The sequence below is a fragment of the Pan paniscus genome, chromosome 1 (assembly GCF_029289425.2).
Source record: "Pan paniscus chromosome 1, NHGRI_mPanPan1-v2.0_pri, whole genome shotgun sequence".
Taxonomy (NCBI): domain Eukaryota; kingdom Metazoa; phylum Chordata; class Mammalia; order Primates; family Hominidae; genus Pan; species Pan paniscus.
This window is the reverse complement of record NC_073249.2, coordinates 168,143,936-168,216,024: the sequence shown is the minus strand read 5'-3', so window position 1 is coordinate 168,216,024 and position 72,089 is coordinate 168,143,936. Positions and strand designations below refer to the sequence as shown.

General features: G+C 38.9%; 1 protein-coding gene across 6 annotated transcripts; it reads right to left on the bottom strand.

Moving 5' to 3' along the window:
* Window positions 1-21,921: 21,921 nt before the first annotated feature.
* MYSM1 (Myb like, SWIRM and MPN domains 1) lies at window positions 21,922-67,492 on the bottom strand. 6 transcript variants are annotated; one of them, XM_008977974.4, is made up of 20 exons: window positions 67,142-67,482; window positions 62,268-62,346; window positions 59,997-60,067; window positions 57,481-57,558; window positions 57,367-57,390; window positions 56,181-56,259; window positions 52,285-52,383; window positions 48,936-49,696; window positions 44,055-44,185; window positions 42,609-42,712; window positions 40,710-40,787; window positions 39,008-39,096; window positions 36,137-36,191; window positions 35,783-35,833; window positions 34,998-35,072; window positions 34,190-34,378; window positions 32,651-32,783; window positions 28,549-28,654; window positions 28,313-28,367; window positions 21,922-27,298 (listed from the first exon to the last, which is right to left on the bottom strand). In XM_008977974.4, the coding sequence occupies exons 1-20, from the start codon at window positions 67,207-67,209 to the stop codon at window positions 27,140-27,142; spliced, it is 2,484 nt and encodes an 827-aa protein (XP_008976222.1). In that variant the 5' UTR covers window positions 67,210-67,482; the 3' UTR covers window positions 21,922-27,139. The 6 variants fall into 6 exon arrangements, 3 of the variants coding, with proteins under 3 accessions (XP_008976222.1, XP_003824269.1, XP_034822012.1); XM_003824221.5 differs by having other exon boundaries at window positions 28,313-28,370; window positions 67,142-67,481; XR_612805.4 differs by lacking the exons at window positions 21,922-27,298; window positions 28,313-28,367 and adding an exon at window positions 30,606-30,678 and having other exon boundaries at window positions 67,142-67,484.
* Window positions 67,493-72,089: the final 4,597 nt, after the last annotated feature.

Below are 72,089 nucleotides of genomic sequence, written 5' to 3'. Positions count from 1 at the left end.
ATGGCTTCCTGCACCAAGATTTTAAAGTATATCACAGAGAACTGGGGGCCCAGGCAGGGACTTGTCACAGTGATGGAGCTACTATAGAAAAGCCCCCACTAGGACAAGCTGAATGGAGCCATGGAAGCAAAGCCACCACAGAGTCACCACTAGGATAATGCCTAGGGAAGCCATGGGTGCAGGACTACCTGAGAACTGTAGAGCTACCAGTGTAAGCCCAGAAATGCCATGGGGCTGGGGTTGCCATAGGTCTTGGGGGTTTAACCCCTACTCTAGTGTGCCTAGGATGCAGGACATGAAGTCAAAGGAGATTATTCTCCATCTTTAAGCCTTAATGTTATTTCAGGTTGGGTTTTGGACTTACTTGGGGACTTTGGCTTTTTTGTTCTCGCCTATTTTACCCTTTTAGAATGGGAATATCTGTTCTATGCCTGTCCCATCATTATAGTTTGGAAACAGATAATTTGTTTAATTTCACAGGCAAACAGCTAGAAGGAATTAACCTCAGGGTGAATCACGCCTTGAGTTTCACCCATATCTGATTTAGATGAGACTTTGGACTTTTGAGTTGATGCTGGAATGAGTTAAGGCTTTTGAGATCATGGGGATGGAATAAATGTATTTTTCATTCTGAGAATATAAATTTGTGTTGGGGGGGAGGGGTGGAATGCTATGGTTTCATGTATCCCCTAAAAGTTAATATGTTAGAAAAAATCCATAATGCCACAGTGCTGGGAGGTGGGACCTAATAAGAGGTGATTTGGTCATAAATGGTTTAATGTTGTCATCGTGGGAGCAGGTTAGTTATCATGAGACTGGGTTGTTATAAAGCGAGTCTGGCCCCTGGTGCCTCTCTCTCTGTCCTTTGTGCTCACTTGTACCTTCTGCCCTTCTACCATGGGATGGCCCTTGCCAGATGCTGGCACTATGCTCCTGGACTTCCCAGCCTCCCAAACTGTGAGCTAAATAAATTTTTGTTCATTAAAAATTACCCAGTGTCAGCTATTGTGTTACAGTAACAGAAAATGGACTAAGACAAGTACTTTGGTGTCTTGTACCAAATTTTGCATTTGATAGTTTTATTTTATCAATCTTTATGATTTATGCATTATGTCCTATTTTAGTAATCTTTTCCTACTCTAATCTCATAAATATATTATCTTCAAAAAGTTTTATAGGTTATTTTCTTTACTCTATTTGTAATTTATTTTTACAAATGAGGTAAAGTAGAGAATTAATTTTGTTTATTTACTTGTATGTGTATGAATAATACACTGTCCTAGGACCATTTATTAATGTTTTTCCTCCACTGATTTATAATACCACATCAGACCTTCATTCATTCAATAACTATGTATTAAAGAGCCAACTATATGCCAGGCTCGGTTCAAGTCACTGGAGAAAGTATTGACACTCAGAAGATTAGGAAGATCTAGGCACAGTTGCTGGCCCTGAAAAGATTTTCTTATGTGATAAGCATTTTGCAACATATCTTAGATTCATGTTGTAACAAGATAATATATACATAAATAAGCAGTTTCATTCTTTAGGCCCAACTTAGGCCGTCACAATTCTAGGAAGTCTTCTATGAGCTCCTCAAGCTGAGTTAAGTCCTTTTTTTGGTGCTCTTTCATTATCTTACAAAGTTTTCACTATAATATTGACCACATTATATCAATGCCTGTTTACATATTTTTTTCCCAGCAACAATAAAAATTTTCAGAACAGAGACTCTCCCTTATTTATTTCAGAATCTTGTACAGGGCTTTGGTTCCAATCATATTTGATAAATAAATAAATTACTATGTAACACTTTGGTTATAACTGTTTGACTTCAGGAGTGTGAAGTACATTACCAAGAAGAAAGCAATGTTGCTATTGGCCAATTGCAAACATATATGAAATCCAGAGGATAATGCAAACAGAAAACACACACACACACACACACACACACACACACACACACACACACAATGATATGGTTTGGCTCTGTGCCCCCACCCAAATCTCATCTGGAATTGTACTCCCATAATTCCCATGTGTTGTGTGAGGGACCGGTGGGAGATAATTTGAATCATGGGGGCAGTTTCCCCCATACTGTTCTCCTGGTAGTGAATAATTCTCACAAGATCTGATGGTTTTATCAAGAGTTTCCGCTTTTGCATCCTTCTCATTTTCTCTTGCCTTCACCATGTAAGAAGTGCCTTTTGCCTCCCGCCATGATTCTGAGGCCTCCCCAGCCATGTGGAACTGTAAGTCCAATTAAACCTCTTTATCTTCCCAGTCTCGGGCATGTCTTTATCAGCAGCATGAAAATGGACTAATACAGTAAATTGGTACTGGTAGAGTGGGGCATTGCTGAAAAGATACCCAAAAATGTGGAAGTGACTTTGGAACTGGGTAACAGGCAGAGATTAGAAAAGTTTGAAGGGCTCAGAAGAAGACAGGAAAGTGTGGGAAAATTTGGAACTTCCTAGAGACTTGTTGAGTGGCTTTACCCAAAATGCTGATAGCAATATGAACAAGAAGGTCCAGGCTGAGGTGGTCTCAGATGGAGATGAGGAACCAGTTGGGAAGGTGACTCTTGTTATGTTTTAGTAAAGAGACTGGCGGCATTTTGCCCCTGCCCTAGAGATTTGTGGAACTTCGAACTTGAGAGAGATGATTTAGAGTATCTGGTGGAAGAAATTTCTAAGCATCAAAGCATTCAAGAGGTAACTTGGGTGCTGTTAAAGGCATCTAGTTTTATAAGGGAAGCAGAGCATAAAAGTTTGGAAAATTTGCAGCCTGACTATGCAATAGAAAAGAAAACCCCATTCTCTGGGGAGAAATACAAGTCAGCTACAGAAACTTGCATAAGTTGCAAGGAGGCTAATGTTAATCCCCAAGACCATGGGGAAAATGTCACCAGGCCATGTCAGAGACCTTCACGGCAGCCCCTCCCATCACAGGTCTGGAGGCCCAGGAGGAAAAAGTGGTTTTGTGGGCCAGGCCCAGGGTCCCCCTGCTGTGTGTAGTCTAAGGGCTTGGTGCCCTGTGTCCCAGATGCTCCAGCCATGGCTGAAAGGGGCAAATGTACAGCTCGGGCTATGACTTCAGAGGGTGCAAGCCGCAAACCTTGGCACCTTCCACATGGTGTTGAGCCTGAGAGTGCACAGAAGTCAACAACTGAGGTTTGGGAACCTCTGCCTAGATTTCAGAAGATGTGTGGAAATGCCTGGATGCCCAGGCAAAATTTGCTGCAGGGGTGAGGCCCTCATGGAGAAAATCTGCTAGGGCAGTGCGGAAGGGAAATATGGGGTCAGAGCCCCACACAGAGTCCCTACTGGGGCACTGACTGGTAGAGTTGTGAGAAGAGAATCACCGTCCTCCAGACCCCAGAAAGGTAGATCCACCAACAGCTTGCACCGTGCACCTGGGAAAGCCACAGACACTCAATGCCAGCACATGAAAGCAGACAGAAGGGGGCTATACCCTGCAAAGCCACAAGGGTGGAACTGCCCCAAGACTATGGGAACCTACCTCTTGCATCAGCGTGACCTGGATGTGAGACATGGAATCAAAGGAGATCATTTTGGAGCATTAAAATTTGACTGCTCCTCTGAATTTCAGACTTGCATGGGCCCTATAACCCCTTTGTTCTGGCCAATTTCTCCCCTTTGGAATGGCTGTATTTACCCAATACCTGTACCCCATTGTATCTAGGAAGTAACTAGCTTGCTTTTGATTTTACAGGCTCATAGGCAGAAGGGACTTGCCTTGTCTCAGATGAGGCTTTGGACTGTGGACTTGTGGGTTAATGCTGAAATGAGTTAAGACTTTGGGGGACTGTTTGGAAGGTATGATTGGTTTTGAAATGTGAGGACATGAGATTTGGAGGGGCCAGGGGTGGAGTGATATGGTTTGGCTCTGTGTCCCCACCCAAATCTCATCTTAAATTGTACTCCCATAATTCCCATGTGTTGTGGGAGGGACCCAGTGGGAGATAATTTGAATCCTGATGGTGGTTTACTCCATACTATTCTCGTGGTAGTGAATAAGTCTCACGAGATCTGATGGTTTTTATCAGGGGTTTCCACTTTTGCATCCTTCTCATTTTCTCTTGCCACCACCATGTAAGAAGTGCCTGTTGCCTCCTGCCATGATTCTGAGGCCTCCCCAGCCATGTGGAACTGTAAGTCCAATTAAACCTCTTTGTCTTCCCAGTCTTGGGGATGTATTTATCAGCAGTACGAAAAAGGACTAACACACAGTCCCATCTTCTTTTTAAAGGGTATACTCCAGCAAAACTAGGGAAAGAAAAAGACATGAAATCCAGGCAATAGAGGATGCTACCCAGGAGGGTAATAAAGAGAATTCCCCAAATGGCAGCTGTGCAATAGGCATAGAGAGCAGCCTGCCTAGTCTATAGCAGGTGGACAGAGCTCCTGGAGAGATGTCTCCATGTTGAAACAAAAAGAGAAGGTAATGAGACAAATAGAGTCTGATATGAGAGTTTTGGAAAACAATAATCAAAGCATAGGTAGATGGCAGATCTGATGAGCAGTCTGAGCAAAATTGAATAACTATATTTACATAGTCATTATTATATAAACCCTAATTTCCAATTAAATTTAACAAATGATATGGGGCAGGTGGGGGATGGGAGATTGTGTAAGAATGCTAAAGGCATGGATTATCACAGAAATATAATAGATGACATCTAATTTTGACAAAATAGGAAATATTAAAAGAAGCACATTTGTTTAGAAATATGAGATAACTGGTGAGATAGCTCAAGGAGTGAACTGAGGTTTCCTTTAGAGTGTGAAACTGGGTTTCATTATAAGTCTCATGACATTTTTTTTAAGCTATGTGTATGTATAAATTGATGAAAAAATTTTTTTAACTTTTAAGTTCAGGGGTACTAATGCAGGTTTTGTGTCATGGGGGTTTGTTGTAAAGACTATTTCATCACCCAGGTATTAAGCCTTGTGCCAATTGGTTATTTTTCCTGATCCTTGCCCTTCTCCCACTCTTTGAAAGGCCCCAGTGTGTGTTGTTCCCCTCTATGTGTCCATGTGTTCTTATCATTTAGCTTCCACTTGTAAGTAAGAACATGTGGTATTTGGTTTTCTGTTCCTGTGATAATTTGCTAAGGATAATGGCCTCCAGCTCCATTCATGTCCGTGCAAAGGACATGATCTCATTCTTTTTATAGCTGCATAGTATTCCATCATGTATATATATATTTTCTTTATCTAGTCTATCACTGATGGGCATTTAGGTTGATCTATATCTTTGCTATTGTGAATAGTGCTGCAATGAACATATGTGTGCATGTGTCTTTAAAATACAATGATTTATATTCCTTTGGATATATATCCAGTAATGGGATTGCTTGGTCAAATGGTTCTGTCTTTAGGTCTTTGAGTAATTGCCACACTGTCTTCCACAATGGCTGAACTAATTTATACTCTCACCAACAGTGTATTAACTGTTCTTTTTCCCTACAACCTTGCCAGCATCTGTTATTTTTTGACTTTTTATAATGAAAAATGTTGAAAAACTAAGTGAACCACTGTTTTACCAGGAGTTCTAGGTGAATTGACTGCTCCTCTATCTATGTGGAAGCATACAGAAATCTTGCTCATTTGGAGAGTTGATTCATCCTGGAGTGTTTATGTTGAGCCAGGGAAGCTGTTCTTCTGACTCCTTGCTCCTTGTTGAGAAGGGGAAGAAATGCCAAGTGGCCCCGTAGGGCTAATGACAGTGTCCCCTGTGAACATGTGTCAGAAGCAATCATATCTAATCTTGACAGCAGGTCATTAAAGTGAGTATTATCATGCCCCATTTAAACGATAAAGAAACTGGGATTCAGAGACATTGACTTGCCCAAGCTGCTCCACTAAATGGAGCTATTATATATTTAGTGGTGGAGGAGGGATCTGAACTCATGTATGCTGACTCCAGAACACAAGCAAGCCTGGATAGCAAATTATCTCTACAGTCCTGCCCAAACTTGTTTTCTGTACTGCCATGCACTGTTCACATCTGCTGCAACCCCTTCTATGCCCATCTTCTCCCATCCGACAAGCCTAGTTCCAACCCTACCTCTACTCCAGCTCTGCCTGCCTCTCCCAGCACCCCAGCTAACTCCTGCACCCATAGTCAACACTGGTTTATGTCTTTCCATTTATCTTTTTATATAGATACAAATAGATCTCTTTTAAAGATAAATGCCATCATAGGGTACATAGTGTTGTATTCTTCATTTTTCTCATATGTCTTGTCTTTCCACATCACTTCAGGTTGTTCAAGATCATTTTTTTCCATACATGATCTGTACTATTCTGCAGTATATATTTCCTTAATTCATTTATCTCCTTTATTTTTCTCTAGGGTCATTTGTCAACATTTTATCATTCTAACCCTCCTAGCAACCCTTTTGACAGAGGTATTATTATTCTAGCATGTAAAGATGGAGAGTGGAGGCTTAGACAGTTAATTCTTTGGCACTAGCTAACAACTCTACAATAAAGGCTTGACAGGGACTATCCACCATCCAGAAACAACTCCAAAGACTTCAAAACGTGTTCCTTACTGGGCACTGCCTTTGGCCAGAGGGAGCTGTCTCACTCTCTCCCAGCAACGGCAAGGGATCACCACCTGGCTGATGCCCGGATATAAAGACCCTGCCGTTTCTGCCTCAATTTGGACAGCTCTGAAGGATCCTCTCAACTGCAGGGCCCACTGTAGGATGGGCTGAGGGCTCAGTTGCAATTATATTGCAGTTCAGCTTCTCCCTCTGTCCAATCCTGCTCTCTTCACTTCCTTAGAGTTAAATATCCTGAGAGCACCTCCCAATAAACCTGCATGCAATCTCAGGCTCAGAGCGTGTCTCCAAGGTACCTAGTCTGAGATATTTAGTTACATAGCTATATATCTGTTCTTTTTTTTTGAGCCGGAGTCTCACTCTGCCACCCAGGCTGCAGTGCCGTGGCGTGATCTCAGCTCGCTGCAACCTCCGCCTCCCAGGTTCATGCAATTCTCCTGCCCCAGCCTCCAGAGTAGCTGGGATTACAGGCATGCACTCTTTGTATTTTTGTATTTTACAGGCCCGGCTAATCTTTGTATTTTTGGTAGACACAGGGTTTCACCATGTTGACCAGGCTGGTCTCGAACTCCTGACCGGATCTGCCTGCCTCGACCTCCCAAAGTGCTGGGATTACAGGCATGAGCCACCGCACCCAGCCTGTATATCTACTCTTAAAATAGTGCTGTCTGTCATACTCTCTACCTTTGTTCATAGCACTTTCCAGTACCTGATACATGATATATTTATTGGTTTATTCGTTATCTGTTTTCCTGTCTTCAGAATGTATGCTCCGTGCAAACAGGGACTTTATTTTATTCTCTATTGTATCCCCAGCACCTAAAATAGTGCCTGACACTAATTAACAATAAGAAAATTGTTAAACTGATTGAATAAATGAATCCTTTGAAAATTGTGGAGGCAGCATAGACAAGTGGATAAAATCATGCTCCTTGATAGCAGACAGGTCTGAGATAGAGTTCTAGTTCAGCCCCATTCCCAGGGGTGAGCAAGTTTCTTAATCCATTTGAGCCTCAGTATCCTCACCTATAGAATAAGGTAAATAATAGGACCTACCTCATGGGGGTTTTGTGATAACTAAAGGAGGTAATGCATACAAAGCCTTCAGAATACAGCATACCCATTGTAAGCTCTCAAAACTGTTAGATGATGATGATTATAATACTGAACAGATCCCTTGAAAAAAGTAATTATAAAAATTACATTTCAAAATTATTTTTCTAAACCATTGGGTTAAAATACTGGAGAAAATACAATTAGACAGTGATTATCTCTTCAACTTGCTGCAGGAATATTTTCTCTAATTGCAATGAAGATTTCATTAGCTGGGTCTGCAACATGCAGTCCAGGACACAAAAAGCCTACTTGACAAATTACCTCCTGTACTCACTGGGCATGGAGCCTTCCATCTGAGCAACTGGGGCTTTAGGGCATGTAGGTATTACCTGTGGCAGCCTGCAATGGCAGGTGTAATTTGGTAAACTAGGGAGGTTGGAGAACTGATTTTAAAGCTAGGTGATACAGAATTAAGAATATGGAAAGAAGGCTTGCCTTTGGGTCCTTGTCACTCCTTCTGCTGGCCATGGCATCCTAAACAGATCACCCATCAATCCATCCATGTATCCATCCATCCATCCATATATCCATTCATTCATGTACCCATCCATCCATCCATCCATCCATCCATCCATCCATCCATCCAACATTTACTATGCATTTACTATATGACAGATGCTGTGCTAGACCCTGGAGATAGAGATGAGCCATTTCAGCCCTCAAGGAGCACCCCCTTTTGTGAAAAAGAGAAAAAACAACAATTTCACATTTAAGAAGTAAGCAGTGGCAACAAGTCCAATGTTGCTGGGGCTTAGTCCTGTGCTGGGAAATGGGAAGTCAGGGGAAACTTGTTGGAGAAGTTGATGATAACTGAGTCAGTCAGGAAGACAGAGCAGGGATAAAATGCCAGACAGAGCAAGCAACACATAAATAGAGATGAAGTCTTGAGTGCCATGCTTTTTGTATTTTTATGATTTCTGTTGATTTTGCTGTTTAAAGTGACCCCCAAATAGAGGCTGAAGTGCTGCCTAGTGTTCCTAAATACAAGAAGGCTGTGATGTGCCTTATGGAAAAAATATGCATGTTAAATATGTTTCGTGAAAGCATGAGTTATATTGTTGTTGACCATTAGTTTAATATTAATGAATTAACAATATATATTAAATAAGGTGCCTTTAAACAAAAACACACATAAGATGAGGTTATGTTTTGATAGACTGAGAAAAATTTTGTGACTAGAGGCTCACAGGAGCCTAATTCTGTATATCCTGTAGGAGCAAATTTTCATAATTCTGTGTTCATAGTGATTTTATAGAATGGAAGTACTGTGAATAATGAGAATCACCTATATCTGTTATCTTCCACAAGACATAAACCAAGTCCCTTTCCTCAATTTCTTTCCCTGGAGAGAAGCTCTCACGTGTGAGGCAGTGTATAAGTGGGTAGCGATGTTTTCCCAGATTCCCTGAAGGTCTAAGTGAACCAAACCACACATGTATTTCTTACCTTTTAAGTATGGGCCTCATCCTTATTTCTCTAAGCCTCCCTCTATGTTGCCCCCTTGTCTACTTCCCACTAGACAAGGTTTATAGTGTTCTGCACAAGTATTGAGACTCTATGACACCAGGGAGTTTTGCCTCCTAAGATTGCCACCTCCACATCCCTACTCTCCATTCCTGATCTACTTTGCTCCATGCTCCAAGTAAGTTAGAATGAGAGGTTCTCACTATATGTGTGGGAGCACGTGCCTGTCCTCTGCTTCACAAGGCCCATCTACATTAGAGTATGTATTTGAATGTCCTTCTATGGACATTAGGCTCATTTTATAAAGCAGCTCCATTCCGTTTGCCCCATTCCCCTTAGGGGATGCCTAGCTGGTTCTTCCTGATGTCTAGCTGCTTCTCTCTACTGGCTGAGTCTGGTGTCTTTACAGGCACAGCATGGGAGCTGGGCAGCCTGTAGGTAGTTTTGGAAAAGGCAACATTTGATTGGTAAGAGGACATTATTCAGAAAGAAGAAATCGGGAGAGAGTGGGCACACAGGGATGGAAGTTCTCACTTTGGGCTGCAGGTTTCAGGTGAAACTTGTCAAGCTGATTCTAAAATTAACATGATTTATTAGAGGGCCAATATTAGCAAAGACAAGTTTGAAAAAAAAAAAAAAGGAGGAGAACTTGCTGCATCACCTATCAGGACTTATCATAAAGCTCTAGAAACTAAAGTGGTGAGGAATTGTCACAGAAATTGACAGACTAAGGGAACAGAATAGTGAGCCCCAAACAGCCAGGCATCTATTGGAATTTGACACTTGCTAGAGGTGGCATTAAAAATCAGTGAAAAAAGGATAGGCTATTCAACAAATGAAATGAGACAATTAGTACACACATGGGGAAAAAATAATACATAAAAATAACATTATGGGCCTTAGTATAGGAAATTAGACCTTCCCACCTAAAATCCCATATGTCATAATGTAAATAATAAAAATATTTTCAGCTTTCTCAAAATTTAAAAGTTATATATGTAAAATAAAGTCTGAGAAAATTAACAGAGAAGCTGCAGACAGGGAGATAATTTTGCAATGCATATGAACAACCAAAGATCTCTAACTCAAATATAAAAAACTGCTGCAAATCTATGAGAAAAGCCAAACAACCTAATATAATGAGCAAGAAAAATGAACAAGTAATTCCCAGGAGAGGAATACACCATCACCCTCCACAAAAATGAAAAGATGCCCAAGCTCCCCAATCACCCAAGAAGTTAGAATTAAAACAATAATCTAATACCATTTCCCTCCCATCAGACTGGCAAGCATTTAAAAGTCCGACGATACCAAGTGACACTCTGATGCAAGGGTAACAGGAGTGTCTATGAATAATACAACTTCAAAGAGAAATTTGGCAATCTCGGTAAACTTGGAGTTGCAGATACCTTTTGGCTTTGCAGTTCCATCTCTAGGTATACATCTCAGAGAAACTCACACACATGCTCATGGAGAGATGCAAAAACGTATTAACAGCAGCACAGTTTGTGACATCACAAATATTGGAAATGACCTACATTTTCATTAAAAGGGAAGAATAACTAAACTGTAGTATATTTATATAATGGGATGCCATTAAGATGAATGAAACAAATTGACACATATCACTATGGAAAAAATCTATAAACCATCAACAGTAGAGTTTCATAGTTCAGGTTCCCAGACAGACTCTGATACTCTGGTGAGATTTGCAAGAGTTTTTTGGGAAGTACTCTTGGCAACAACACTTGTCTGGGGTGAGGGAGGCAGGATTGTTTGGACACAGGAAAAGCTGAACAGAGGCCATCGCCAATCCCATGAGCATCTCTGGAGCTGGCATGTCTCTACTGAGTTGTCCTATTGAGGCAAGGACTCCAGGTATTTGTACTCCTATAGTTACCAGTCATTGGATAACTAATCACTGGATACCAGCTTCTTTCTGTAGAGGTACAAGACTCAGCTGCCTTGGCAGCTGGAGAGACTGGCCCCCTGACCCTGAAGGACAATCTGGCCATGCACCTCAGTATCCACCACAGAGAGAAAATCAGGCAACGCATCAAGAAGATACATTACTAAGAGAGTTAAGATATTAATAGAGGGTTTCCAGGTAGGCTAGAGGGGAAATGCTCTTGACAGAAGATAGAGCACGTACAACACACCAGTCTATGGAAAAGCATGTAGGTGACCTGCTGCCATTGAATGTTTCAATCTTGTTGTCTTTAAGGGGCTTTTTATGTATTATGGATCTTAATTGTTTAATTTTTTTTTACCATGAAGGGAAAAATATTTTTCCCTTGTGGCTTCTGATTTTTGTGCATTGCTTGAAAGGCAAGTATTATAAGAATATTCTCCAGTATATTCTTAAGTGATATATTTCTACTCACAACATAGGCCCAACTTCATGCTGAAGGCCAAGACAGCTATTAGAGCCCCCTGTCTGTTGTTATCTGATCTAAGACACCCTTCCCTTCCCCAGAGAACCTAAATCAGGAACGATTCCTCCTTCAGGTACTCTACTGTCCTCTGTCTATAGAGGGTACGCCTTCCACCTAGCAGGACCTTCGCATGCAGCTGCCTCCTTTGGACTGTGTGAATCGACTCTCCACCTGTATTCCAGGTCCTTCCTCTAGCTGGAATGGTTAGAAAACTAACCATTTCAAGTCCCAGAATATCAGAGTTCTGCATGCTGATTGGGTTCTGCCATTTAGATGTTCAGGAGATGTAAAAGGGCAGCGAGGGGGACGCTAGCAAGTGGGACTGTGGAGATGTGAGTTTTCTGGAGAACTGCTTTGTAGGGCCCCTTCATTCACTGGTGGCAAGGGCTGCTTGCTTGGCTTCCTGATCCCTGGGTAGTCAGAGCCACAGCTTCCCAGTGTTCAGAGGCAGCAGAAATAGTAGTGGTCACTGCAGCAGTGGTAAATTCTTAATTCTAGCAGGCCCTAATGGTGGCCTCAGAGGTTCTAGTTCCCTCAGTTGGACAGTAAGAATCATCTGGTGGTCATTTCTGGCAGCCTTGAGTAGAACCCAGAGCTGCACCCATTTCCAACAGTTTTATAAGCATCCAATTTCCTGTGTTAAATCCCCTCTTGTATAAAATATTTACATGGTTTCTATTTCCCACACTGAAACTTTGCTGATATGATATCCAAATAAGAAGAGTGGCCGGGCGCGGTGGCTCACGCCTGTAATCCCAGAATTTTGGGAGACCAAGGCAGGCAGATCACTTGAGGTCAGGAATTCAAGAGCAGCCTGGCCAACATGGCAAAACCCTGAATCTACTAAAAATACAAAAATTAGCCAGGCATGGTGGCACGGGCCTGTAATTCCAGCTACTTGGGAGGCTGAGGCATGAGAATTGCTTGAATCCAGGAGGCAGAGGTTGCGGTGAACCGAGATCACGCCACTGCACTCCAGGCTGGGTGACAGAGTAAGACTCTATCTCTGAAAAATAATAAATAAATAAATAAATATATAAATAAGAATATAAACAACACCACTAGTAATAATAATAATAAATGCAACACTAATAGTAGCTAACATTTATTGAGTACTTGCTCCATTCCAGGCACTGTTCTATATATTTCCATGTATGAACTCATTTAATCCTTGCAACAACCTTGCAAGTTAGGTACTATCAGTGACCCCGTATACATATGAAGAAACTGAGAAACTGAAAGATTTCCCAAGGTCACACATCTAGCAGTCGCAGAGGTGGGTTAAACCTGGGCAATCCTGACGTAAATACCATAAGAATAACAATGGCCAAGAAGGTGTCTTTCTTACATGTCTTCTCTGTTTCTCCCACTAGACTCAGGACTCCCTAGTCCCTCATCACTTTAACATTATAAAAGTACTTTATTAATTATTCATACAGAACCAATATAGGTGGGACACGGTGGCTCACACCTGTAATCCCAGAACTCTGAAAGGCCGAGACAGGAAGATCGCTTCAGCCCAGGAGTTCGAGACCAGCCTGGGCAACATGGCAAAACCCCATCTCTACAGAAAGTGCAAAAATTAGTCAGGCATAGTGGCATATGCCTGTAGTCCCAGCTACTTGGGGGGCTAAGGCAGGAGGATCCCTTGAGCCCAGGAGGTTGAGGCTGCAGTGAGCCGTGATTGTGCCACTGTACTCCAGCCTGAGTGACAGAGGGAGACCCTGTCTCAAAAAACAAAACAAAACAAAACAAATCTGATTAGAGAAAATGCAATCTTACTTATTATGGCTGATATTCAATCTCTTCTCAGAATCTACATTGCAAAACCAGCTCAGCAAGCTCTAGACTATGCCTTCCCTAAATCAGATCTAAATCGGTGACAGAAAACTGTATCTATTGACATAAGGAAGAAATCATCAGGCTTTTATGTGCTCCAGAGAGCTCCAGAAAGACAGGTCAGATCTGGGCTTAACCTTCAGGTTGAAATTAATTTAGGAGTAATTCTGGAGCAGTCGTCTCCAGTAAGAAATGTTTCCTTCTCTTACCCCTGAGTCATCAGCCCAGGTCTTCCAGGGTGAAGTGATGTTGGCTATTCTAACTGCCTTTGTTGATCACGAATGTGCCTGGATAAAGCAGGACTTTGGCTCTGGATGCGCAGGGCTCTGGAGAAACTTGACAAGGCCTGTTAGAGAGGATTGGCAACAGGTCACAGGGAAGAGCTTGGGTTCTGGCTTAGATTTCAGGTCCTGGTGGGAGGCCCCAGGGGCAGGAAACAACATGTGGACTTAGAGATGTATCTGGTAGACAGGTGCTAGAATTGGGGTTTAGGTGGGGCCTTATCCACCAGATGGTTATCAGGATTGGGGTGGGAGTTCTAGAACAGTCCCCAACCTTTTTGGCACTAAGGACTGGTTTCATGGAAGATAATTTTTCCATGGACCGGGGATTAGGGGACGGTTTTGGGTTGAAACTGTTCTACCTTAGATCATCAGGCATTAGATTCTCATAAGGAGTGCACAACCTTGCATGCACACTTCACAATGCGCTCCTGAGAATCTGATGCCACCACTGATGTGATAGGAGGTGGAACTCAGGCGGTAATGCTCACCGCTGCTCACTTCCTGCTGTGTAGCCCAGCTCCTAACAGGCCACGGACTGGTACCAGTCCATGGCCTGGGGTTTGGGAGAACCCCTGTTTTAGAGGAATCTGTGGCTGGGATGACTAGATACTAAAGACTCCAGAGCCCAAGATGTTCTATGTCTCACTCCTTCCCTACTAAAGTCAAAATGGATCCCAGAATATCCAGAAGGGCTGAGTCTGAGTAGGAGGGTGAAAGGTGCCAAGTGGTTCCAGTTTTCAAGGCCAGCGGGCATTTGGTCATTGGGTCAGGCCCTCAGTTATACTGCATGCCCACTTGGACACTCTGGAAAGTTGGTCTTTCCCCACATGCCCTGTGGTCATGGCTTGAAGACGAATCCCTTCCCCCAAGAGCAGAGCAACTTCCACTCTGGCTGATCACCCCCTGGCCTGTTTCTGGAATCTGACTCCACATCTCTGCTAACGGTACCTCATCTCCCATCTCTCTGAGTCTTGTCAATTCCTGCCTGGCCGTCGCTCCTGCTTGCAGGCAGGATCCAGGGTCTTTCCAGTCCACCTCCAAAATCTCTATCTGTCTCCCTCTCATTGCTTTTTCTTTTCTGATTATAAAAATAATGTGGCCAGGCACAGTGGCTGATGCCTATAATCTCAACACTTTGGGAGGCTGAGGCAAGGTGATCACTTTAGGAATTCAAGACCAGTCTGGGCCACATAGTGACATCCTGTCCTACAAAAAAATTAAAAATTAGCCAGGAATGGTGGTGCATGCCTTTAGTCGCTGCTACTTGGGAGGTTGAGGTGGGAGGACCGCTTGAGCCCAGGAGTTCAAGGCTGTGGTGAACTATGGTGACACCACTGCACTGCAGCCTGGGCAACAGAGTGAGACCCTGTCTCTTAAAAAATAATAATAATATATGCTAACCAAAGGGAATGTAGAAACTATAGAAAAGCATGCTGGATTTGGGTTAACGGATTGGTCACGCACAATGAAATTCCATGCCCTCCTGAAACATCACTCAAGCACAGCAAGGTAGTAGGGGGGCTTTGTTTTGAGAGACGTGACAATAATGAATCAATGCATGGGGTCTGACTTAGCAGGTCTGGAGAGTGGGAGAAGCAGACCCTCAAGAAGTGACCTGATTTACCTTGTGGAACCCCCAAAGCTCAAGAATTTGTAGCACCAGGGACATCTGGAATTGGGGATGCCAGTGGAGCTAGAACGATGACAGCTGGTAGAAGGTGGGTTGTGGGTTTAAGGCTAGGCACGGTGGCTCACGCCTGTAATCCCAGCACTTTGGGAGGCTGCCGGGGGAGGATCACTTGAGGTCAGGAGTTGGAGACCAGCCTGGCCAACATGGTGAAACCCCATCTCTACTAAAAATAGAAAAATTAGCCAGGTGTGGTGGTGAATGCCTGTAATCCCAGCTACTCAGGAGGCTGAGGCAGGAGAATCGCTTGAACCTGGGAGACGGAGGTTGCAGTGAGCCGAAATCACACCACTGCACTCCAGCCTGGGTGGCACAGTGAGACTGTCTCAAACACACACACACACACACACACACTCACACACACACACACACACACAGAGAGAGAGAAAGTGGGTTTAAGATGTAGTTATCCCTTAGTGGCTTCCTGCTTCCTTAGCAGGCTACTGACCATCTCACCCCCAAGAGGGTAGTCGCTGCCTGGTCAGTCTCTGGAGAAAGTGAAGCAGAACCTTTCTGGAGTGGGGAAAAATTGGAGGATTAGGTGAAAGTTTACATGCTCAATTTTGAGGTGTCTATATCTTTTCTCCTACTTGGCTCCCCAGGGATCTGGAAGCCAAGCTTAAAACTTGGGTGAGAGATTGGGCAGACATTGGAAATAAACAGGGCCAACCATAAGGGCCACTGTACTTCCCAGTGCCTCCTCCCTTCAGCCAAATCGGCTCTGCTTGGTTCCTTCCTTCCTTCCCTCTCTCCCTCTGTCTCTCTCTCTCTTTCTAGATGTAATTCATAGATCATCAAGTTCACCACTTTTAAGTGTGGTTTTTAGTATCCGGAGTGGTTTTTAGTATATTCACAAGGTTGTACAACCGTCACCATCACCACTAATTCCAGAACATGTCATCACCCCAAAAAGACATCCTGTATCCATTAGCAGTCACTCCCCAGTCCCTTCGTCCCACCTGAGACTCTGGCAACTTCTAATCTACTTTTTCTATCTATGATTTGCTTATTCTGGACATTTTCTAGAAATGGAATAATACAATATGTGGTCATTTATGTCTGACTTCTTCACTGAGCATAATGTTTTCAAGGCTCATTAATGTTGTAATATATGTCAGTGCTTTATTTCTCTTTGTGGCTGAATAATAATTCCATTGTATGGATAGACCACGTTTAATTTATCCATTTATCAGTTGATATCCAGTTGGGTTTTTTCTATTTTTTGGTTATTACTTGTTTTATATGCTTGGTTTTAATGCAAGATTTGTTTTCAACAGCGATTTCTAACTAAATAAAAGTCTGAATACTACTGGCTTAGAGAAACCTTTTCATTTTAGGATTTGAAGATGTTGGCTGTTGATTGCCTGAATCTCTTTCCATGAGGAACATGAATGCACCCCTCTCTAAAATAGCATTGGACACCCTGGGGGACCTGACCCCATGTCCACATCCCCTTCTGTGGCCCCCGACTCCTAGCCACACACGATGCACACCAGCCTCATGGAAATCTACACTTCTTGGCACTGTGCCACCTCTTCCGGGGCACCTTCTGCCTAGAGTGCCTTTTCTCTCTTCTCTTCCTGTCCAGATCTGGCTATCTCACCAAGAAAGCTTTTGACCAGAAATCCAGGGCTCCTATTGTACAGCCCTGTCTCTCTACAAAACCAGAAGGAACTTCATGCCGTATAGAGCCCTGCAGGTCCCACAGCTTGTCCCAGGTCCCTGGATCAGGAGGGAGGGCTCTTGAACGCGTAAACCCCAGGGGCATGGCAAAATCCTTTCCTTCTCCTTTTGCAGCAACAAAAGGCCCCCAAGCCCTCCAAATGTCTGCTTTTTAGCGTTGCTATTTTGGTTCTATTGTTGTTCTCCCTCCTAAGGAGGAGATGGTAACTAACTGCATTCTGGGTCTGCCCAGAGTATGATATATCGTCCTCCACTGGGCCCTGGGCAGAGAAGCTGGGCTGCATTGATTTCCTGGGTGAAATGGAAGTGCAATTCAAAGGTATCTTTCAAAGTGGAGAAAGGTCCTGGGTGTGGGCTGGAGCTGGACCTGTCTCTCCTGGCTCCCCTCAGCCAGGGCTGTGGATGATGCACCTAGTCCTGTTTGCCTGACAGAAAAATCACTTGCCCAGAAAATGCAGAACCCATCCCACTGCTGGACCTCAAATCCAGCATGACTAAGGCACCTTAGTCATCTTTAAATGGATTCTACCCTTTTGCCTGTTTTTTCTGTTTTTTGTTTTTTTTTTCATTTTGTTTTCCATGTATGAACCCCACAGAAGAGAACACAAGGTGGTGGATGAAAATGTTTGAGCAGTTGCTACCCAACTCGTAGTGATAAAAATACTCAGGATATAAAGTCGTAACACCGCTGACGCCTCATAATTACCCGTTATGTTGCACTTTTGATTAGAAAATGCAATTATGTTTATAGTGTTATAATCTCACCTGCCTTTGTGTTTTTGAGAAAATTGCAAGAGAATACCTCTCCTGGAGTAGGTTGCCCTTGCTAATCAGTTGATTCATGTCTCTTGAAGTGCTCATTGCACTTAAGATAATGAAGAGATGCGGCTTCTCCGGGGCTCTCAGCTCCCACCTAGACTCTGGGGCTTGTTTTTCAGAACAAACAGCTTTGTCTCAGTTATTTTCTACTCCTCACAGGAAATCCAGCAACTGACTGTCATAGAACTGATTTTTCCCCAAAAATCCGCCTTCCATTCTTTCTTTTTGCTTTCTTTCACTTATTCAATTATTTATCCATTCATCAAGCTGCCATCAATTAAGTGCCTTCCTAATCTATGCTAGGTATTATACTAGGCATTGGGGATATGAAGTGTGAGAAGGCAAGGTCCAAGCCCTTCAGAAGCTCCGTCTCATAGAAGTAGTAGGAAAGAAAAGAGCCAAGCAGAAGGCAGTGTGACTGGGGCCGAGATAAGAACAGGGTGTGAGAGGGGCCCAGTCAACCCCATCTGGAGTGAATGAAGACTCAAGGCAGGCAGGCTTCCAGGTGGAAGTGATGTTTGAGCTGAATTTTGAAGAAGGTTGGGACCAGGAAGGGTGTTGTTCAAGCATGGGGAAAGGGGTGAGCCTGCAGGGGTGAAGCTGCCCATTTTGGATTTGTCTAATCCAAGATGGGCAGTTGAAATGGGTTGAGTGGCTAGGGCAAAAAGCACAGGCAGGAGTGTGTGTGTGCGTGTGTGTGTATTTGAAGGCAGGAGTGGCAGGAGGTTAGGCTAGAGAGGGGTGCATCGTAAGTAAGGGTCTTCTGCGCTTCCGCGTCAGGAGTGGTGCAGAAAACTCACAAAGCCATTAAAAAGCTTTTAGCAGCTGGGCACGGTGGCTCACACCTGTAATCCCAGCACTTTGGGAGTCCAAGGCAGGTGGATCACGAGGTCAGGGGTTCAAGACCAGCCTGGCCAACATGGTAAAACCCCATCTCTACTCAAAATACAAAAATTAACTGGGCATGGTGGCACACGGCTGTAATCCCCGCTACTCAGGAGGCTGAAGCAGGAGAATGGCTTAAACCCGGGAGGCGGAGGTTGTGGTGAGCCAAAGATCACACTACTGCACTCCAGCCTGGGTAACAGAGCAAGACTCCATCTCAAAAAAAAAAAAAAAAAAAAAAGCTTTAAGCACAGAAATGATGTGCTCAGATTTATGCTTCGTGAAGAAAAAAAAAAATCCCTCTGGCTTCAGTGTAGAGGATGGAGGGGGACCTGTTGGCAGCTGGAGGATTAATTACCTGTGACAATGCAAGAGGCTTTATGAAATAGAGAACCATGTCAGAGCAAAATTTCTATCCATAAGGTCCATTCCTTCTGTTGTCTGGGTAACAAAGACAATCCCTTGGTATCATCTACCATGTTTGGGTAAAGCATGACACAGGACCTACGAGCACAGGATTTCTTTTGTTGCTCAGAGAAGGCAAGAATTGCCATGAGGCGTGACCCAAGATCACAGGATAAGGAATGCACACACTTTGACTTCCCAATCTGGCTTTGACTGGGTCTGTGACTTGGACTTGGGTATCAGTTCTCCCATCTCAAAGTGAGGAGACTAAACTAAATTATTCCTTAAGTTTCTTCCAGCTCTGAAATCAATAACGTAATAGCTTAATGAGCTGGCTTTAGAATTATATATGAATCTGAATTCTCTCTGCCACTTCTGGCTGCATGACGTTGGGCAAGTGACTTAAACACTCTACGGCTAAGTTTAAAATGGGGGTAGTAAGATTCTTCTTGCAAGGTTGTTGTGGAAACTAAATGTGACACTGTTATGTAAAGCATTTTAAGCACTGTATCTATGTATAATAGATGGCTGTTACTATTATAAACAAAAGTGAAGATAGTTAACCTGGATACTATGAAACAAGGAAACTCATCCCTAGATCATACTATGTCAAGGAACTAGAAAAGTGAATGTATTAGTGCTTACAAATTCAGCTACACGTGCAGTCTTTTCTGCCTCTTAGGCTAGCCAACAGTACTGGGCTGAGATGGTAGTGCTGACACGTTGTGACAGAGCACCCTCTAGTGGCCGTAAACATTAACATTTTCATCACAATTATTGAAGAACATGGCTTTGTGGACATGCATGCAAACATCGAGGATTTGGGTTTGTTACTCTTAGATAATGCCAATAAAGCGAATAAATTCTCACTAATTATAGCACTTCTAATAGTAATTCCTTAGTCAACTGTTCCACAAAAATCATATTCTGGGCATTGATAAGATCTTGCAGTTCTAAAAGAGACAATTACATTTTAAATTAAAACGTATTAACATTTGAATCTCACATAAAATACTAAGTAGTTCTTTATGAGATTGAAAAATAATGTGACATCACTCAAAAGGATGGTGCAGTAGCACTTGGGTTAGGTGGCAGAGCTGGGGTCTTTCTAGGGGCGCTCTTGCTACAAACTTGGCTGTGACTTTGGGCAACCTGCTTCATTTTGGGCAACCTGTTTCCTATTAAAATATAGAACTGTAAGCCTGAACAATCCTTTTTCCAGCTTTAAAATTCTCTGAATTAAGGGGGATAGGTTATCCATTTTAATATAGAGCTCTGGTTTCAAAGAAATTTGATGTCAACTTTTCTTTATGAACATGGGGTCTCAAGTACAGTAGTTTAAAGGCCATGCAAAGACAAGTTTATACTATTTTAGAAAATCAATCCAAGCCATCTGTAGCAGAGATAGCTAGTCACTAACAAAGATTCATATTTCCTTTCCATAGTGTAGAATTTTGCAGAAGTACCTGTCCAATCAGGACTCCATTTAGCGGCTCCCTTTGCATTCAGGTGGGACTGTATGTTTAGTTCTTCCCAAAGGAATAGCAAAAACCATGTGTATTTCCAAGTAGTTAAGTACCAGGTGTGTAACCCTCCACTCTTCCTCGTTCCCCTTGTCCTCCAAGGGATAACACTAATGTGAAAGGAATCTATTGAAGATGAGCTGCCCAGGAGGGCCACCCAATCAGAAATACCTGCATTGGATTTACTATTTCTTGTACTTTGCCACCTAAATTATTATCATTTAGGTGCCTGAGTTCAAACTGGTTCTATAACAAGACAGAATATGCCTGTACTACTCTAAGGAAAATTAGCTTATAGGAATAAAACTTTTTCTGCAGATACTAACAAAATTTAAAGGGTGCATAGTTGATCTAGCAACTAAGGTTCTATGACTCTTCTGAGAAGTATTAACTGTGTAAAAGAAAAAATATATTTTTAATAGAAAAATGGAAACAACCTGAAGTTCAACTGAAAACAGATCAAATAAATTAAGACAAATATATACTGCAGAATACTATGTACTTACTGTAAAGGATGAATAGACTTTAGGCACCAAGATGGAAAGATGTCCTCAATGAGAATTATAGAAGTTAAAGATATACAGTATGATTCTGTTGGGTTTTTAAAAAAAATTTTATAGGTTTTGCATAAAGACTGGAAAGTTGAAGATCAATAAATGAGGGAATACTGCTTTTAAGGTAGATTTTCACTTCCTTTACACCTTCTACAGCCTTTAGTTGACACAATGTGTATTGCTTTCATAATGAACATCTTCATATACTCTACCCTTTAACCAAAACTCTCGCCATTCTCACTCCTTACCTCCACACCTATGCTAAACACCTCTCTGGAGCATCCTCCCACAAATGCTATTTAACCAAATCTGATTAGGCCGCTTCTCTTCCCCAGAAATTGATCTCACTGCTCATATTCCAGAGAATTTTCTCTCATTTGTTTAACCATCCATTACCCTGGAAGTCTTCTTTTGGCATCTCAGTGTCTTAGCTATTCATGTTGGGCTTTATCATCTGTTTTCCCACTTACAAGGCTTCTTGTGGGAAGAAATTAAGATTTCCTCATCTTTGCTTCCCCTACAGTGTTCTATATAACAGATGCTCAACAAATCTTTGATAAATTAAAATGTGGCATTTTTTTGCAATTCAATGTGTATATTGCTAATAATTTAGAAAGAATCCAAATGATCACTTTATTTATTTTCAAAATTTTATTTTTATGGAATTTTCAGCATGTTTAAACTTAATTTTTAGAACAAAATCCAAAAGCTTAAAATCAGGTATCTTATAATGTGTCACAATTAAGTATGGAGAGTTCTGTCATTTTTGAGGAAAATCTTTCATAATTCTTAAAATGCAGATCTTTACAATATTTTTAAATACAGACATATACAACATGGCATATTTAAATGTACAAAATAGTTGAAATTATATTTTATTACAGAACATTCCAAAATTCAAACTAATTTTTAAAAGTCCACAAACACTGATAGCATTTGGAAAAAAATAGCAACAAGTTTATCAATAACCATGCAGTATGTTTAGTAACTAACTTATACACAACACATAATTTACATGTCAAATCCACAAATCTAAAGATACATGACTAATCTATTTAACTCACGCTAGAATCTAAATACTATTTTATAATTCATAGGTTTAAACACATGTTTCACAGTAATCTATGAAACAGGAATATAAACTATGAAAACATATTTAACTGACTTCTTAAGAGACGAGGAAATGTCAAAAATAGCAAATCAGGCATTTTTTCCCCTGAAATTAAAGTTCTTATGAATACCTTCATAAACACCAAAGGAAGAAAATAAAAACAACTCAGATACTATAACTTAATTTTTACCTTCTCAAACTTCTGTTTAGAGCTCTTGGCATAATCACAGCTCCCCCGGGATATTTTTATTTTTTCCTGATTTAGTGGAGACAACTATTTATTCCCTCCCTTGTTCCAGGAAAAATGTAAGGTGGCTTAGAAGATAGACTCAGAATATACTAGAAAGTATAATTATAGGTTAAATAAAAAAGAAAATAGAGAAAGCAGAATTTGGGGGAATAGCACATGAAGCCATTTAAGAAAAGGTCAAGAAATATATCCTAAAGTATATTACATTATTCTCCCACAGTGATTTTCTGGAAATATTGCAAAATACATTAATTTGTAAGAAAACTAATATTAAAGTACTGGTAAACTAGAGATGCTGATCAAATTTGTTAAATTATTTACCCTGATGAAGCAGATGATTATAAAAATGTGTGTGCTTTTCTTTGTGCTTGGATAAAAGAAGTTTTCCTAAATACCATATATTGGTAGAGTATCGGTGAAAAAAAAAATAAAATTTGGGCACCCTTACTGAATTTCTACTGAGAATTCCATCAACTGCTGTCTGCTGACTTGCGACTGGATGGCTTCAACTCAGGTGCTCATGTGTTACATGGCTGTTTTGTGAGCACAAAACAGAGCAACATCAATTCCAGGGCATCCTGACTATTGGTTCCTCCAGCTCACCTCATCAGGACCCAGCAAGAGAAATGGGAGGAACGTAATGCAGAGGAGACCTGCTCAGGTTGGCATGTTGAAGCCACAGTCTCCTCTGTTGGGTTGAGAGCTGCAGAGGTTCTGACTGTGCTTTCAGTCTGCATGTCACAGACCTCAACCCCACTCCTAGGGGCAGGGAAGGAATGGTATGGACAGAAGACTGGGGGCAGCATTAAATAGCTTCATGGAAACATGCATGGTCTGTCCATCTCTATTTTACAGGCCTAGCTTTCAATAAATAATAGAAAGAAGGGTCTTGTATCTATATGCTGAGAAGTAAGAATGCAGGGAGTGATGATGAAGGAAAGGGTTTGTGGGAAATGGAGAGGAAAGAAAGGTAGTAGGATGTTTCCCTTTCAAGTGTGGCACGAGTTTCAAAACTACAGATTAGGGACTGACCAGAACAAAAATATCTGAAAACTAAAACAAACCACTGCCTCCTATCTTTTTTGAGGATGAATGGTCCCAAGTAATCCTTGTGAGTTTGGTTAGGTTGGGAAGGAAGTAAGTTCAAGTCTATAGATCTATAACTGTGGAAACTGCGGTGCTCTTGGATGGAGTGGCAAAGACTTCTCCAAGGACTGTGGTGGTGGGAGAAGGGGACAGAATAATGACTGCTATTTTTCCAATGATGCCCTTCAGAATACAGGCAATGCCAACTTATCCATTAGGCACAGTACCTAAGGCCCACAGTTTTTTAGAAGCCCACAAAAATGTTTTAATTTTTTTTAGCCTCATAAGAAAAAACTGAACTTCTAAACAAAATGTTTTAATCTAAAATATTAATACATTCATTTCATACAGATACAATTGTAAAATATCACTTTTAATTTTGTATGGAAGAAGGGGTCTAAGATGGCAAAACTATCTAGGGCCCACAAGAATCATAATGCAGCTCTGAATACAGGGTCAAACAAACTGTAACTGAAGCAATATAACTTGAACTGGAAACTGAAGATAATTTAAAAGGATTAGAGAAGAATGGTCAAGGCTAAAATAACGGAGATGGAGAGTCTGAGCTTACTGATCCTGTTCCACTGGTTTTTCTTTTCTTGAATGTTACTTTGGAATTAGATTAAGTCTAATATTGGGGAAGCGCTAGTGTCGATTTCCATTAGCCAAGCCAGAAAAAAAAAAAATTAGGTCATTATTTTATAGTCATTGTGCAATAACAAAGACAGAATCAGGATGAAGACACCTGCATGTCTTTAAGTCCTTTAGTCCTTTCTCCACTTCTGTAAACATTATTAAAGGCAGGTGTTCCTTTGAGACTCTGCCTCCTGAACTTCCTGTATCATACGCCCCCTCAGTTATAGACTTCCTCTGTGCTTCTACAAGGCCCTGGCTCCATTAACCTTGGTAGTAGCCTAAGGCTGGTAGTGCCAGCAATGTGGGTACCTGTGGTTGCAAAATTGTTTTAAGAATATGACAAAAGAAAAAGGAAGCAGGGAAAATGATGGAGGAAGAGAGAAAGAAGTAACCAAGTTTAACATACTAAAATTATACTGTCAAAAAAATGGGGAAGGATTTATATACTAATTGTGTTTTTTTAAATAGTAGCACTGAGATATTTGTACTTCACACTTCTCTGTATTTTAAAATATACTTTACAAGACAAATGTACTCTATAGTCAGAAAATATTAAGTATTATTTTGAAAACTGTGCTCTCAAGGCCCCAAACTCTTGACAAGTATCATCCTTGAGATGCTCACAATATGGCTTAGATTAGCAAATATGGTTAAACATTGGCACACAGGGCAAGGAGACTCAGATTTGAGAGCAGAACTTTTAACAATTTCCATTACTTTCCATCACCCAAATTCATCAGTATTATAGGGAAATGTCAATCAAGAAAGTTAGTATAAAACACTTTTTAGTATTTGTTCCCCAATATATCATGAGGAAACAGGTCAAAAGGAAGATGAGTACAAAGGAATCTATCACTGCCTTTCACAGAATCACGCAACTTCGGAGCTTGGAAGGGAATACTAAGCCATAAAATTCAGGCCCTTGATTTATTGGTGAGGAGCATGGGGTCCAGGTTATGTGTTTTGATTAAGGTCACACAGCAAAGTTGGTAACAGAGTTAGGGTTAAGAGCTCAGGTTTCCTGACTTTTGGTATAGTTCCTCTTACACTCTCAGCCCTCAAACTAATTGTTTTATAAGCTATACTTCATTGTTTATCCTAAGTGCACACAGAGAAATGGAAAAATACTACCCTTTTTTTTTAAATGTATGTTAATTTGGAAACTGTATTAACTCAAAATATAAACTTCACATGAGTAGTCCAACGATTAGAATGAACAATAAAATTTTAGTTCTGGAAGGACATTAAGAAGTTAAGTTAGACTTTAGTTACACAAGAATTAAGGCTCAGGGAAAGTAAACTATATCTCCCCAAATCACAAAGTTGAGACAAGAACCAGGTCACCTAAAGCTGGCTCACTGCTTCTTCCAATACTCCTTATTCTTCATTGGCTACTGATTACAAACAAAGCAAAATATAGAATCAATCTGATTTAGATATAAGGAAACATTAGTAAGAATGTTTGGTGAATAGGTATAAATCAATTCTCTGACTACTAAGAAATAAACTAAAATCTACTGAATTTCAATAAATGAGGCAGCATGACTGCTTATTTTATTTTAAAATTGGCTTAAATGCAGATCATAATTCTGAGTTTTGGTGTCATTTGAAGACGACGTAAAGCTTAACAAATGTAAAACAAAATTCTAATGTTTAAAATTCTCTAGATCAGGGGTTGGAGAATAATAGCCAACAGCCTATGTTTTATGAGGCCTGTGAGTTAACAATGGTTTTTAACGTTTTAAAGGGCTGTAAAAAACACACACAAAGAAGAATGTCTCATAGACATCATATGTGGCCTGAAAAGCCAAAATTATTTACAAACTGGCCCTTTACATTAAAAAAGTTCACTGACCTCCATTATAGATTCAGAAAGCATATGAAACTGGGCTGAATATGTAATATGTCCTGAAAGGCTTGTTTTAAAAATTAAATCTCTGATTTATTCCAGCTTTATTATCATTTGCCTCTTTCTCCTAGTAGTAGGCAGTAGAAAAAAAGTTTGAGTTATGATTACCTACGTTCCAGTTAAATGAGGTTTTATCACACCTACTAATGTAAGTGGACTCACAATTGAAGCTAATTATTTTATGTGTGTAAAATTGGTTAAAAATTTTCAGATAGCTGAGAAAATGGCATATCTTATGATACTGTTGCTATACAATGAAATGGAAGCTAGTATCTATGATTAGAAACTGGTAATTTAGTTCTCTCCTTTGGGTTTTTCCTGTTTTTAAGATTTTCTTGTCATGCCTCTCCTGGCCTCCTGTTAGATTTACTAATCAGTAGTTCTAAACCATATTAATTATCTCAGTGACCACCCATCCATATCTCATTTATAGCCATAAACAAATCTCAGCAGAACATATGGAAAGAATGGAAGTGCTTTTAAATGAAATATGAGATACCACAATGGAACATAAATGACTAGTTCAGGGAAGAAATGACTTAGAGACATAGTCCAAATCCCAAGCTGAACACAACAGTAAAGCCGACCAGGTTGCTAAGTTTCACAGCCTACAGCATTGCTCAGTAAAGGACTAGAACACCGTGGTGGACCCTGGTTTGCAGAACACTCTGATAAACACTGTATGAAAACAAATCTGTATCTCTTCCTTTTCACATGATTTATGTGGCAAAGTTTGGATTTTGTGAAATAGAGAAAAAATACCAAAGCTGTGCCAATGTTAACTACAATCACTTTAAGTTTATAACTTTGAAAGTAAGATCTACTGTGTCAAGATTAAAAGTCTTAACTTTAAAATAATCACATTAACAATTCCTTTGTACAGTTCTCTTCGGTTACTCCATTCTCTTGGTTGCTTTTATAATTGGAAAGGAACAAATTTTCTATTTCAGTCAAGAATTCTTCAGCCATAAAGCAATTGGTCACTTTGCTCAGAGTCTTCCTCATACACTCCAAAAGCTAGTTGAAAAGAAAAGTTTTATATTTAAATACAGAAAAAGTATGAGGGTTTGCATTACTATCACTATTTCGTCCCTTTCCAGACCTCACATTTCCTAATGCTCAAATGAGAAACACTCTCCTTAAAAATGGTTGAAGATTAACTTGTGTTTAATAGTCACAGAGCTGGAATGTAGGAAATTGCTGCTGAGGAACACTCAGCTTAGTACTTTTATGATTTTACATAAGGAGACAAACCTGAGATTGTTTATGTGATGCTTTCTACTTTGGACGTATTTGTGACTTTTCTCCATTTGTAGTTACACTTACAAAGCAAAATAATCCTGAGTATACACACACACAAAAATCTAGGTACATAAAAACATAGGATTCTGCATTTCAAAATGAGGATGCTAGCTGGAGTCTATTTCCTTGGAAATGTGCACATACTTTTTCAACAACACACAAAAAACTGGATATAACAGAAAGGAGTAAAACATATTAAAAAGAAACTTAATGTTTAAATTTTCTATCCCCAATTGCTATTTAAAAAGACAAATGTTGCAGATCTACTAGCCTTCAATCATTACAGAAGCAAAACCTAGACGTGAACTGACAGAATTCAAAACTCTTATTTCCTATTAGAAAGTTAAATAAAATGACTATTTAAATTTAATCGTTGGATTTATACCATCATTCTTAAAAATGACCAATTGTTAAGGCTAAAATGGAAACATGGCACTTTCAAATTTAATAAAATAAGAAAAATGTTCTCCATTGTGTATAATAATAATCTGCTAAAATCAGCCGACACTGACAAATTTATTCTAAAATAGAATTTTTTCTATGTGCAAGCTTGGGCAACAAAACAGGTTACTAATTATCTCCTAGAAATTAATTTTCCAAAGGAAAAAGTAATAAAAGAAATATACAGAAAATTATCCACAAAGTATTAGGCATCATGGGAAAACACATTGAGATGAATAGCTTCAGAATCTGTGAACAATGGAACCAATTAAAATGAAGACAGCTTACTTTCTGCAAACAAGTCAGGTCAGAATCCCGGCGAAAGATTTTATCCATGGGGACGCTGCTGTAGGAAGAAATATGAAAACAAACTGGTGAAACGAATACTATAAACTAATCAGTTTCATAATAAACTATCACGGATGCCATACATCACAATTTTATATTTAACTTGGGTTTTCTCTGAAACATAATTTAATGAGCAACACTGCAGATGTGCAACCATCTCAAACCACAGTACATACCTATGGGAGAGCCTGTATTTTTCTATTATCCATCTTGTCTTTTCAAATACTAATCCCCACTGAGGTTCTTCTAACATCTGCTGTACTTCAAATTTGTAAGGTAAGCCTAGAAAAGCATAAAGAAGCACATTTTCATCAACTATTTCTTAACTCTCCAATCTCCTTTTAATTATACTTAAAATTCCCTTCGGTGTTTTTACAACCATAGCTTTGCAGATCAGCTGAACAGCACTTTAAACATAGTGGGCATTCATTAAATATTTATTGCCTGATTGTACTTGGTCCACTAAGCATATTAATGCCAAGCTATTAATAATAATAATGAGTAAAAGTGCCATTTACATGACAATTCTACGCATGGCACTATGATGGGATGATCACGTAATTTATCACCTAAACCCAAGAGACTTTTTGAATGAAAGAAGGTACTATTAATAATTATGCCTGAACCACAGGTTTAAAGTGGGATTATCCTAGACAAACTAAGACATATTGCCATCCTAGTGATAATTAAAAATCTATATATATACAGGTTATTAAGCTTACAACAATGCCATAAGGTATTTTTTTTTTTTAACAGGTGAGAAAACTGAAGCTGAGACACATTAAAAAACATATTTAGGCTAGCAAAGTGGCAGGACATAGATGTTAAAACCCAGCAGGTTTGCCTCACTTCTGAGCCCAAACTCATTCCACCTCCCTAGAAGAGCTAATCTAAGACTAGACAAGAGGATAGGATGAACTCTGGGGAGGCAGCAACTGCTTTGAGTCAAAGTTGTTATACTAAACTCTGGAGGAAAGAAAGAAGCCCAAGGGGTGAACATCATATATTCATCTAGAAAGGAAAAAATACCAAACGATGAGTTATCTTAGCAATTTTTCACATATCCTTCAAGACCCCCATGCAAATGCATCTATAGCATTTTTTTAAAAGCTTAGCTGATTCACTAGCAAAGGCTGATACCATCATAGTAACACTTATAATGCATACTATGTGCCACCTAAAACTTAATGTGAAATCACTTAAATGAAGTAGCTGCCATTATTCACCCCCTACCTTTTTTTTTTTTTTTTTTCGATAAGGACACTACGTCATAGAAAGGTTAACCTGCTCATGATCAGATATAAAAGGCATTGGCAGGATTTGAACCCAGGCAGTCAGGCTCGAGAGTTCTGCTTTTAACTTATACATAATACTGCCTCTCAACTGGGTTTCTACCATGGTAAGGAATAAATAAAATGCCAGCAAATCAGAAGGCATGGAAAAAAAAAAGGGGAAAAATACAATTATTTCCTCACAATGAAATAAAGCATAGCTTAACTGTCAATATGCTCTAAAAAGGCATTTTTTCAGGTGTTTGGAAGGAAAGGGGACAGCAAGCCTGATGATGATGACTGATCTTTTTTATTTAATTCCTCAATTTTCCTCTTCTCCAAAAACTTAAGAAGAGTGACACATTATAGTACACGGGGTATTAAGCAAACTCCTTATGGTGATAACAGTCATTTACTTGACATGCTTTGATTACTTACTAAACATGGATACCATCTATATAATGATAACCACCCACTGAAAACCTATTATTTGCTAAACACTTTACATATATTACTGACACACCTTACAACCATATACCTACTGTAAGCAAGGTAGTAATTTTTTCTCATTTTACAGCTGTAGCAAAGGAGAATGAGGGAGTAGACTGCCCAAGGTAAAATAAGCAATAAATGTCAGAGCTGGGATCTGAATCCAGTAGAGTGACTCCTACTCTCAGTGAAAGTTGAAGATGAAAATAAAGAGAGGTAAATAATGCATTTTCAATCTATGCTGATGCAAAAACATGAAAACATACACACAAATTATATACAGGTCTATTTGGTATTTTTAAGAATATTTTTTAAGTTAAAAAAAGGTACTTTTAAAGTCAATAAAAGTTTCCTTTTATAGAGAATATTTTTATCCACTAAAATATCAGAAGAAAACTGATCACTAAATAAATTTCCTGCCTGTCACAAGTAAAGAAAACATTAAACCATTAGAGATATTGTAAAGATATGACCTGAGTTAAAAGTACTGTAGCACAAGGTATCCCATGGCTTCTAGAAAACCTTAATTCTTGCACCAGAGGATTTCTAAGGGCAAAGCAAAAGACCTAGGATTAAGATCTAATACGCAGTGTTAAGCATGGACAAGTCATTTACAAGACAGCTCTGTCCAATGGTAGCTCATGGGAGCATCATGGATAGTTCCCTCTAATGCTTTCAAGTGGTTCTTTCCCATCTGGGCTAGTTTATTCACATGCATGTGCTGATCTGTAGTTTGCTAAATACTCCAGGGATACTCTTCTACAAATCTCCAGAGTTCACTCTCCATTCTGCTTTCTGTTCTCTTGGGGCTCTGTCTCACAAACTCAGCTGTCTTGGTCTCCTTATCTCCATCACCTTAATTGAGTCTGCCTGGCTCTGGGTGGGTTTCTCCTTCTTGTGCCATATCTGAAAACCCTCTTAAGCAGTAAGCTAGGGTAATGTGGGGCTCTTTTCATTTGTTTCCCATCTCTTAGCAATCGTATTCCTTTGCTGCTCAATGTTGTGTTTAAATACCATTATTTTACATATTTTGTCCAGTTTTTTGGTAGTTTCAGACAAGTTCTTGTTACTTCATTTTGGCCAGAGTAGAATTCCATGAACTAAATTTTAAATTTCATGTAATTCTAATCAACTTACATTTAAAGTCACATGTACTGCTATTGTACTGGATAGCACCAGAATTGAGGTTCATTACCAAAACCTAGCAGTCTGTGAGATTACAAAATCAAGTCAGATGATGATTTAAAGATGGTTTTAAAATGATTTAAAGAGAGAACAATTGCGGTTCTTTCTACAAAACTGTACTGAGCTAAAGAATAATGTGTATTATGTGCTATGCTCAAAATGGACATTCCAGACTAAAAGCTAATACCAATATTATTAATTCAATAAAAACCCATAGTGTTGACCACCTCCTAGATGCAAAGCAATTTATTAGGTGCTACTTGAGAAAAAAGACAAATAAGACACAGTCCCTGCTCTTTGGGCATACAATTTATTAGGACTTGCTAAATAGATAAATTGCATTAAAAGACAAAGTGACCATGAAGGCAGGAATAAAGTGTTGCAGATACATAAAGAATAAAGCAACTAATAGTAAATAACATGGGGGCAGTGCTGGTAAATCTATATCAAATATAGGGCATCCAAGTGAGATCATTAAGAATGAAGAGAAATTAATTATTAAACAAATATTCATTTAGTATCTACTTTATGCCAGGCCTCATGCTAGAAACAGGATAGAAAAAATGGGTACAATACAGTATTTATTCTCAAAGAGCTCATAATCTAATGGGGAAGAGTACAATGTGGGGTAACTGTAGTGGCAGTGTCCAGGGGACCTGACCTATAGTAGTGGTAGTAATGACAGAATAAATATCCTAGAGTTATTTAGCCTACTGTTTCCTCTGATTATTTGCTTTCTAGCCACACTCCCTTCCTTTTCCTAGTCTGCTATACTAATTCCCTATCTGCCCAGAAATGTTTGGACTACAAGTGGACATAAACCTCAGAGGAATCAAGTCAGACGATGGTCTATGCCAACCAAATTCTTTCCTGAGATAGAATGGGAACAAAGAGAGATACAAATTGAGTTAGTCATTGTTAACCCTAAACTGGGAGGTGACAGAGAGCTGGTGGTCATTTTTTTTTCATTTGCATGCCATCACAGAGAAAGCCAGTCTGCATTTATAAAAAAATTTTCATGAGAACAGAGACTGTTTTGTTTACTGCAACATCTCCAGTGCCTAGCATACACACTGCCTGGCCATAACTTTTCTCCATATTTCAATCCTTTTGCCCAGTGGCCATGGTAACAAAAGTGGGGACTTGAATATAGCAGGAGATTAAGAAACGCAAGAGGGTGGCTGCACTAGGGTGGCACCCAAATAATGATTCCCTAGTTGAGGGCACAAACTCTTGCATTAAATAATTTTGCACAGTTGCAAATCTTTTGATTTGTATGAGTCAAAGAAATAAGAGTAGAAATAGGATAAAGTTATTTTTGTTGAAAACTTACGATAAGAGCCATCTGGGCTAATTTCCTCACTTATAACCAGGCAGGTAATCTGAGAATATGGTAAGGGATTATTTCGATTATAGGGACTAACAATCATCCCAATGAACTTTGCACCTCCTCTGGAGAAGTAACTCTACAATTACAAGAAAAATATAATTAGTTTCAACTATATAAATTCAAAAGCCAATATTTATCCATACTAACATTTTAAACATCTAATGGGGAAAAGCAGGAACAAAAAGGTGCATTAAAAAGTTCACATCCGGCCCGGCACAGTGGCCCACGCCTGTAATCCCAGCACTTTGGGAGACTGAGGCAGGCGGACTGCTTGAGGTCAGGTCAGCCTGATCAGGCTTGAGACCAGCCTGGCCAACATGGTGAAACCCCGTCTCTACCAAAAATACAAAAATTAGCCAGGTGTGGTGGCACGTGCCTGTAACCCCAGCTACTCAGGAGGCTGAGGCAGCAGAATCCCTTAAACCTGGGAGACAGAGGTTGCAGTGAGTCGAGATCCCACCACTGCACTCTAGCCTGGGTGACAGAGTAAGATTATGTCTCTAAAAAAAAAAAGTTCACATCCAAACTGCAACTAAATCAAATGCCTTCGATATTCATCTCACACAGTACATTTTTCAGGCAAAAATGTGTTCAACCAAATCCGAAATGACCCTTAAAAATAAAAAATGGCCTACACAATCTGTATTTGCCATGAATGTATTTATTAATTATATTCACCACCCTACATCCGTAATTCTTATCAATACAGTAATAATTTACAAATACCCTACAGCAAACCCAGTCACATATCAAGTGTAAAATCCCAGAATAAAACTTTTTCTTCAGCTATAAAAAATACATTATGTTTCTTATTACTTCAGTTGTATCTAGTCCCTGTCCTAGTTGTTCCCATCAATTTTTAAAGGCTCTGGGAGTATTTACCAGTGATACATTCATGGCTTGTTTGTACTTAATAAAATAACTGACTTTCTAAATGTTTACATAAACAATTATCAATCTTGCAATCAGAAAAAAAAAAATGCATGTTCTTTTAAAACCCCCAGTATAAGTATTTTTTTTCTTTTTTTTTTTTTGGCTGGGTGTGGTGGCTCATGCCTACAATCCCAGCACTTTTGGAGGCCGAGGCGGGCCAATCACCTGAGTTCAGGAGTTTGAGACCAGCCTGGCTAACATGGTGAAACCCTGTTTCTACTAAAACTACAAACAATTAGCTAGGCGTGGTGGTGCACGCCTGTAATCCCAGCTACTTGGGAGGCTGAGGCAGGAGAATCACTTGAACCTAAGAGGCAGAGGTTGCAGTGAGCCAAGATCGTGCCATTGCACTCCAGCTTGGGCAACAAGAGTGAAACTCTGTCTCAAAAAAAAATAAAATAAAATAAAAAAATAAAAATAAACAAACAAAACCCCCAGTATAAAGAATATTAGAAATGTAATATGAAAAATGTTTAAAGTTTATCTATTTAAAAGGGAGCATTGAGGGGGTGTGCAACCATTTACAGAATATAAATATACATGTAATACCTGGTATTTAGCTTGTGTGTCAATATCTCGTAAGGAAGGATTAGGATCAAAAGCAGGATGAGAATGATACCATCCAATAACACTGAAGCCTCTAACAGCCAAGGTTTCTGAGGCCTGTGTTTGTGATACAGGATCCATCTCACACTGTAGTCCTGTACTCAGACTGTTACATGGTTCTGCTGCACAGACCTATAAACGATTGATCCTCAAATGATTATACTAAAATCCTGTTAATTCTGTTACTCTAATGTTATAATTCTTTCAAAGATACGGAAACTTTTCAAGGCCAAGACTTTTATTTGACAATACCACAGGTGCCTTTAACTTGCAAATGACTTATACTCCAAAAGTCTGATTATATGCTAGGAACTTAGCATGCATTTTTCTACTCAAACAAGGTCATAATAATGGTTAGTTTTCCAGGTCAGCCCACATAATACCTGTACAAAGGTATTCTTTCAATGACTCCTGTTACTTATGACAATAATTTCAATAGAATGATGCATACAAACTTTCAACTAAAGTGTTAGTACCTATTTCTGGCCTCTTAGAAGTTGTAGCTTTTTACTAATAAAGGTAATGAGGCCCCAAGGCCTGGCAATGTTCTCTCGGTGGTAAAAAGAAACAGGTGCTAGGCATATAGAATGTTAAGTCACTTCTGGGAATATATAACTTGCTACATTTGCATATTCTCATATATATCATAGGCAAAGTCTGTATTTTAATTATATTAACTGAATTCTATAAAAATATTTGGTATGGTAGTAGGACTAAATAACTAAAACTTTTTTTAAAAGAGAGAACTTACTTCAACTACTTTATCAACTTCTGAGTATCTTCCTCCTAACAGACCAATCACTTCTGCCATAGAAACATGAGCATGCTAAAAGAAATACAAGACAGACTTAGCCCAAACGCACAAACCCACCTGACAAAGTAACAAAACTCACTTATCATAAGAAAGTCATTTGTAAGTATAGTCATCATGCTTTTATAAAATAAAGTAGCATAGGAGAGGAACTAGATGCTAGGATCAGTGCACAGAAACTAAGATTTCAGGTCTATCTTCACTGCTGGCTGAGAAGCTTTCAACCAAACACTTAAAAATTCTCAGACTCTACTTTTGCAATTACAAAATGAAGATACCATTTACTCTCCCTACTCAAGGGAGGTATTATGTAAGGATACAAAGTAAAAATCACTCTAAATCCTTCTACACAAAGACATCACAAACACAAAAACTGTTGGAGGTATCGGTAGTTTAGTAAAAACAAAAAAACCCTCCAAATTACAGGAGTTGTGCTTTGTTTCAGTGATCTAAAAAGTGGCAGACACATATATTAGAAACTTAAAATAGGGTTAATGATGGTAAACAGTCTGCAAAAACTCACATTAATTTATTTTCTCTAAAATATGGAAACATGCAATTGTTTGGCTTTTCTCCAAAAGAAAAGACTTATTTTTAGATTCCTTGTAAAAGAGGACAGTTAAGATCCAAAATACACGTCTTCCATACTCTGTCTTACGCCTGCAATAAAAATACACAAGAGTAGAAATCAGAATAACTAAGTAAACACAATAGATTATCCTTACCAAATCCATTATTAAAAGTGCTTCTGAAGCCACTTTCACCTGAAATGGCTCCTGAAATATAAAAAACAAAACAAAACGGGGGAGCATAAAAATAGAGATTTTTGTTCTCCCCACCTGGAATGCCCACCCTGTTCTCCTTTATCCACCCCACCAAGTTCTCAGCACTAACCAAAGCTCAGCACAAACTAGAGTTTTAAAACATTATGATTTAAAATTCCAGCAGGGAGAAATTCTCTCTCATTTTCAGTCTTTTTATACATATGCCTTGCACATATGGAAAAAGAGTAAGCATTTCCTGTTTGACAGGGGGAAGTGGGGATTGTCTACTGTCATTCATTAATGCATAAATAGTACCTGCTTTTCTTCACTAAAAAAATTACAAGGTATCAGTTGGAAGGGATCAAACGAGCTGAAAAAGAAAAAAAATTTTCAATACAATCTCAACAAGATTAGGAAAATAACATTTATTTGTAAATCTGAAAGTGTATATCAATAATCTAAACCCAAATTCTGTCTAAATGAGAGAGTTTTGTAGGAAATTCCATAAACCCTTTCAAAAGAAGCACTGTTCTTTTAGATTTAACAAGAACAAAAAAAACCCAGGAACTTCGAGATAAAGTTACTCTGTTGTCTTAATTTCCTTTAACACTCAAAGAGGACACTATAAACTATCAGACGTATGTCCCACACTAAAAGCAGATTTCAAAAAGTCCAATGAAAATATAATTAACTGTCATGAGACCCAAAAAAAGGTTCAAGAAAGATGGAAGTTTATCAAAAACACTTGTCAGTTCAATAATGTGCCCACTATAGAATAGGAACTTAAAACATTTTTTGAATCAATGAATGACAAACAGTTCTGGTAAAGATATTAATGTATTACTCCTATCATAAACTCTTAAAGTGAAAAAGTGGCCAGGTGCAGTGGCTCACATCTGTAATTCCAACACTTCAGGAGGCCGAGGTGGGCAGACCCCTTGAGCCTAGGAGTTTGAGACCAGCCTGGATAACATGGTGAAACCCCACCTCTAAAAAAAAATTTCAAAACTAGCTGAGCGTGGTGGCGTGTGCCTGTAGTCCCAGCCACTCGGGAGGCTGAGGTGGGAGGATCACTTAAGCCCAGGAGGTGGAGGCTGCAGTGAGCCATGATTTCGCCACTCTACTACTCCACTCCAGCCTGGGTGACAGAGTGAGACCCTGTCTCCAAAAAAAAAAACAAAAAAGTGAAAAAGTAAAAAGAGGTGAAAAAGAGAGAACCTAAGCAAGGTCAAAAGCACACATAAATCTCAGAAATGTCAGTAAAGAATTGAGGCTTGAGAACTATATTAAGAACAATAAAAAGGTTTTTTAGGCTATCTTCAGGGAAAGAAAAACACACAGGAATACATTCGCATTAACACAACTGGAAGAGAGCAGGGCAATTCCATTCCCATTCAACCACAGATGGTTAGCTTCAAGAGAACATTTTGTTTTGCTTAATAATGTATCCCAAGTGATCAGAACCGTGCCTGACATATACAGTACACATTCAAAGATACTTGTTGAATAAAGAAAGACCTTTAAATTAGAAAGTGTTTAATCAACACAAAAAGAAACTGAAGACCAAGATAGATGAGAAAATAGCACAGAAAGAACATCCTGGAGTACTTAAGAACCACGGATATGGAACCGCTGTCAGTGTTTGTTGAGGAACTGCAGAGAATGGGAAAGTTACTGAAGGACTAGAAATAGACAATTATTGAGCTTGTTTCACAATACAAAAAAGCAGACTGCAGAAAAGGAGGAACTAGATGTTGAACAGTAGTAAAATTCTAGAAAAAATTATGAAACAGCTGATTTGTGATCCTTAACCAAGTGAAGAGGTGACTAAGTAAAATAATGAGTTCATGAAAACTCATGATAAGTAGACCTTATTGTAGACACTATTGATAGGAATAATCTGTTAGAAACTAAAGACTTAAATATATTTTATCTGAAATTAAACAAGACATCTGATATGATTATCCTTCTGTATAAGATGAAGATATATGGGTTAATTGTGGTAATCTATATAGCTGATTGAAGAATGAATGTCTTCGTTGTTTAAATATATACAATGAGGTTTACATTTCTCCAATTCAACATTGCAATCAGTGAGTAATGGCAGGAAAGGCAAGCTTATTGAAATGTTAATGATACAGTGCTACAAAGGCTAAAATGAGAAAAGTGGATCTGGATTCAAAAAGATCCTGAAGACCTTGAAGAATGACTCGAAAATCACAATAAATATAAGTCTCACATATAGAGTCGGAAAATCAATTATCTGGATACTGGATGAGGAGTCCTAGCTTATGGAGGACTATTTTTTACATAGTTTATCTAATTTAGTCTCACGACAACTGTGTTAAGTTTTATTTTTACTTTAGAGAGGTAATATATAATGTAATGATTAGGGGTATGAACTCTTAAGCTTAACACTTGGGTTTAAAATCAACAGCTCCACTACTTGACAGCGTGAGCAAGTTATTAAACCTCTCTATGCCTCTCAGTTTCCTCATCTATAAAATGGGAGTGAGAATATTAACTAACGCACAGGGTTGTCATGAAGACTATATGAGCTAATAAATATAAAGTGCTTAAAATACAGCTAACAGTGTTATTTAAATTATTGTTTAATAAATGAGAACCTAAGGATTACCCAAGGACATTTATCAGGCAAAAATATGATCTAGTGGCATTCCTGGATATCTTCTTTTAAAAGGTACACTGACAAAACTACAGTCTATTCAATGGGGCATCTGCAGGAAGAGGGAATAGAAAATCGAAACATTTAACTTATTTGGTGACCCTTAATTTTAAAAGGCTCAAATTTTAGATTACACATGCATTGGAAAACAATAACAAACCATGCAACAACTTGCTAACAATTAGTACCACCCAAAGAAAACCCAGTCATTTCATGAAGGTTCCTGTCCATAGTGTCTAGAGTTGAATGACCAACCTGTCCTAAACAGGGCCCCTTTACAACATATGTTGGATCATATGTTCAATGAATCTGAACAAATTTAAAATGTTTGTTCAAGGTCTTCCAAATTCATAATCAGTGAAACAAAAAAATCTAAAAAATTGTAGCAGTATTTTTTAAACTTAATGTGAACAATACAATGCAGCTATTGAATATTTTTTCATACATTATCTAGCCATTTGTGATAAATGTTTAAAAACCACATTTATATAACACTACACCTTTTTGTTGGTCTTGGCACTTTTAAAGATTTAACAGGTCTGCCTTTTTCCTCTTCTCTTCTTTTTGCCAACTCCTCAGCAGAGAGATGCTAAAACAAAATGCCAATTGATTAAGAAGTCCATCATCTACTAAGAGGCAGAATAAAAATAGTCCTTTAAAATCAAATTGAAGGGCATGTGAGGACAAGAGAGACTAAATTGATATAGATGGGCTTCCTTTTTGCTACCAACATGTAGAAAGGCTGGACAGTATTTTTTAAAAATTGTTTCAAAAGACACGGCCATCCCAAACAGAAAATTTACTCCTTCTCTTGATTTGCCCATTTCAATCAATGGTACCAATCACCCAGGTTCAAAAACGTAAGAATCACCGGAGTCTTTTATTTCCCATTTCTACTTACCATATTCTACTGTGTTGAGTTTTCTTTCACAACTGAGAGACAGTGCAGAGTAATGATTAAGAACAGATTCTGGATCTAGAATGTGTGGCCCAGTTATTTACTAGCTTGGTGACCCTAGGCAAATTCTAAAGCTTTCATGCTTCAGTTACCTCATCTTTAAAAATGGGAACAATGAAAGTAATAATAAAAAGTAAACAATAATACCACTGTCATGGTATTATTGTGAAGATTGAGTTAATGTTTATAAAATACTGACATTTTCTGACACACAGTAAGCCCTTTATAAGTGTTTATAAAATAAAGTAAATCTCTATTCCATTTCTACGACCAACTTACACCCTAGTCCAAATGAACTATGCACCTTTTCCAGAATATATCTAGTATTTTCCCATGTCTCCAGCTTTGTTCCCTCAGCCTAAAGTGTATTCATCTCCATTTTGAGATTCTTCTGCAGATCCTTCAGATCAGATTATACCCCACATACTCTACGAAACCTGCCCTGATCACATCCTTTGGGAGAAACTTACAATTCCTGGGACCAACCTTATTGAACTTACCATAAGTTTTGTCTTTCCTATTAGAAATACAAGCCCCTTATGGGAAGGATGAATTACTAATTACTGTGCCTAGAACAGTACTCAGGTAAGAAGTTGAGGGCAGGGAATGCGGAGGAGGAAAGAGAACTCAAGTTTGAGTACTTTGTGCATGCAAGGCTTACTAAATACCTATACTAGCATCTTTATATAGTCTATCTCATTTCTTTCTTACAACAATACTTTGAGGGAGGTATTATTATTATTCACAATTCGTAAGTTAAAAAAGCATGAGATTCTGTGAGATTAAGTAGTTGCTTAAAGTAACAAAGCCAGTACGTACACATTCACACATTCTATCCATTCTACTGCACTAGCTGTTACAAAAAATATATATATTTAGAACATATGTGTGTCTAATGTCTAATGCTTAGAACAATATTTTAATTGGTATATCAGAACCTCTTCCAATAAATGTTTAATGAAATGAATTGGGCATACCAACTTCTTGACACCCTTATCTTGAGTTAGAGACCAGAATACAGAGACAGAGAACCCAAGTTCTGAAATGAGTTAAACTCCTAGTTAACTGCACCACCAATGCCTTCTACTTTGGTGTTTACTGGTGACTTCCAGACAAATTAACATGGGAATGAACACATACATGTTAATGTATGAAACAAGTACAATACATAGGACATTAAGATGTACAAATATATATTTAAAAACCAGTTTTCATGGATGAGCCATTTGAAAGGTCAAAGTTACCTCAAACGTTTGTCCTTCTAAGTCCTTTGCATCACACCAGTTTCCCCATGGGTCTCGGACCCTACGTCTCCTTGTACGCTGCGATAGATTAAAGTAAAGCAAAAGGTAGCAAGATTAATATGGAGAAATCATAGCACATTAATACACAAAATGAAAACAATAATTATCTAAAAGTCAATTAATCTATCAATTTAAATAGTATAACCTCTGGCAATGACTGACTAAACTTTATTAATTTATGTTCAATAGTTAGCACTCTAGTTACAAATATAATAAATCAGTGATGGCGAGGTAAGGGCAGGAGCACCAGTAGCAGGTGGGCAGGGTGTGGGCTGGGTGTTGGCACCAGAGGGCTATTTAAAAAATAAGATCAGTATGATTTTCTGTATTTTGCTAGCATTTCTTCTTAGCTTTTATATTGCCTTTCATCATGTAGGAGCTAAAATACTATGACAAAATTTTGGGTTTTTTTTGAGACGGAGTCTCACTGTGTCGCCCAGGCTGGAGTGCAGTGGCGCAATCTTGGCTTACTGCAACCTCCCACCTCCCAGTTCGAGTGATTCTCCTGCCTCAGACTCCCGAGTAGGGACAAAAATATTTTTAAGATCAAAAAGAACCATCAAGAAAATGGCTTCCTTTTCAACCACTTGTGGTAGAAAATCTGCAAGAACACACAGCAAGAGGTGTAATATTGAAAACTAGAAGCAAAATAATTATTATTTCCAGCTTTAGAAAGGAGGTGGCCTAGTTGATCAAATAATGAAAAATTACAAAGTTGGTTGACTACATTATTAAAATCCAGTTTTGCAAACCTCAGTAGTGAGGCCTTTAAAATGGACCAGTTGCCAAAGGATAGTGTATGACTAGCACCATATCCAGCAACTCTAATTGATAACATCTTTAAGATAGTAAATCTAGATAGAAATGGTTTATAGCCTAAATACTCTGAGAAAAACAGCTATTTTAGCACCTACACTTTCTTTTTCATATCTTATTTATTACTAATTTAATCCATTAGTAAAACTAACAGGATCATATTATGACTCTGCCTTATAAAGAGTGTTGGATCAGCTGCACACGGTGGCTCACGCCTGTAATCCCAGCACTTCGGGAGGCCAAGGCAGGCGGATCATGAGGTCAGGAGATCGAGACCATCCTGGCTAACAAGGTGAAACCCTGTCTCTACTAAAAATACAAAAAAAATTAGCTTGGTGTGATGGCGGGCGCCTGTAGTCCCAGCTACTCGGGAGGCTGAGGCATGAGAACGGTGTGAACCCAGGAGACGGAGCTTGCAGTGAGCCGAGATGGCACCACCACACTGTAGCCTGGGTGACACAGCAAGACTCTGTCTGAAAAAAAAAAAGAAAAAAAAAAGTGTTGGATCACATTTTTATTTGTTTTTTTTCCCCTCAAGATGTTTCTTTTTCTCCTAGTAGGTCACTTTATTTTTAAAGTATGATTTACGAATTTTAAAATATTATAAAACTGACTCCAAGAATTAAAAAAAAAGTCTAGTTATTCCAAAAAGGTGATTCTTAAGGTTAAGAATTTTAAAAGAAAAATAAATGAGAGAAAAAAAACCGGAACTATATATTTTTAAAAGACACATTAGATTTATAAATTAAAACGAAGCATCCCAAGACCACTTTAGGAAAAACATTATGCTTCTGCATCAAGTTTGCTAGTACATTTTAAGGGTTTTTAGGTTTGTTTTTGCCTCAGAAAGCAACATGAAATTGAATGAAACCCAGAAAAGCGAATTGCTAAGGTGAAACACAAGAGGAAACATGTTTTTCTACTAAATGGTCATTTATTAAACAGCTCAAGATAAGTACGTAAACCGCACTAAACAGAGTAAGCAGCAATGTGGAGAGATCACTGAGAGAGATGACTGCTTACCATAGACTGCAGACGCTGGGCAAGTTGGTATGCTTCTACTGCATCTTTTCTGTCTCTGATTCGTACTTTGTCAACTGTTTGTGGCCTATTATACACAGCCTGTTCTATTGGAATTCAGGAAAGATAAAACCATCTATTATTTTGTGAAACTCATTTGTTAAACAGTAAGACACATGTATACTGACTACAGTGGAGCTTCTATGACTCTTATTTCACGATCATACATTTGATGTGCTACTGAGCACCCCTCAAATTAAAAGTAATGCTGTTATAAGAAAATCTTAATAAATGGAATATTTAGAAAATGGGTAGTTTGCTAACTTTGGCAGTCTAATACAGAAAACATGATTTAATTTTTCTTTTGGTGGCTGAGGAAGCGAAAATCCTTTAGTTTTCCTGAAAAGCTAGTCTCAATATTCAAGGCTTTGGGAAAACAAAGACACTGAAATGAAGGACAGATTCCCAGGCAAACTAAATTCTATCTAGCTCAATATAAAAGAAAATCATATCTGACAGAAAATCTTCTTGTTAGTTGTCTCCCTTTCATAGACAAACACAGAATATACTCTTCTTAAACCATGGGTTACAAGGTTTTATGTACCTTATCACTTTGTAGCTATGAATGGTTGTGTCATTTTAATTCAATAAAAGAGTAGAGGTCAGGTGCGGTGGCTCACGCCTGTGATCCCAGCACTTTAGGAGGCTGAGGCGGGCAAATCACGAGGTCAGGAGTTCGAGACCAGCCTGGCCAATATGGTGAAACCCCGTCTCTACTAATCATACAAAAATTAGCCAGGTGTGGTGGCATGCGCCTGTAGTCCCAGCTACTCTGGAGACCGAAGCAAAAGAATCGCTTGAACCCGGGAGGCGGAAGTTGCAGTGAGCAGAGATCACACCACTGCACTTCAGCCTGGGCAACAGAGCCAGAAAAAAAAAAAAAAAAAGAGTAGAATATATTTTAAAATATGTGTATTCATTAACTTTAAATTTGAAAAAAACTAAGGTACAATTGTCTTCCACAAAAAATATTTTGACGCTTTTATCACATTTAAGTGTAGAGGCTCACAAATTATTTCCTTTATTTAAACATTGCTAGGCAGTATTTCTAGCATGAATACAGTATTTGCAAATTAAATGGGCTATTATTAGACTTTTCATAAAATAATTTTACTTTTATCTGCTAAAGAACTGTATTCTTAAATTATTTCTATTACTTAGATTGAATATTTTACCTTTAAGTTACACTCTCAATTTTCAGTGTAGGTCAAATGAAAACACAGTTTAACCAACAGTAAAATCTTAATAAAACATTTATTAAATAATGTTACAGCACCTCTGAATTCTATATACCTGTAACTACTTGAATTCTAACCATCATAGAAATGAATAAGTGCTGTAAGGATAAAAAATGTCGAGTAAAAGATGTTGTTGGGTTTTTATTTTTACCACATCCAAAATTGATTGCTCCTATCAATTCGAGGTATGTATGAATCCGTCCAATACAATTAACGTCTCCACAGTTCTTCAGGCCAGGACGTACTGAGGTCTTATTTAAGTATTTCGGTTTGCATATCTCCCTAATTAAGAGATAGAAGTACAATTATTTTGGATAAATAAAAACGTGAAAAAAGATTTCTGGGGAAAACTTTCAATATTTGAAATATCTTTAAATTTTAACCCCTTTCAATGTATAAATGTGTAATAAATACAATACTAATACATAATACCCATGTACTTTTTTTCTGAAATAAAATATCCTTAAATGATACAATAACTTATTAGCATAATTTTTTACAAGCAATATTTCTTCCCCAATGTTAAATTCATAGATTCCAGTTATCCCAGGACCTTGAAGTTAGAGATTTATTTATGTACAGACACAAATTGAATCTTTAAATACAAAGAGCAGTTTGATAATATATAGAAAAGATTTAGTATTAGACGTTTCCAATTTGTAATATATTACTTAGATTCATCTACTCTTATTTTGCTTAACAGTGTCTTTCAATTATCAGCTATCTTACAAATGCTTAAACATTTTATATTTGTTTTTAATTATGATGACAACAAATATTAAGTGCTTACTCTCAGTGGAAAACAGAAACAGACGTTATAAGGGATTCCAAAGGGGAATCAAGAAACTCCCAAAGATTATGAAAGAAATAAGAGGTTTATATAATAAAACACGTATTTATTGAATATACTTAATGTACCTTGCTAGATGGTACAACGTAAAATTCGAGTAATAAAGAACTTAGTAGAAACTAATTACTGAATGCTTAAGCCAGATTATTGTGCTGAGTTACACATCCTTAATCTTTACAACTATACAAGGTAGATTTTATTAATATTATTCTCATTTTGGAAATGAGGAAGCAAGGGGGTCAGAGTAAAGCACTTACTTAAGGAAGGGACATAATCAGGATTCAAGTATAGATATTATAAATTTAGGTATTCAGATATCTCATATAACATGGGTATTTCTCATTCGATCCTTATTTTATTCCATGAATATATTGTTCTAAGCACTAGAGATACACAGATAATGTAAAATTTCTAACCTTACAGATCTTACATTCTAATGGGAGGGACTGTCAATAATCAATGAACAATATATATTACACTTTCAGGTAGCAATAGTGCTAAGTAAGAAGGTCAAGGGGATAGAGTGGGACAAACAGGCATAGACTACTTTAGATAGATAGGGTGCTTAGGCTAGGCCTCACTAAGCAGAATAGAGGGTAAAAATAATTTGTGATGTGGGAGGGTACCACAACTTCCATAGAAACGTTGAGATTTCAGTGTGTCTTGCAAGAAAATGAAACAAAATTGTACAAATGAAAGCAATAAAGCAGGCAAGAGTATGGCTACCAAGAAACCAAAGGAGTCTGAAAAAACTAGACTGAGCTAACTGAAGACTACTCAAAGTAAAAGGCTTTAAACAGAACTCAGTAATCTAGCACAGTGCTGAACAAATGGTAAGGACTCTAAAAATATGTTCATGGAATAATGATTCATGTTCAATCTTTTCCCCCTAACAAATAAGAGTACCTTCTATATTCTGAGCATTGTTTAAGAACTAGATTCAACAACAAACAAAACAGATAAAAATCTGCCCTCATGTTGCCTGCATTATCATGGGAGTTGAGGGCAGAAGAGACAGTAACCAAATAAAAATGTAATTATTTATGGTAGTAATAAGTTCTATAAAGAAAATAAAATACAGGGCAAGAGAATGAAAGGGAGGAGATATGTGAGATATTTTAGATAAGCCTCTAATTTCCCTTGACCAGATTTCAAGGAGACAAGAAAGCAACACTTGCCAAAATACGGGGGAAGAACATCCAAAGCAGAGTGAAAAGTCAGGGTCAAGGCCATGAGTTGGAAGTGTGAAAATAATGAGTCAAGACTGCAGACTCCAATATCTCCTTTACCTAGTGTGACCTGGAAAAGTTTTTTATCCTCTGTGAACCTCATTTTTCTTATCTATAAAGTGAGAACGAGGTTGTCAAAAGGATTGGAGATGATTTAAATACAGTACATGGTATTCGGGAGGCATTCAGTAATGGTACTGGTTACTATTTTAATAAAAATATTCCCCTAACCATGGAATCAACTGCATCTGCTTTTATGAAAAGGATCTTTATCTATAAACAAATCTGGCAGGCTTCTTTTTATTTCAAAACTTTAACTCTTCTATTTTTTTTTTAACACCACCTCCAGTGCCTAACCACTCACTCTCTTCTATTTCTGAACAAATGTGAGTTCCTGTTCAAAACAATTTTTGCTTTCACAATGTTCTGCTAAATCACCATAATGAAATAGCAATACCTAACCAGTTTCATGAACCAAGGCAAATGACTTAGGAAACTATTGCCATGTAATTTATAGTACCTATATAAATTAATCTGCCTCATTTGGAATTCAAAATTCAAAGTAACAAATATAGAATTTGATTAAAGTAACAAGAATATAGTGATCATTCATATGGACATTTTTAAGAGACAGGATCTTGCTCTGTTGCCCAGGCTAGTGTACAGTGGCATGATCCCACCTCACTGCAGCCTCGAACTCCTGGGCTCAAGTGATTCTCCTGCTTCAGTCTCCTGAGTAGCTACAACTACAGGCACACAACACCACGCCTAAGTTTAAAAAAATTTTTTTGTAGAGACAGGGTCTTGCTATGTTGCCCAGACTAGTCTGGAACTCCTGGCCTCAAGTAATCCTCTTGTCTCAGCCTCCAAAAGCACGGGGATGAAAGTTGTGAGCCAGCCGGGCGTGGTGGTTCACACCTGTAATCCCAGCACTTTGGGTGGCCGAGGTGAGTGGATTACCTGAGGTCAGGAGTTCTAGACCAGCCTGGCCAATGTGGTGAAACCCAGTCTCTACTAAAAATACAAAAATTAGCCGGGTGTGGTGGCACGCACCTGTAGTCCCAGCTGTATGGGAGCTGAGGCAGAAGAATCACTTGAACCTGGGAGACAGAGGTTGCAGTGAGCTGAGATCACGCCAAGGCACTCCAGCCTGGGAGAAAGAGTGAGACTCTGTCTCAAAAAAAAAAAAAAAAAAAAAAAAAAAAAAAAAAGGTTGTGAGCCACTACTCCTGACCAATATGGACATTTTTGAGTTAGTTATGATTTCAAGGTCCTTAAATTTTGGCCATTCACCCTCTTATTTCCAAAAACAAAAGTAGATACCAATAGAAATCTAATTTAACTAGTCTTTGTCATTAGTGTGAATTAGGCCATGTAGAATAAAAGAGTGATTTACAGACACATGAAGACTGAAGTCCTTCATGTGTCAGTGACTGGTTGTATAATCAAAGGCAGGTCCCTAAACCTCTCCTGATCTCAGAATCATTCTCTATCAAATAAACATAATACCATCTGCATTATTTTACAGGACTGTTTTAAAAAATCAAGTAAGATGATATAGGAAAGCTCTTTAACAACTATAAAGCACTATGTAAAGTCAGGAGTTGTTCCTTACAAGTATTCTTTACTATGATGCCACCCTGACCCACATGTTGTACTTTCAGCACCTCCACCATCTGTAAGATAACTAAGAGTCAAGAAAAAGAAGAAACCTCCTCCTTTGAGAATACAGCCATCTTTAAAAACCAAAGACTTATATTGTGTGGGTAAAATGAAGGTTACCGATTTATTATAGCAAGTTGTTTTCCTTTGGTAACCCTTCTAGGTTATAGCAGAAAGTTAACTGCAATAGGACAGGAAGGCTTTCGATACAAAAGAGAACAAAGCACAAAGCAGAACCCCTGCTCAAGGAACTAGGAAGCTCTCTTTAAAGATGGCCCTATACAATTTGATAGCTTCTGAAACAGAATTAGCAATTATGATTTTTAAAAATAAATTTTTTTTTTTTTTTTGAGATGAAGTCTCGCTCTGTCGCCCAGGCTGGAGTGCAGTGGCATGATCTTGGCTCACTGCAACCTCTGCCTCCCAGGTTCAAGAGATTCTCCTGCCTCAGCATCCTGAGTAGCTGGGATTACAGACACCTGCCACAATGCCCAGCTAATATATATATATAGTTATTTTTAGAAGGGACAGGGTTTCACCACGTGGGCCAGGCTGGTCTCAAACTCCTGACCTCAAATGATCTGCCTGCCTCGGCCTCCCAAAGTGCTGGGATTACAGGCATGAGCCACCGTGCCCAGCCAGCAATTATAAATGTTTAATGATGGTTTAATTAAGCTGTTTTAAAAAATTCAAATTAGGCTAGTAAGGTGGGAAATTTTGGGGTTTGTTCCCTAACCTTCATTAAATAATTCAAATAAACGGTACTGACAATCTAGAGAATAAGCTTCATCTATCAGAAAACTGTATCCTGATAAAGCTGGATGAAGAAATTAATAGCACATTATTGTCACAAGTTCAAAGTTAAAAGCATTTAAGATCACTATTTACAAGTGTTTCTGCAATCTGGCCACATTTAATACTATTGCTGTCATCAAATTTTTCTTTGTACTCAAAGTACATGATAAACCGGAAAGAATTATTTCCCTTTACCCGTGCAGTGGTGTTCTTTCTATATCTTCCTAACGCTGTCCTAGGAGACTGCTTCATAAAGCAATCGTCTATCCCTTTCATTCCAGGCCCACAATCTAATGAATAGGCAAAAAGATGGGTTATGAGAGTTATAGGTGATAATGTTTACCAAAGCTTTTTTTCATTACAAGAAATCTTAAATATTCCCTACTGTAGTGATCTCTAGATTTACTAGCAAAATTCTAAATTCTGTATAGGCCTAATTAAAATACTTCAGAATATCACGTTTTAAAACAACATCTATAATGTAATTCATTCTTACCATTGATCCAAAATATAATTTCTAATTTTCAAATAGCGTTCTGGTGTTTTAGCTTGGCGCCCCTCAAAAAACTCAGGAATTGCTTGTTTTTCTTCTTCTTGAATAATATTTCTATCTATTTCTATTTCCTGTTCTGGTGGCTTAAGCTCTTCTTCCTCATGGCTTTCCTCTACCATTTGGCAAGAATGAAAAAGCATTTCATTATCATTCAAATTTTTCTGAATTTCACAAGGCTCTGGAGAAGGCAACTGCCTGGCATCAACTATTATTCCCCTTCCATCATGCTTGTTGCAGTTTTTAATCAATTCATTAAATTTCTGGTCATTTAATTCAATTGATTTTTTGTCACCATTGCTCTGTTTCTCAGTCCACAGTGTAATTTCTGAGCTTGAAAGTGTTTCATCTTGCTTTTCATTTTGAAGACAATCCCTGGAAGACTTAGAAAAGAGAGCTTCCTGGCTGTCAGAAGCAATGAATTCTCCTTGATTGGTTTCATGAATTTTACTATTAGGAAAGTCTAACAAGAGATCACTGCTAGAATTCTTCTGGGGTGTTTGAGAAGACAACTCATCCACTTCATCTGTGATGTCTACTTCTTCATCATCAGATAACTTTTCAATTTTTACAGCATTCAAGTTGGGATCAGCACGTCCCCTTAAACATGATGGTGTCCATGCCTTTGTCCCTTTATCTTCATTTTTAACTTGAAGATTATGGCCAGTCTTCTGATTTGGTGTTTCTTTATCCAGACCGCATTTGACCTTATTAAAAATCAAAATAAAATCCCCATAATATTAAGATTTAAAAATTTAATCACTGGTACACACAAAAAAGGATAAATATACAGTGTTATTAAACTGAGTACATGTAAATGGTACATTATACCTCTAATGCGCTTTTCTTTTTTTTCTTTTCTTTTTTTTTTTTTTTGAGACGGAGTCTCGCTGTCACCCAGGCTGGAGTGCAGTGGCGCAATCCCAGGCCACTGCAAGCTCCGGCTCCCGGGTTCACGCCATTCTCCTGCCTCAGCCTCCCGAATAGCTGGGACTACAGGTGCCTGCCACCACGCCCGGCTAATTTTTTGTATTTTTAGTAGAGATGGGGTTTCACCATGTTAGCCAGGATGGTCTCGATCTCCTGACCTTGTGATCCACCTGCCTCGGCCTCCCAAAGTGCTGGGATTACAGGCAATGTGTTTTTCTTTAAAGGGTTTATAATAACTGCATTTTAGACAAGATTGGGCACGTTCATGGTGGTAGGACCATAGACTACAACTGCATTTCAAATGTAAAGGATCACCATTTAAAATTTCTATAAATATATAACTAATTCATGGGTCTGGTGATTTTTATTAATCAAATAATCATGACCTATATTTACTACTTATTTTTCAATATTAAGTTGAAAACAGCAGCCTGGCTCAGATCAACTGTATGGAATAAACCAACAACTATCATACTAAGGTATCGTATAATATATTGAAATATTTTTAAAGGCTTCTCAGACTATCTGATACCGTAGCTGATTATTTCTTATAATGCTAAAATAATCCTTAATCTATCTGACATCTTCACTGAGTACATTAAAACTACCTTTCATTTAAATAAGGGACAACAGAAACAAACTGTCTTTTGCAGGCTCATTTAATGAGCTTATATTATAGAGATTATATTTTAATGTGATACTTGAAAAAAAAAAAGAGATTATATTTTAAGCCATAAAAGTATCTCCCATACCTGCTACTACAGACATAAATATCTGGTAATGTAAAAACAAAAAAAAAGATAATGAAAGTGAATGAGCAAATATAACATGAAATAAAATCCTTACCTATGAAGTTTTTAAAAAGTCTTATAAATGACTAACATACATAAGGGATATGACAGCTCTCAGAAACAGGTTATTTATAGATCCTGTATCACACAGAATTCCAGGATTAAATATTTGAGGTTAACTGGCTTACTATGTAGAGAATAAAAGGGTAGCAGGAGGGAAAGAGATTTGGACATATTGCCTGAAACAGCTTTTAACATCCCTGCTATTTATTTTAAGTATCCTGTCTATAATTTTAAAAATTCAGATGAAATTTTGCATTGATTTCATAATATACTAGTCTCTGTTACAATATGAAAAATGTATCCTTCTACCCTAGGTCTTTGAGTAAAACTGGCACTCCAAGATACATAGCATGTATCTTGGAAGCCTAAGAGTAAGAATAACCAAGTTAAGTTTTATTCTGTTCTGAGGTATTAACTAAAGCCTGGTGAGCTGCCTTGAAAATGCTTCTGTTTGGTTGAAAGATGGAGCATACAATCGATGTATGATGAATCCATTCCATTAGTTACCACCTATGTCTAGACAACACCGAAACAAATCTTACATACAGGGTAGAACTCATTATCTACGTGAAGAGATAATATCAAATTTCACTCAAGACACTTACCAATTTTATATAATTATGTTCCTAGGCTTCAAAGAGGATATATTAAAAAATTCTAGGCCGGGCACGGTGGCTCACGCCTGTAATCCCAGCACTTTGGGAGGCCAAGGCGGGTGGATCACGAGGTCAGGAGATCCAGACCATCCTGGCTGACACGGTGAAACCCTATCTCTACTAAAAATACAAAAAATTGGCCAGGTGTGGTGGCGGGCACCTGTAGTCCCAGCTACTCAGGAGGCTGAGGCAGGAGAATGGCGTGAACCTGGGAGGCCGAGCTTGCAGTAAGCCGAGATCACGCCACTGCACTCCAGCCTGGGCGACAGAGCAAGACTCGGTCTCAAAAAAAAAAAAAAAAGAAAAAAAAAAATTCTAAATATCAAAATGACATGGTTGCATATAGCACAAATTACTTGAAAGATTAAGAAACCAGATCACAATTAAACTTTTCTTAACACTGCAGTTTATTAAAGTTTCAGACAATTTTTCATAACAATTGTAAAAATTTCATAGCTATTTAACAGATTTCAGAGTCAGGATAGCATTTACCTCCTGTAAGCTCTAATAATTCTTAAAAGTTTCTACAACACAAATATTTTAAAAGGAAAAGTTATTTTCTAGAGGAAACAATAAGATAAGATCTCTAAGGTTTTCTCTTTGAAATACAATTTGCTTTATAGTATATTTTTGAGCAATTACTATTTTGTCCATATAGAGTAACATGATACCTATTTAATGGCAATACTCAAAACACTGAAGATATGCTCTGAGGTTTTGTATAGTACTATGTGGGTATAAAACACTTTAAAAACTTTTACCAGTAAGACTTTAATGCCTGAATTAAAGAAATACTTCTGCTTAGTTTTTTCTAAATATTATCATTATTAACTAGGATACTGATATTCTGCTTACCTTATTTTTAAAATACTGTCTTGCATAACTCTTCACTTGTAAAACAGTGCGGCTTCCAATTAGCTTTGAAATTTTGGTCCATCTTCGGCCAAATTTAGCCTGTATTATTAAAATGGAAAAAAAAATTGCTTTTGATTAATTTACTTAAGAATAGTCCAAGCCACTACCACATTAAAAAAAAAAAACAACTTAAAAAAAAATACATCTTTATTTTCTGAAGCACACAATAAAGTCTTCTATATAGACTATGCTCTTAAAATCAAAGCCTACATTCATTCTTTTGGAATCTGAACTACTGAAAACCGATGGAAATGATTTAGAAACTCCTTTTCAAAAAGAATAGCTATTTAAATGAAGATATTGCCTAACTGAATGAATTCATATTGTAAGTTATAATGTTCCATATCTAAAATAACTTTTTAAAATAAATAAGTGCCTGAAAGGGGTACAGGTTACATTTTCCATTTATACGATCAACTGAACATGTTCTGTGCTAATTTCAACACTTTTTTTAATTCAGATTCCCTATTTTGCAATATCCATTAGGTATCTCACAGCAGAGACTTTTACTCTATCAGATATCACAGTGAACTGACCTAAAAGATTAAATCGATTAAATCACAAATGAGGAAGTCCTGCAACAAATGTCTTCTTTGTTAAGATGCTATAAGCTCCAAGTTCTAACTACCCGTTTCATTACTCATCAGAGTTTCTCTTGCATATGTATATGCTGCACACATCAACAAACTCTGGTTTTCTCCTGTTAATGTCGTTGTCAGTTTTTATTTCATTTTTGAGACAGGGTCTCACTCTGTTACCCAGGCTGAGTACAGTGGTGTGATCACGGCTCATGCAGCCTCAACCTCCTGGGCTTAAGCAATCCTCCCACCTCAGCCTTCCCAGTAGCTCTTCCCAGTAGCTGGGACTACAGGTATGCACCACTTTGCCGGGCTAACTTTTTATTTTTTGTAGAGACGGGGTCTCACTATGTTGCCTACCCTCCAACTAATGCCTTCTGACACCTCCCACATCCCGGTGTCAAAGGCTGTGCACATCATAACACTGAAGCTGTGGAGGGAAAAAAAAAATGACAACTTGAGGGAGCTCCTGTGTGTTCTCAAGTACAGAAAGGAACACATAATTTGACAGCTAAAAGGGACTGTTAGGTATCAAGTCTAACTATAATTTAATACATAAATCCTCTTTGCAATATCCCCAACATAAGATATTCTCTACTTCCTAAGGTAGCTAAATAATTCTAAATTTTTAGAATTCTTAAAACTATGAAAAAAACAAAAAACTAGCCACAACTTAGGAAAAGTTGTGTCAGATTTACAGGCCAGGCAGTCATGCCTTACGGTAGCAAATCATTTTCAAAGATCTCACCCAAGCGATAAACCTTAAGTAAATTTCTGATACTCATTAGAAAATATGACATATGGACAATTTCTTAAACTCAAAGTGCTTCTGAAAATTATTAGTAAATATAAATTAATTATTTAAGATTGCTCTTAACACCTAGCTGAGATCAACTTACTGAAAAACTACTTATCTTTATTGTGGGATGAAGACAAATAGATAACATTGGTAGGTAGCATGGAGCATTTGTGGAGATAGGACAGATCTGGATTAAGATATGATTAGAAGAGTAGGGACTTGGGCACTAGAAAAATTGGGGAAAGAACACGAACAAGAGGAGCAAAGAAGCCAGGCACGATGGCACATGTCTGTGGTCCTAGCTACTCAGGAGACTGAGGCAAGGGGATCACCTGAACTCAGGAGTTCAAAGCCTGGGCAGCATAACGAGACCTTGTTTCTTAAAAAAAAAAAAAGAAGATAAAAAAAGGAGCAAAGAAAATATTCACCAGTTTCAAAATAGAGCAAAGGGAGAGTCCCATGCCCAAAAAAGGGAAGGAAAAAAGCCTTTCTTCATCATTCAGTACCACCCAATTCCCTACTCCCAAGCCTGAGAGAATTCAGTCTATAAGCAAACTTTATCAATGGTTTAAAAAAAAGCTGAAAATACAACTAATAATTCCATGCTTGTTGTGTAGGAAAACATTCCAAGTTTAAAATCTCCCTTAATGTAAACAGACAGAGGTCTACATATCTCTATATAAATAAATACATATTTACTTATATATGGACAAATATCTCTGGAAGAAAACACAAAGAAGACACTGGTTACCCCAGGCAAAGCGAACTGAAAGCTAAGATGAGAGTGAGAAGACTTAATACCCTATAACTTTAGGAACCTTTTGAATTTTAAACCATGCAAATGTAGTCCCCATAAGTACCACCAACATAAAAAATAACAACCCAAAAATGAACCTTAAATTCAATCTATTTGCATATGTATGTATATATGTTAGTACAAACTGCACCATGTTGTAAGCTCCCTGCTATTTTACAGACCTTTGTCGAAGTGAAACATTTCACAGGGGTTCAGGCCATGAGAAGTATCCTGCCTAACCACCTGACTACAAGACAAATAAAGGCCCAACTAAAGAAATATCCCTATCCTATCTTGCTTGACAAAGGTCCAAAAAACACCCGAACACCACAACGACATCTCGCCAGAACAAGGGCCAGAACTGCCTCATCATGGGAACATCTTATCAATGTCCTGCTGGGCAGCAAGCTATACTGCCCAGACCTCTTCTGCCCATACCTATAAATTGCCCCAGGCTATAAGCAGCAGCGGGCTCTGGCATTAGGTTGGTCCCCCACTTCTGTAGGTTTTATGCTGGACATAAAGCCTGCATTTGCTGCTGAGCTGCCCTCCTTCTGTGTGTGTGTGTGTGTGTGTCTTTCTTTAACCCTCACCTCCTCTTTAAGACCTAACATTATGTATCTGGTCTTTGATAAGGGGCAAAACACCAAAGTTGTTAGGAATCTTAAATAAATGATTAATTAAAGTTAGATCATATAAATGATAATCATACAACACACTGAAATATCAATATAAAAAAAAAAATCACCAGTATAGGAACAAGTCTTGAAGAGATAAAAACCTCAACATCATTTATATATTTATATAAGAATATCATACAGTGTATAGATGTCATGGTGTTGACTAAAATACAAACACAAACATTTTATTCTCATCATCTGTAGAAATGTTAATGATACTTCAATTAGCATACATAAATTTTATATACACAAATATTCTATATATGTAATGTATAAATATACATAATTTCAAAATTACTTAGAACATTACTAGGTATCATGCAACTTAAAGGAAAAGATATAAACTAATCTTGATAGTAAAAAAACTAAAAAAAAAATCCTAAGTATTTTTTTTTAAAGTTTCTTCATATTAAGGGGTATTTTCAGAATTAGAAACCAGAATACGTATCTTTTCCATTATGCAACTTGTGAACATTTAAATAGATTTCAATGTAATAGACATTCACGCAAAAAAAATGTTTCTGGTCTTCATTTAGAGGCGCTGAAATATTTAGACAGTGTATACAATGCCAAATTATCTGAATAAAAACTCTGCTGATCACCCCAACAGTTTCAAATATACAAGTTTTTATTTTGTTTCAAAAAAAAAAAAGAGATTACTAAATAATTTTGCCTTTTAATCCAGGTAGTTGGTGTCATGTATACAGATATACCTCAATTTCTTGGATTTTGATAATACCACAAGAATGTGAAAACTACAGATCTAAATCTATTTTAGTATTTTAGTACCTTAGATCTAAGTTAAAAGGAATTCTCTTGCACTACACTATAAACATCATTACTCTAACTACAGAAGAACTAAAGGTGTTAAAACTGTAATTAAAAAGAAAATTCAGGTCTCTATAAATTAATTTAACCTTATAACTTTACCAATATTTGCTTCTAGAATTATTTTACTAAAAATTTAAAATTGCTCTATTTACCAGCCCTTGTTCAAACAGCTCTTTTTCTTCTATCGTCCACTTTACTGAGTAACTGGCTGGTTTTGTAGGAGAGTGTACCCTGAGGGGAAAAAAAGGAATTGCAAAAAAAATTTCTGAAATGGAACATTCCATATTTATGTAACTAAAGGTTATAGATAGCCATGGGCTAAATTCAATACTTTGAGTCTAGGAATTAAAAATAAACAAACAAACAAAACAAGAAGGCTACAGCCTCTACCTGGGGGCAGAGATTTACCCTGTCACGTGTCTCTAGCTCAGGATGATGGGAGCCCCAAAAGACATAATCCTTGGGTCTGAGTGAGGGTAACACTAAAAGACATCAAAGGAAGTCAATGTGATAACAAACAAATAGGCTCCCTTAGACTGGATACAAAGCAGCAGGTGTTAATACATTCCCAAATCCTGAAAGGCATGTAAGAGTTTAAACTGGTTCCACAAATACTATCTCTTTAGTTCTTTCATGTAAATCCATGTAAATATTTAGAAAAGAAGTCAAAAACTACAGCATTGTATTTATTGCTTTTAAAATTCATTATCTCAAGGAATTAAAAATAAAACTGATGAAGCTCACTAATTTAAGCAACCCATTAATCCTTTTGTTAACTTCATTTCATTGTTTATTCAGCAAAATACAAAAGCAAAAGGCTGCTCAGTACTCAACCTCTTGGGCAATTGCAAATACGTAAACCACCCTTTAAAGGACCATAAACTTCCAAAGTCATAAATGCTAAATAACGTTTTTTCAATTATAGGGAAAGGATATTTTTAAAATAGTTAATTTCTCCAGATGATTTTTGAAAGCCACAAATCCAAATGAAAATTTTGTTGAAAATAAGTGAAAATTAACTGACAGAGTAAAAGAAATCAAGTCAATTCTAACATATTACATAACAGCTTCTCAAAATTTCCCCATAAACCCCTGGACAACCATATTTTTCACAATCTGAAAGAACTGCCTACGTAGGGCCATGAAAGAAATTCTGGCAAGTAAATAACACCATAAAATTATACTTGTGCCACTCCAACATCTTTATTAAAAAAACTTTTTATATCTACTTTAAGGTCAAGAGGGCTTTTCCACAGGCCAACTATAATTTAAAAAAAATTCTTTCATAATTTTTAACTAATGAAAACAGATTTAGAAATATAAAATATAAGTACATACATGATTTTTGCTGTTTTCTGCAGACTGCATCACATGAAAAAAGAAAATAAGGAAGCGTGTGAGGTTTCTAAAAATACAATCCAGACTTTTAGAAATATTATAAACTGATTTTACCTCTTCATGTATTTTTTATCATCTTCCTTTTGATCAAGCCAGACTTTTTCCGGTAGTGATTTTTTAGATAAATAATATCTGTGTAACTATCAAGGAAACTTTTTAAACAATATTACAGTCATGTAATTTTTACATTACTTATACAAAACGTGTGCTACATAAATGTTATTAATAGTTCTCTTGTCTTCCCAATTAGAAGTGACTACAAGAAACAGCCTCCATGTTTAAATCAAGCTTGTCCAATCCGCTGCCTGCAGGCTACATGTGGCCCAGGACGGCTTCAAATGTGGCCCAACACAAATTCGTAAACTTTCTTAAAACACCATGAGATTATTTTGTGATTTTTTTTTTTTTTTGGCTCATCAGCTATCATTAGTGTATTTTATGTGGGGCCCAAGAAAATTCTTCTTCCAGTGTGGCCCAGGGAAGCCAAAAGATTGGACACCCTGGTTTAAATATTTTCTTCCAAAACATATGGAGAATGTAATAGGTAAACTTGGTTGGTTGTCCAAGGCAATTCGGGAATAATTTTCCACATTTCTAAAGCCAACAGAGAAGAATCCAAGGATCTCCCCTACCTTAATAAAAATTGCAAACATTTAGATCAAATCTACCAGAGAACTTCCCTCTTAAAGTTATTAGAACTAGCCTGATGAGGCCAGGCACGGTGGCTCACGCCTGTAATCCCAGCACTTTGGAAGGCCGAGGCAGGCGGATCACAAGGTTAGGAGATCGAGACCATCCTGGCTAACACGGTGAAACCCCATCTCTACTAAAAAATAGAAAAAATTAGCCAGGCGTGGTAGCGGGCGCCTGTAGTCCCAGCTACTCAGGAGGCTGAGGCAGGAGAATGGAGTGAACCTGGGAGGCGGAGCTTGCAGTGAGCCAAGTTTGTGCCACTGCACTCCAGCCTGGGTGACAGAGCGAGACTCCATCTCAAAAAAAAACAAAACAACAACAACAAAAAAAAACTAGCCTGATTAAATACTTTAAGATTAGCCTGAGATATTCTTCACTTAACAAGTATTTATTGGCTATCTACTGCATATGTCAGGTACTATGCTAGGTATAGATGCTGAGAACAAAGGTACTCTCATTATTTGTTTCCATATCTAGAAGTGAACCACTGACTACTTAAGTGTTTTATCTAGACAGTGGCCACCAACCACATGTGCATCGCTGGTTTCTGACCAGTGGAAACACTATTTGCATGAACTAGGATGTACTCTAAGTATAAAACACAGCGGATTTTGGCCGGGCGCAGTGGCTCACACCTGTAATCCCAGCACTTTGGGAGGCCGAAGCAGGTGGATCCAGAGGTCAGGAGTTCAAGACCAGCCTGGCCAACATGGTGAAACCCCATCTCTACTAAACATACAAAAAATCAGCCAGGTGTGGTGGTGTGCGCCCATAATCCCAGCTACTCAGGAGGCTGAGGCAGGAGAATCGCTTGAACCAGGGAGGCAGAGGTTGCAGTGAGCCAAGATCGCACCATTGCACTCCAGCCTGGGTGACAGGGCAAGATTCCGTCGCAAAAAACAAACAAAACAAAACACAGTGGATTTCAAAGACTTAGTACAAAAATGTAAAATTATCTCATTAATGTTTTTATCTTGATTAAATGTTAAAATGAGAATATTTTAAATATTTTAGGTTATATAATATATAGTTAAAATTAATTTCCTTTGTGTTAAATGAGGATATCGGAAAATTTTAAATTATATGTGACTTTCTCTGAATACCAATAATCTAGGCTATAACTGCAATGTCTGGGGAGAATTAGAGAATAAGAAAGCCTAAATGGGGTTAACCTATGATAATTAAAGGTACACAGACACTCTAAAATCAACATGGCAATAAGTGGAAATAGTGGGAACAGAGAAATTCTGGCTTAGTAAGGAGAAATCCATAAAATGAAGATGAAAGAGATTAATAAACCACTACTTATTAGACTATGACTAGCTATCTTTATAAATCATAAAATCAGAAATCATTTCGTTCAATCCTCTCCTTTTACATGTACGAAAACTGAGCTATAAATAAGGATCCACAAATGTAGGGAAAACATCTTCATTCTATAGTATTTGTTTTGTGCTTTTTATTGAGATTCCTCCCACGTAACACCTGTAAATTATGAACTTTTACATGTTCCAACTCTGTGTCCTTGGAAAATTAACATCTCTGGGTTTCAGCTTATATAACTTAAAAATGCAAGCTTGGACTTAAGGTTCAAAATGACTTAAATATTCTATCATTTCTACTCAATATTCACATATCATAAACAGTTGGCTAGTGACAGAAACTCAAAATATGCAATCAGATCTCAGATGTTACAGTAAAACAGAACCTGAGGAATAAAATGCTGCTTTTTGCATACACAGGTAACATGAAATTATATAATAGCAGTCTGGGGCTGTATAAAATCCATCTAGTAAACAGTGGCCTCTTGTAAATTTTGCATTTATAGATTTTTTCACCCTGAAACCTGTACTTTCCTCATAATCATTAAAGGATACTCTTCTTCCAACAACATTTTCTCAATAACAGCTCTGTTCTCTTCACTGATGGTGTTATCCAAGGTCCAAGGCTATTAAAAAAGAGAATATATTTGTCTTTTTATTTATTGCTTTTTGAAATTATCTTCTGTTTTGGTAAAGAAAAATACATGTTATAATGATTACAAATGACAGTCACCATTTACTGAGTACACAGACATATTTTTGATTACCACAGTAACATTGAGATAGGCATTAATACTTTACAGAAGCAACCACAGCACTACTAGCATTTTAAGTGGAAGAGCAGAGACTTTACACCTGAGTCTGTTGGATTCCCAGGCTCATGCTCCTGCCCAGGATGAGGTAATAATCGCCATTCAAAAAAGGAATCATTTTTTAGGCATCAGACACTCTGTTAAGACACTTAACCTCTTTCCAAAACTCACCACTAACTCTCCTTTTTCCTCAGTTACAATCTCCATGATCCCACTCATTTTCAACGCTCCAAGTTAAGTATTTTCAGCTCATATCTCTTCTTCAAGCTCTAGTCCATGATACCCAACAGCCCATCCAAGATTTCTACTTGGATATCTAATTGGCTTCTAGAACTTAACATATCTAAAACAGAACTCACCATCACTTATCTCCACCTGCTTCTCCCTCTGCATTCCCAACTCTACGAAAGGCACTATTACTCACTAAGTTATTCCATGTAGAAATTCAGGAATCATTGTGGATTCTTTCCTTGTCCTTTGATGCCCATATCCAATCTATCAACCAGTTCTACCTCCAAAATATAATTCAAATCTATCTATTCTCTCTCTTCTGCTACTACCTCAGGCCAAGTCCCAATCATCAAATCTTGCTTCCATTACCGTGAATGTTTCCTAACTGGTCCCTTTAACTCCACTCTTACTTCCCTCCAATCTTTACCACAGTACCCAAAATTAATTTTATAAAAATAAATTTGCTAATCTCTATTAAATCTATATGAAATGTTTCAATGATGTCCCAGTTCCTTTAAAACAAAATGTAAACCCTTTAGCATAATCCGACTCATAAGTCCTGCATGACAGAACTCTAGCCTGCCTCTCCAACCTTGCCACATGCTGCCACTCCTCCCTTTCCCAGCATATTCTAGACACTGGCCTTCAACCAGAGCTTCTGTAGTTGCTGTTCCTTCTGCATATAATTTTATTTTAACTGTTCACATATCTACCCTTTTTCCCATCATTTTCAACTTAAATCTCACCTCCTCTGAGATTCCCTCACTGACAATTTAATCTAAACTAGGCTTCCCACTCTGGTACTCTCATTCAGCATCTTGCTTATTTCCTTCAAAATCTATTATTAGTTTGTCTACCTGTTTATTATCTAACTCCCTCTTAGAAAATAAACTTCTTGAGAGCAGGAACACGTCTGTCTTCATTGTAGTCGTATTCTCCAAGCCTGACCTACTGACTGGCACAGAATAAGTACTCAATAAATAACTACTACATGGCCGGGCGCGGTGGCTCACGCCTGTAATCCCACCACTTTGGGAGGCTGAGGCGGGCGGATCATGAGGTCAAGAGATCAAGGTCAGCTTGGCCAACATGGTGAAACCCCGATTCTATGAAAAATACAAAAATTAGCTGGGCGGGGTGGCACACGCCTGTAGTCCCAGCTACTCGGGAGGCTGAGGCAGGAGAATCACTTGAATGCGGGAGGCAGAGGTTGCAGTGAGCCGAGATCACGAAACTGCAGTCCAGCCTGGTGACAAAGAGACTCCATCTCAAAAAAAAAAAAAAGTAACTACTACATCAAGAAATAAGCCCTGTGACAATCCCATTTTTTTTTTCTCTTTGAGACCGGGTCTCATTCTGTTGCCCAGGTTGGAGAGCAGTGGCACAATCAGAGCTCACTGCAATCTCAAACTCCTGGGCTCAAGGAATTCTCCTGCCTTGGCTTCTCAAAGCACTGGGATTATAGGCAGGAGCCATCTTGCCCACCTACCACTTTTTTAGGTGTAAAGAAACTGAAGTTCACAAATTTGAGAAGTGGTAGAGCAAAGACCTGTACCTAAATCTAGCTGGCTCCAAACCTGTTTCTCAACAGGCCATTTTTCAATGTCAAAAGAAAGAGGTTTCTATTTTTAAAGTAAAAAAAAAAATCTAAATTTCTAAAAAAGAAAAATATTACATCTGTGATAGTTGAGAACTAGCACTAAGTTTAAAAAAAAAAAAAGAAGCAGCACTCTAGGCAATAAATAACAGCTTAATGCACCTGATATTTTTATAAAATACTTACAATAAGGCCATTCTCTGTTCTCCAAGATGAATCAAGATAGTGATCTTTTTGTAAAACTGATGCTGTGTTTTCACCACTTCTGTAATAATTAAGAAAATGAGTATATAAGTGAAAATCATATTAGTTAATGAATGTAACTTACACAGCACAGAAGCCAGCAGGTAGTAAGGGAACTAAGCAAATACTTAGTTCCCTTCTCCCCTTAACAAACAGATTTAACATTGTGGAAATGCCTGCTCTACCTCTTTGGCCTGTGAAACACATGGTAGTGCTAAGCTACCCCATCTCAATTGTGAAACATCAAGTCTGACTGCTCACTTCTTTTGGTTCTCGAGAATAAACAATCTCATGAGGAAAACAATACCCCAAAGCAGCAATCACAACATGCTCTGTGACTTGAACCAACAATGCAGTTTCAGCTGATTAGTACCAGTACCCATGTGTATACAGGAATTCAACTTTGTGATTAAACCTTTTAGCTGTATCTAAATTATAAAAACCACCATCAATAGCACCACCTATAAAATGAAAGAAAAAAAAAAAACTAGATGAGAGAACCAAAACAGAAAATACTCAAAGAAGGACAGTACAGTGAATAGATAAGAAAAATGTGGTTTTAATAACAACTCATATAATTTAAAAAATTAATTTGATTTGGACGCTTTTCAACGTCCATGGGAGATCAAACTTTTTAAATTATCTCACTCTTTTCATTAAGCTCCTAAGAGCTCTTTAAAGTTACATTGTTTACCCCATATTTGAAAAGGCTGAGTAAGTTTTGGGGGGCTCAATCCATGATATAAATTTAATATTTTGCTTAGTTATTGACTTTTTCTAGACCTCGTCTAGTGATAAGAATTTTCCATCTCTAACACTGCAAAAACCTTTCAACAGGCTTATAAATCTGAATCTTTAATTAGGCAGTAGTTATAATAAATTGTGGGGCTAATGAACTATTCTCTAAAAGCAATCATTTCTCTCAACTGTTGATGGTAAATAGATTTAATCTTAAATGTCAACTATGATCTGGAAGAGGCTACCAGGAAGGGTAAATAAAGGATTCTGAGACTTTTATCAGCTCAAAGAAACCTTTGCTCAAATGACTAGGTCTGCCAAGAGTTCAGAAAATAGAACCACTATCATTTCAAGTTCACTGTAGAAATCTTTTTATTCCTCAATAAGAAGAATCAGCAACACTCATACTCTGGTAGCTACTTCTGGATCTCTACCTGAATCTCCATAGGTACCACATATTAGCATGTTTAAAGCTTGAAATCACCTTTCCTCCCAAATCTGCTACTCTTCCATTGTTCACCATCTCACTCAGTGACACCACCATCTCAGTAGTCATCCAAGCCAGAAATCCAAGCCTGCCCATTTTCTTCACAACCCCCATTTAATCTGCCCTAATTCTGTTGTTTCTCCCATTTTCCAAATCCAGTCCTTCCAGTATTTTCATACTACCTCTGAGGTCCTGTAGTTTCCAATCTTATATAATTTTCCTGGATAAATGTAAAAGATAAAGCTGACAAACCATTCACCTCCCCTCCTTTATCTTTCTCCACCCATCTCCATCTGACATATATACAGGATTGCTGTCTATGTCATCTAACAAGAATGTTCTATGAGAGCACAGACTTGGTTTTGATACACTGTTGGATATCAGTGCATGGCATGTAGAAGGTAGTCAATCAAAATTTGTTGGACTAAATGAACAAGGTAGGTAGGGCGTGGATCACTCAGATCTCTGGTAGTTAAAGAATGAGGATTTTATCAAAAAACCAACTGGGGAGTAAAGAGAATAACATGATCAGATCTGGATATAAGAAAGATTACTCTGACTTCAGACTAGAACAGAATGGGGCCAAGGAGACAAGGAGCAGTTAAGAGGGAGAGATTTTAAAAATATAGAGAAAGGTGGCAATAACTTATAGCTACAGGACAATGTGAACAGGAAGAAGTGAATACAGTTGAGAAGATATTTAGACAGAATCAACAGCCCTAAATAACTGATAGGGTAGAGGAGTAGAAGGAGGGAGGTAAGGAATGATGAAGTTTAGGTCTGTGCTTTGGGTGACTGGGTGTGTGTAGGTGCCATTTACTAAACTAGGGTACAGTGAAGAGGCAGATCTGGTGGGGAAAATTTATAAGGTGAAACTGAGGTGCTTGTGAGACATCCAAGTACAGATAGATTCAGAGAACTGGATAAATGGATCTGTCACTTAAGAGAGAGATCTGGGTTGGTAACAGATTCGGGAAACATCAGCTGGCAGGTCAAAAATGGTTTAACACTGGTAAAATTTCATATGGTTCAACCTAACAAAGAGAAGTTGAAGTCTTAAGAGGCACAGTGTGGTCAGTGAATCAAAGTCCAATGAGAAAACTCCTTGCAACACTAGGAGTAAAGAACATAAGAAAAGGAGAATGAGAAAGAATGGTAGAAGTAGAAGAGAAACCAAAAAAAAATTTTTTTTTTTTTGAGACGGAGTTTCGCTCTTGTTGCCCAGGCTGGAGGGCAATGGCGTGATCTCAGCTCACTGCAACCTTCGCCTCCCAGGGTCAAGCAATTCTCCTGCCTCAGCCTCCCTAGTAGCTGCAATTACAGGCACGTGCCACCACGCCTGGCTAAGTTTGTATTTTTAGTAGAGATGGGGTTTCTCCATGTTGGTCAGGCTGATCTCAAACTCCCAACCTCAGGTGATCCGCCCGCCTTGGCCTCCCAAAGTGCTGGGATTACAGGCATGAGCCACCGCGCCCAGCCAACCCAAAAGTTTCAATACCATCTTCTAACTTTGACATCTAGCACTTACCAAGTGCTTAAAAGTGTCTATTAAATTAATTCTCAACGGTTTCACAGATGCTATAATATCAACTGTAACTACATACTTCAGAGAGTACCATCACACTAAATTCCATATGGTTGGAGCTCCAACACCACTGGACACTATTTATCAGACTATATATATATATATATATATATTTTTTTTTTTTTTGAGACAGAGTCTCGCTCTGTTGCCCAGGCTGGAGTGCGGTGGCGTGATCTCCGCTCACTGCAAGCTCTGCCTCCCGGGTTCACGCCATTCTCCTGCCTCAGCCTCCCAAGTACCTGGGACTACAGGCGCCCACCACCACGCCCAGCTAATTTTTTGTATTTTTAGTAGAGATGGGGTTTCACTGTGTTAGCCAGGATGGTCTCGATCTCCTGACCTCGTGATCTGCCCGCCTCGGTCTCCCAAAGTGCTGGGATTACAGGCGTGAGCCACCACGCCTGGCCCAGAATATAATATTAATGATACTCCTTGGGGTTGTATAAGACAATAATTGTAACCATCATCAGGAACCAATAACCTTTGTAATCCTGCTTGTTACCACAAGTGCCACCAGTAGACCTAGGCCTCAACTAAAATAGGAAGAAAGAGAAAAGGGGGAAAAATGAAACACAATCAGAAAAATTAAGATAAATCTATGGAAGAAGCATACATCCAATGCCCTCAGGTGACCAATCTTCAGTGTTTCCAAGGCCAGCTCATTTCTTTCTAGACTGCAGATAAGTATCCCTGCCAACCTATTTCATTAACTTGCTGCGAAAAGTAAATTAAATCAAACATGCAAAAGCACTTGGTCAAGATTTAAACACTAAATGAATGTCAACAAGTATTGTTATTCAGGGCTCCCTACTCATCTGCAAAGCTTTGAGGGACAATGACCATATAAGTTTAATTACCCTCACGTCTTTATAGGGCTTTAGAGTTCATGATACACTTCTAAACACACTATCTTAGTGCCTCAAGTGCTGGGTTAGTACTTCTCCCCAGTTCACAGAGGCCCTAATATTAGGCTGAACTACATGAAATTGCCGCTTTATAGAACAAAAATGGTCTAAATATTGGCAATTTCATATGGTTCAAGCTAATACAGTTCTAAGGAAATTGTACATAATTATAAACAACATAGCTGGCTGACTTTAGAACTCAGGCTTTCTGATTCCTGGCTAGTCTAGGACTCTTCATGACTAAAAGGAGACTCATTTTTGATTCAGAAAGCAAGGAGTCAAAGGAGGTTCTGTGTCAAATCACACTGGGCTGTTTGTTCTGCTGGAACAGGTATTTTTAAAAATGTGATCCCTTACTGGATTCTCACAGTACTGTCCCCGAGGGTAACAGGATGGTAAAGAATACATTCAGAGGGCACCTACCGTATGCTAAAGCATATCTCATAATCATTTCATTTGATCCTCCCAATTTCATGAAGTACATATCATGACTCTCAGTTTAAATATGAGCAGTCTGAGGCTCAGACAAGTTAAGTGTCTTGCCCAAGGTCACATTGCTATTAACTGGTAGGGCGAGCAAATGCAGAAGGAAAACCCAGAACTGTCCAACTCTAAAACCTGGCCCATTTAAGTCAACCTGCTTCTCGGGAAGTTTTACAACTATCCCCATGTGGAAGAAGGGATGAAACGACTCGCCCAAGGTCACACGGCTAGCGAGCCATAGAACAAGAGTCCCTGACCTCAGGTCTCGTCCGTAGCCGCTCTTGTTCTAGTTACTGTCGATGAGATCCTGAAAAGGAGGGAACGGAAGAAGGAATCTAAATGTAAATCAAACGCAATGTGGTAGGCGAAATCGGTGCCCTCACAGCATCCGGCAAAAGGTGAAAGCGACACAGGAGTACCTGAGCTCCAGGTAACCGCCCTGCACGCTGGGCTTGGGACAAGCCGGCGGGCGCGGTGCCTCCCAGGCCAACAAGAGACCCTGGCCCAGGGGACAGTCTTCTGTTCCCTTTTCCCTTGCCGGACCTGCAGCTTTCCCAGGGCCCGCTCCTTCAATCCACTCCCCTCTCCGCCCCAGAGAGATCCGGTGTCTAAGCCTCACCCTGGCTGTGCCCCCGCCGCCGCTACCACGTCCCCTTCGATATCCACATCCGCCTCTTCAGCCGCCATGATGGGACCTGACCCCGTCCGTCCTCCCGAGAGATCCCGCGAGACGAAGATGGCCCGGGGGCAGGGCCTAACGCGTCACGGGGCGGGATTGAAGCGTCGTCCGGCCCCTCCCGTGCCGGGAGGCGGGGTTTCCAGAGCAAAGGCGCCCCCAGAGGCCTGGGGCTTGGTCCTTTCTAACTTGTTGACATGTAGAGACCTTGGGAAGTGGCCCACGCCTGAGCTTTTTTTTTTTTGAGACGGAGTTTCACTCTTGTTGCCCAGGCTTGGGTGCAATGGCGCGATCTCAGCTCACTGCAACCTCCACCTCCCGGGTTCAAGCGATTCTCCTGCCTCAGCCTCCCAAGTAGCTGGGATTACAGGCATGCGCCACCACGCCCGGCTAATTTTTGTATTTTTAGTAGATACAGGGTTTCACCATGTTGCCCAGCTGGTCTCGAACTCCCGACCTCAGGTGATCCGCCCGCCTCGGCCTCCCAAAGCTCTGAGATTACAGGCGTGAGCCACCGCGCCCGGGCCCTCCTGAGCTTTTAAGAGCTTCTGTTCTTGCACACATTCTTTGGGACCTCACTGCTCTCACTGATAAAATGGAGATAACAGCAATATCTTTCTGGACTGATGAAAAAGTCAAGCTAGACCCGCTTTGTGAACTGAAGGTTGCATACCTGCTGGTTATTTAAGTCTCTCTCCTTGTTTTTTAAAGAAAAGGGTCGTGCAGCACTTATGTGAAGTCGTTCAGCATTTCACCTAAGTGCTGAACAACTTTTATTTTAAAATTCAACAAATATTTAAGAATATAACTTATGATTGTGTAATTTATTTTGTAGACGTCTTTGCAATTTAAAAATCACGCTCATGACCATTAATCCTTACAGTATCCCAGTGAGGTAGGCAGAGCCAATATCACCAGTTATACTTTACAGGTGAGGTAACTGAGGCCTGAAGAGCTGAAATGACTGTCCAAGGACAGGTAGCTTCAAAGACAGAGCCAGGAATAGAATCCAGGCTTTGTTGACTCTCTACTGAGTGCTCACCATGTAACAATCATGTTGTTAGAAATTGAAGGATAAACACCACTTCTGTCTAGTTTATAGTTTCTCAAGAAATTAGATACTGACAGCCAGATGCGGTGGCTCACACCTGTAATCCCAGCACTTTGGGAGGCCAGGGAGGGTGGATCACAAGGTCAGGAGTTCGAGACCAGCCTGACCAACATGGTGAAACCCCGTTTCTACTAAAAATACAAAAATTAGCTGGGCGTAGTGGTGGGCACCTGTATTCCCAGCTACTCAGGAGGCTGAGGCACAAGAATCACTTGAACCCAGGAGGCAGAGGTTGCAGTGAGCCGAGATCACACCATTGCATTCCAGCCTGGGTGACAGAGTGGGACTCCATCTCAAAAAGAAAAGAAAAAAAAAAAAACCCTTCTGCATTCCCCTGCCTTAGCAGTTATCACTCACACCTTGTAATTTTTCATCCGTCTGCCTTCTGCACTGGACTGTGAATTCCTTAAGGACAAAGACCACGTCTGCTAGTCCTTACACTACCAATATTCAGCATAGTGACACATAGCAGGTGCTCAATAAATATTGAACAGAGGAATGAATGAATGAATTAATTAATTAAATGACCTCACTTCTCACACTATTCCCAATTTGTCCCATCTCACCTTTGTTCTCAGGCTGCACTCTGAATATGATGGCAAAAGATGGAGAGAAAGAATTGTAAAGAGGGAGAGCCCAGTTCAGAAACCAAACACTGCTAGGGCCCATTCTCAGGCCACCATAGGAGTGCTGCTTCTGTTGTCAGTGGGCTTATCCAGTAACCAGTCCCACTGGTAACACCATGCCTGGAACAGAGTAGGCCCTTAAAGATGTCTGTTGAATTTAATTTAGAGCAAAATTAGGGTTTCTTAAAAAGATGTAATGGGCTGGCCGGGTGCGGTGGCTCACACCTGTAATCCCAGCACTTTGGGAGGCCAAGGCGGGTGGATTACCAGGTCAGGAGATTGAGACCATCCTGGCTAACACGGTGAAACCCCGTCTGTACTAAAAATACAAAAGATTAGCTGGGCGTGTTGGTGGGCACCTGTAGTCCCAGGTACTCGGGAGGCTGAGGCAGGAGAATGGCGTGAACCCAGGAGGCGGAGCTTGCAGTGAGCGGAGATCGCGCCACCACACTCCAGCCTGGGCGACAGAGCCAGAATCCGTCTCAAAAAAAAAAAAAGATGTAATGAGCTAAATCATCAAAACAAATGTAAAATGGTATGCTTTTCACTGATTTTACATAGCAGGCAGGGATGGGGACCCTGGCAGGGCTGTCTGGATATACATGATATCAAATGAGAATGGTGCTTTCTAGAGCATAATGCAGAATACCATGTGAACAGCATCTCTGGCAATGCAGAAGCAAAAATGTTTCTGGTCCAGTGCCAGATATCAGTAGGCATTAAAATATATGTGGAAGGAAAGGCCTGTAGAGAATTCAGAGTTGCCCAATTCGTCTCAAAACCCCCCTGAACAGAGACACTAGCATAAAGCTTTCCCGTACACACCCCACACCCTGCACTGGGTCCACTGGCTTTATGTGAAACTGGCTCGTAAGGGTCTAGGTCTAACTCCTTCCAACAGGATAGAGCTATGAGCTCACATGCAGATGAACTCCAGAGGCCTGGTCTACTATTTAAAATTCCCTCTAATCCTGCAACCCTAGGACTTGTTGAAAGACTCATTTCTCACCAAGTAGTTTGAAAGCAGAATGAATAATTCGGAATTAGTGTTTCATGAAACTTGTAGCATTCCTACTGTGCTTGGTACTGATGCATTGAATGAGATTGACTCAGTGTCTGCCCTCATAAAATCAATCAAATGTGCAATTTCAGGCCAGGCACTGTGGCTTATTCCTACAATCTCAACAGTTTGGAAGGCTGAGGTGGGAGGATTGCTTGAGCCCAGGAGTTTAAGTCCAGCCTGAGCAGCATAGTGACACCCTGTTTCTATAAAAAAATAAAATGAAACAATTAGCCGGGTGCAGTGGTGCATGCTAGTAGTCCCAGCTACTCAGGGTGGGGTGTGGGAAGGCTGAGGTAGGAAGATCACTTGAGCCTAAGAAGTAAAGCTCTCTAGCACAGGCAAGAGTGAGACCCTGTCTTAAAAAAAAAAAAAAAAGGGGCCGGGCGCGGTGGCTCACGCCTATAATCCCAACACTTTGGGAGGCCGAGGCGGGCAGATCACGAGGTCAAGAGATCAAGACCATCCTGGCCAACATGGTGAAACCCTGTCTCTATTAAAAGTATAAAAATTAGCTGGGCGTGGTGGCGGGTGCCTGTAGTCCCAGCTACTCGGGAGGCTGAGGCAGGAGAATTGCTTGAACCCGGGAGGCGGAGGTTGCAGTGAGCCAAGATCACGCCATTGCACTCTAGCCTGGGCGACAGAGCGAGACGCCATCTCAAAAAAAAAAAAAAAAAGGCAATTTCACAACAATGTAACAAGCTCCATGTCCATGTCTGCATGTCTACATGTCCGTGTAGCTCCACGTCTGCTACAGATGTGTGCTAAAACAGTAATAATCATAATAATAAGCTTCATGATAGAGAACCTACAAACTGCTGTGGGATCTCCGAAGAGGGGCACTTAGCCCAGGATGAACCCTCTCCTTTACTGTACTTCTGAGGAAAACGTGGGTCAGTCAAAATTTGAAAGTACTGTCAGGCCTCTGAGCCCAAGCTAAGCTATCATATCCCCTGTGACCTGCACGCATACATCCAGATGGCCTGAAGCAACTGAAGAGCCACAGAAGAAGTGAAAATAGCCTTAACTGATGACATTCCACCATTGTGATTTATTTCTACCCCAACTGATCAACGTACTTTGTAATCTCCCCCACAGTTAAGAAGGTTCTTTATAATCTCCCCCACCCTTAAGAAGGTTCTTTGTAATTCTCCCCACCCTTGAAAATGTACTTTGTGAGATCCAACCCCTGCCCCCAAAACATTGCTCTTAACTCCACCGCCTATCCCAAAACCTAAAAGAACTAATGATAATCCCACCACCCTTTGCTGACTCTCTTTTTGGACTCAGCCCGCCTGCACCCAGGTGAAATAAACAGCCTTGTTGCTGACACAAAGTCTGTTTGGTGGTCTCTTCACACGGACGCGTCAGACAAGTACCACTTTAGACCGTGGGAAATACAAAATAAAAACCCCTGTTTCTAACTTAAAGAAAGAAGCAATGGAAAAATACTAGAGGGCATAGTGCAATGCTGGGCACTCACACAGAGCCAGGAATAGTGTCTGCTCCCACTGGCCAGACTGAAAAAACCTCATGATTCAGGTAGACAATCTGAAGGGTGTGAAAGGAAAATAAACCTCGGTACCTCAAAATCACTAAGCCCAGGAAAAAGTCAAGCTGGGAACTATGTCAGGCAAACCTGCCTCCCACTTTATTCCTAAGTAAGATAGCTGCAAAGATTTAAAAAAAAAAAAAAAAAGAGCTACATATCTCCTTCACAATTTGCGCACAAGGAAATTCCTTGTGGACCTCAAGATCTTTACCCAAAACAGTTCTGTTGAATTTCACCCTGGCAATGTAAATTGATAGCTCATCTTCATAGGTGGGACAGAAAGTCACCCTCTGCTCACCTGAGACAAAGGTGTATCTGATTGCTTCCTCTGCCCTATTGTTAATGTAAAAATGCAGATTCACTGAGCCAGTCTATGTAAAAATGCAGATTCATTGAGCCAGTCTAAATTGTGTATTCAGTGAAAGGCTGAGCTCATTTAAAAGTGGGAATTGAGCTCGTTCAAAAGAATGCAATCTTTTGTTTCTTATCTACCTAAGACCTGGAAGACCCCTCCCCCACCATGGCTGTCACAACTTCCAGAC

Bases quoted from the DNA above. Each gene is read 5' to 3' on its own strand.
- MYSM1 (XM_003824221.5), bottom strand. From the start codon at position 67,209: ATGGCGGCTGAAGAGGCGGATGTGGATATCGAAGGGGACGTGGTAGCG. The intron at 60,068-62,267 runs GTAAGTATTTTA...CTTTTTTAATAG, and splicing joins GAACAGAGAATGGCCTTATT to CCTTGGACCTTGGATAACAC. The intron at 32,784-34,189 runs GTATTACATGTA...TTGTAATTGTAG, and splicing joins ACACACAAGCTAAATACCAG to AGTTACTTCTCCAGAGGAGG.